Below are 72,089 nucleotides of genomic sequence, written 5' to 3'. Positions count from 1 at the left end.
TGCGCATTGATTGAAACAATATTTAACATGTGAGTTTTATCCTACTTTCCTCCTAATCTCACTTTTCCTTTCCCTCTTACTCAAGGTTACATTCTCTTCAGGATAGGCAACTTTCTTTACTATTTTGTATAATTGAATTTTATCTTTCATCGTCAACTTAAACCATTCATAAAGCCACACAGCATTTACATTAACACACGCATTTACAAAGAAACATCCCTTCAAGGAAATATGGATGGTCCTGCGATAAACCCTCTTTTGCATAACCTCCAATTAGATCCAATACAGGATCAATATAGTGATACTGAATTGCCCCTCTTAGAGAGCATTAGAGCCAGATATTTCAATTCGGCCCCGAGATATTACACTTTCCTAGATGTACAAAAAAAAAAAAAAAAACAATTATATATATTTCTTTATGCCTGTCTCTATCCTCTGTCTTCCCCCTCCCCCCCATTTTTCTTCTCCTCATGTCTCTATGTCATCATACCGTTCCTTCTAATACTTTAATCTAATACTTTAATCTCTAGTTACCATATATTATTATAAAATTCAAGTGTCCCTTAGTGCCTAAACCGCCCCTTTCGAAAATTTATATATCATATCCAACGTTGTCTTTCCATCCCTAAGTAGTGCTGATAATTTACATTCAATTTTCAATATATCTCCTGTGACCTTAAATTCTTCTAATTGTGCCTTGAAGTTCTCAAACTATATCTATAAATGTGAATAACAATACTCATATTTCTCCTTTTTAAATTTGGTTATTCATTCCCCATACTTTTGTGATTTATCAGATCAAGGGCAATTTTAACTCTCAAGCTTCATCCCACAGTCTGACTATTTTAAATTTGATATAAAAAAAAAAAAAAAAAAACACATTCTTAAATTTCAATTATTTATGTGACTTCAATTAACTTATGTCTATACTATAGTGAATCCCTCTAATTGCATTACTCTTAATACACAGTATCATTTTGCGGTCTAAATAAACAGGTTTTGGTAGAGTCCCTAGAAGTGGGGTCAGTCTCGTGGCCTCAGGCTTGGGCAGTAATTATTCAATGCTTTTAACCCTTTATCGTTAATAAGATATCCCTTCCTTTTCTTTGCTTTTTCTGCCTTTTAGGCCGGTTATATAATAAAGAGGAGGCTGGGGTGACAGAGAGAGAGAGAAAAAAAAAAAAAAAAGAAAAAGTCTTTCTATTTATTTTTCATCTTCTCTCCTGCGGCCTTTGTCCTCATCTACTGGTTTGTCCAATTCAAAATGCTGTTCTCTGAACCATTTCGAAATTGCTGTAACCTCCGAGAAGGAATATGTCCTTGCATCGTGTGAAACGATGATTTTACAGGGATGACCCCAAGCATATCTAATATTCTTCTGGCGTAGAGTCTTTGTATAGATTGCAAATGGTTTTCTTTTAATCCTAGTATGGTAGGAGATATCCAGAAAAATCATAATTTCACTATATGGATCCTTCAGCCTAATAAGTCTTGATGCTTTTAAGACTTGTTCTTTCGTTTTGTATGCCGAGCAGCAGATCATTACATCTCTGGGTTCGCTTTGGGACACAAAGTCTGGTTTCCTAACGCGGTGGCTTCTTTCCAAACAGTTTGGTGGATCTGATGTTTGTATGCCCAATTGGGAAAAAATCTCCATTATATAGTCTTGCAGTTTATCACTGTTAATGGATTCTGGGATTCCCCTAATTCTAAGATTGTTGCGCCGTGAGCGATCTTCCAGATCTGCAATTTTAAGTTCCAGCTCCTCTATTTTTTTTTTGTCTTTCCAAGAGTATCTTCTATTGAAGCTTGCTGAAATTCTAATGATTCTATTTTTTCTTCATTCTGCTTAAGTTTTTTTCCCATCTGTGATAGTTCCATTTTGAATTCCATAAAGCCTTCATGGATCTCTTTTTTGATTTTTTCTGACTGACGTTCAATGCAGACTCTAGATGCATAAGTATTTCGTCCGAATTATATTCTTTTAAGCCTGGATTTGTGACCATCTTTTTTGGAGATAGGTTATCTACTTCTTTAAATGATTGAGATGAGGAGTCTGATAGATTTTGTTGTTCAGAAACTGAGGAGGAAAGCCTTCTTTCTGTTTTACTTTCTAACTTCTTCTCTCTTTCTCTCTTCATCTGCTGTTTGTTCTCTTGCCCTTTCCTGGACACCATTCCAGACCAGAGAGGGGAGGGAGAGAAAAAAAAACAAAAAAAAACACAAAAACCAAAAAAAAAAAGCACACCAGGTTCAGACGGACCTTTTGATGTTAAATCACTTTTTGAAACCTTTGTGCTGGGTTCTAGTCATAAATCAGTATTTCATTATTTCAGATTGGCAGATTTTAGAATCTTATACTTGTTTCACTTTTCTTGTTAAAACCTTTTTTTTCGGTTTTTATTTTTTCTTGCCTCTCTGGATTATCTGTTTTTCTAGTTTTTCTCTCTTGCTTCTATCTCTTTATTTGTAGATCTTGATTTTTCAGAGTTGTATAGGTAAGTATTATAATATTAATGGGAGATTAAGAGATGTATAGGAGGTTTAAGAGAGGTTTTTATAGGAGGGGATTTATAGGAGGGTTAAGGGAGAATCTTCCTTGTGTATAGGGGATTCTCCCCTGAAGTTGCTCAAATTTACTTAGTGAAGCTATTTACTTCTCTGGATTCTCCCCCCGCCAAGCTGCACTTACGTTTCTTCTCGTGGTATAACGAGCGGAACCCAGCCAGTGACCGCTCCACTTATCCTCCCAACAGCCGGTAGTATGTTTTCCACTCAGTCTTCTGCCTCCAAACCTCAACCTCAGCCGGCGGAGTCCCGTGGTGTATCACGTTATCTCGCTTCAGGTGGATCTTTACCGAGTGAACACTCTTACGGGCTCCGTCTTGCGGACAGCTCAATCTTGCGGGCAGCTCTGCAATCCTCTGAAATCCTCCTCTAGCTTCCTCCCAGACCTCTCGGTCCCAGCTCTCGGTCAGAAATCTCGGCTTGTTACCGTCCGTCCGTCTGGGGCGTCCTGCGGCTCATCTCCCTAGGGCGCCAGCATCTCCGTGCGCGAGGACGTACGCTCCCGTGCGTTCACGTCCTACGTCATCACTCCACCCCCCTTCAGCGTCACCGTTGGATAGCACCCCATTACATGGGAGGCTTAAATTATAATAGAGGCGGTGTATACGGAGGGAGGGACCCATACACTTGGAGACGTTTGCTCGTAGTATTGACGACACAGGCAAATTGGCTCCACTTTACTCTTATTGGGTGAAATTGTTTAAGAGTCCCATATATTTGGTGTATAAAGGGCACTCAGAAGTATGTGGGTAAAAACTGGGCTCAGTGTGGCCATTTGGGTGTGAAACTTCATACCCCATATTTTAACGGCTGCGCTCTACCCCATTCATATAGAGCATTGTATTCAATGTGCGTCATGTGCATAAGAAATGTAATTCCACCGGTGATTTCCCATCCAGACACATTTTTGCCTGGTAAGATGCTATGTATTACCTCTAGAGGCTCACCCAATTAGCCGAATGCATTGTATAATACCCACACTAGGGATCGCCCAAGTTCCGATTACCACCGTTGCAGAATGTATGACGCATGAGTTTCCTTAGGTTTTCATCTTGGAATTTGCACTCCCTTCCGCAGGGAACGGGATACACAGTATACCCATGGGACATACAGAGTGTATAGCTGTCACTTGCAGCCGTATTCTGTCTTCTCACCCTTCGCCATCCGGCATTTAAGCTGCACGTACTAAAAATGGCTAGGCATAAAATGCGGTGTTTACGCTCCCAAACGAGTTAACCTTGTTTTAGCAGCGCTTTCTCGCTGACGTACTTCTTTTTGTGTTTTTTTTGTTTTTGTTTTTTTTAAGAGATCTCACATGGTCGTCCCGTTTAAAACAAGGAATGCGTGACCGACCCAGTGGGCTTCCATTATTGACTGTATGGGTCACATTATTCTAATACCCTTAGGAAAGCTCTAAAAATATATCTAGTCGTCCCCCTTAGGTTTACTATGATATTACGATATGTTGGGACAAAGGTCGGGTGGAGCCCCAAAACCCTCCCTAAGTCGTCTAGGGTTATGTGTTTCCCTACCCCTAGGATGGCTGTTTGTGTGAACCTTGGCCAAGGTTCCTTTTGTATATACCTATGTTACTGTTATTGTTTTTATTTACCCCTCATGTTCCCTTGTACCTCTCCCCCTGATGCTCCCGTTCCCCTCCTACATCTACTCATGGAACTCAAGGATTTCAATCCACCAAAATGCCCAGTAGGATCGATGCTTCCTGCCACACAGGTGCTAGTACGATACACTAGAGAGCCCTTTCAGACACGAGCCCAGGCTCGGAGACAATATACGCCCAGAAGTACAGAACCTAAAGCATTGTACTTAACACTGCAATGCTTACGCTGATATCCCACTAAATTGATTTAATGACGCCTCACACACTACAAATCCTTTCTCTAAACGTTAAGGGCCTCAATAGTCCCTACAAACGTAGGCAGCTACTGAAAGATATGCATAAAGCGGGAGCCGCTATTGTATGTGTGCAGGAGACCCATTTTGCGACACACAACCCTCCTCAGATTCGTTCTTTAAAGTACCCAGTCGCATACCACGCATATTCCCCAAATAAATCTAGAGGTGTTGCAATTTTCTTTCACAAAGATTGGGTCTTTACGCCCGTGACGCGATATGTCGATTCGACTTGTAGGTTACTCGTACTAGTAGGTGATCTAAATGGCATACAAATGACAATAGTGTCACTCTATGCACCTAATGAAGCTCAATTTTCATTTCTCAACAAATCGATCAAAAAAATAAATTCCATTAAAAAAGGTCATGTAATAATATGCGGAGATTGTAATTGCACTCTTACACCATCTTTGGACATCAAGCGAGCTAGTAATAAATATCCCAGCAAACTCTCCATTCACAATGGTAAAATGTTTTCCAAGCTCCTTCATGAACAAGACCTTTATGACACATGGAGGAACTTATTTCCTAAAGCACAAGACTATACTTGCTTCTCACATGTCCACATGACATATTCGCGCATTGACCTTTGCTTGGTTGACAAAAAAACTCTTCCTCACCTCAAAGACCAATCTATTGGTCTCCGGACTTGGTCCGATCATGCCCCTATTTTAATCACGCTTACCGCACCCTATCCCACAACTGGAAGGGGCAAATGGCGTTTGAATGAGTCTCTTCTTGAGAATCCTTCTAACATTCAACATATATCTACGGAGATCGACAATTATTTTAATACCAATATGACGGACGACACTACTGTAGAAACTCAATGGTTAGCACATAAAGCAGTGCTTAGGGGCCAATTTATTAAATTAGGTTCAATAGCAAAACAAACTTTTACCTCTAAAGAATCCTCACTTCAGGCTACACTCAAAACACTAGAAGACTCCAACAAACACTCCCCGTCCAAATCACTCTCCCGACAGATCACTAAAATACAAAACGACATCCATATGATCCATATGCAAAAATACACTCTCCAAGCACGCAACACCCGACAGACCTACTACATTTCGGGAAACAAGGCTGGCAAGTTATTGGCAGCTCAGCTTAAGACAAAATATTTACAAACCAAAATTCCATATATATACTCCAAGGACAATGTCAAAATTTTCAATCCGACTAACATAGTGGATGAATTAGCCCACTTTTATGAAGGACTATATAATCTCCGCGATAATGTAAACACGACCAATCCAAATCATTCTGACATAGACCGATATCTTTCTCAAATTTCGCTTCCCCAAATTTCGGCTCATAATAACAACCTTTTAGATGCTCCCTTCACAGAACAAGAAGTAGCCTCCACAATCAACTCCCTGCCCAAACATAAAGCGCCTGGGCCTGATGGCCTATCAAACTACTACTATATAAAAATGGCTCCACGTCTAATCCCTCATCTCACGAAACTGTTTAACAAGATTAGAATAACTGGTAAATTCCCTCAAGAAATGCTAGAAGCATATATTATCACACTGCCAAAACCAAATAAAGCACCAACACTTTGTGGAAACCTAAGGCCGATATCACTACTCAATGCCGATGTCAAATTATACGCCAAATTACTTGCTAATAGACTCCGTCCCCTGTTGGCTGAACTGGTCTCGGAAGAACAGGCGGGTTTTGTTCCCGGCAAACAAGTTGGGGACAACACCAGATACTGTATGGACATGATTGATTGGGCTAAAGCGAACGACAAATCGGGCGTCCTGGTGGCGTTAGACGCGGAAAAGGCCTTTGATCGCCTGAATTGGGAATATATGTCTGGCACTCTATCGGCCTTTGGTTTCACCAAAACCTTTATAACTAGCATCTTAGCCCTATACTCCGCCCCCTCCGCTAAAGTGTTCAACTCGGGTTTCACTTCTAGGAGCTTCAGCATAACTAATGGAACAAGGCAAGGGTGCCCCTTGTCACCCTTGATCTTTATTTTGTGTTTAGAGCCCCTAGTTAGGACAATAAAACTTGACACACAATTACCTGGTCTACTTACTCCGGGGGGAGAAAAAAAGATAGCACTCTTTGCCGATGACATTATCCTCTTTTTAGCCGATCCTTCCAGATCCATTCCTCACCTCATACGCACATTAACTACGTATGGAGAGGTCTCCTATTATAGGAATAATATCAGTAAAACCCAGATCCTCCCCATACGACTTAATAAGAAATTAATACAGGACTTGGAAAAGACATACCCATTTGCATGGCAAATGAAAGCAATCTCTTATCTAGGGATCAAACTGACGCTTTCAAAACCCCAAACCATAAAAGCCAATCATATAGCAGTCTTATCCAAACTTTCTCGGCAGATGGAGTCATGGGACAAACTCTTTACGTCTTGGTTTGGCCGTATTAGCACAATTAAGATGATGATTTTGCCGCACATACTCTATCTGTTCAGAACACTACCTATTGAATTGCCGATCTCCCTCCTCAACCGTTTTCAGAGAATCATCAACGCCCATATTTGGAAAAAAAAACCTCCAAGAGTTTCCTTTTGCACCTTATGGCAACCATTCAAAAGAGGTGGTCTCAGTGTTCCCAATATCCTCTTCTATTATAGAGCCACCCTACTGTCGCAGAGCTTGAATCTCTTGGCAGGACCACACAAACCGGTCTGGGTTGACCTAGAATCAGCCTGTGGAGGTACGCAATCTCTGTCAGGAACCCTTTGGGCGTCCCTCACCTTAACCTTGCCTTCCACTCTCCCAACTTCCCGGTTCCTAACAAAATCATGGGCGTCTTGGAGCAAGGTTTTGTGGTCTAGGCCGGAAGCGTTATATCTCGCTCCCGTATCAGCCCTCTCCACCATATCTCCTAATCTCCAAACATCCCATTGGGCGTCCATGGGAGTAACTCATGTCCACAAACTATTTAATAAGGATGGTATACTTCCGTTTCCTATATTGCAGGAAGAATACGATTTGCCCCCTAGGGATGTGTTCTTGTACCTACGCATCAAACATATTCTACTCACTCAAGAAGTTAAGCACCTCTTTTGCTATCTTTTAGTTATCTAGGCACGCAATGGTATTCTGCGAAGCTACTTAGTCCCTCATGTAAATCTCTATCCTTCTGTTATTCGAAACTGATGGACTATCATGAACCCTCCAAGTTACCGTATATGTTGAAATGGGAAAATTCGTTAGGGATAACCCCGTCTCTGGAGGACTGGGAAGTCTCCCTCAGGTATACTAAAAAGTCTTCAAAATGTGTCACGCTATGGGAAGCTTACTTTAAGATGATAGCAAGATGTTATTTAGTACCTAGCAGAATTCACAAAATATACCCAGCTTCCCCCCCTACGTGTTGGCGTTGTAAGGCAGAAGTGGGCTCCTTGGAGCATATATTCTGGTACTGTCCTAACCTAACAAATTTTTGCCAACATATCCAGAAATGTATCCAGGAGCTTTGTAAGACTACATTACCGATACGCCCGGAAATATATCTTCTCCACATCATCCCAAATTTACGTGATTTACCATCCAGAGATGCATTACTAAATATCCTAGTAGCAGCAAAATTAAGTATAGCTTCTCATTGGAAAAGCACTACAATCCCCTCATTAATAGAGGTTTTGCGCAGAGTAGACTTGACATACCACCATGAATTCGAATGGGCGAAAGGTGGCAACACAAAGGTTTTCCTGACCCGGTGGCAGAACTGGGCTTCGCTCATGGAATCCTACTCTGCAACGGGGTAGGAACTATTCACTGTTCACTATTCAATATCCAATATTCATAATTTAGTTCACATTCATCCTACAAATCCCGCAAGCCATAAAGTGGCATTGTATAACACCATCACACCCGGAGAGTATGTAGCTCAGCAAGCCCGAGCTAACCTGAGTTCCTATGTCGAATGTAGTCTTCCTACATGTTCAGATGATCATCAAGTCCCCATACCCACCTTTCCCCCCCTTCTCCTTTTATGTTATATTGTGTTATAATTTTAATTGCTTGGTACATATGTATACATGTTTACATTTTGTTACGTTTCTTTTTTTTACGGTGACTTTGTGGACGATGTAAAACTACAAGGCACTGGGATGGTGTGGAATGGCATGATTCAGCATCCTAACTGTGGGTACATAAAAGCTGCTCCTTAACATCTCTACACTCTCCATACAATCCTGACAGTGGGCGAACCCAAAGGCCATAGCTGACGTGGTTATACAAAACGGCACATAAAAATTCAGGGGAACTATATCCTGAATTCCCCACTATATCTACTGCTAAACCTTACCTCGAGTAGCATAACGCCCCAAACACATGGTTGAGCGTCAATGCTGTAGTAAAAAATGGATGCACCATCATGCACATATAAAGACAACATTGGCAGTAGCAGTAGTGACCGTTCGCTGGGCATGCCTTTTTACACCCTATCCACTACTAAACACGATAGTACATCATGCGATGTCACCGCCCGGTGCTTTGTACAAGTCAGCAACTGTCAGGTTTACTGTAGTATCTGTGGGCTATACACCTATGCAACAGAGTTAACGTCTTCACCGGTATATATTGTAAGAATGTGCTAATCATAATCTTCTCGAACATCTAACTACTTTATGTGCACGGTTGCACGGCATTGTACAAGAAGACTGTAACGTAACGATCAATACTTGACTTGAATGTAACAGGAACGTTTTCTATATGCTGTAATATGTATGTACGCTGTATGATTTATATGTTCGATACTCACCTAAATTTCAATAAAAATCTATATATTGAAAAAAAAAAAAAAAAGCATGATGTGTAAGCACTACTGAAAACTAGAATCCGGAAATGGAATATGGGGCAAGACGTCTGCTAGTGACAGGAATATACTGTAACCTTATGTAGTATATGTTGAGAAAGTAACCTCTAAACTATGTAATATATTGGTTATACATGTGTGTCACCACGGTGTAAATATCTGATATGTACAATCTAAAGGAGATACACGAAGCAGGGAATGTCCACCAAGTGTTAGAGCAATGCCGCTGTCTATGTACCATGCAAAATTATTGTTCCAAAGTCAAAAGAATGGTCCACAAAGTTAAGAGAAGAGATCATCGCCCTTCACAAACAAGGAACAGGATACAAAAGATAGTCAAGGCACTGAATGTTCCTAGAGACACTGTTGGAAACATAGTTTGCAAGTTTAGGAACAGTGAAGGAGCAGTGGTTACTACTAAAGCTAATGTTTTATTAAATGACTGTGACCTAGGCTGCAACCAGATTTCTGAGAAGGCAGTTTGTGAAAAACCCTCAAATGACTGATGTTTTCAATGAGAACAGTAAGGTGCTTACTAAATGCAGAACATTTCCATGCTAGAACTCTAAAACATACACCACTGCTGAACCAAAAGTAAAAGAAAAGTTGGCTCCAAAATGCTCAAAATCATGTAAATAATCCACAGAGGTTTTGGCATACTGTTCTGTGGATGAAACAAAACTGGAACTTTTTGGCCCAATGGATCAGCAGTATGTCTTGAGGAAGAAAAATGAAACATACACTTAATAGAACACTGATGCTCTAGGGATGCTTTGCATCCTCTGGCACTGGAAACTTGCAGCGTGTGGAAGGCAAAGCACAAGTGCTGTGAGGAAGCTGAACCTTGAGCATCATTGGACCTTCCAACAAGACAATGATCCCAAGTGTACCTAAAAATCCACCAAAGCTTGGTTGCAGAAAAAGTCCTGGAAAATTCTACTCTGGCCATTACAGTACTAATTTGAACCCCATAGAAAATTTCTGATGGGATTTTAAAAAGACAAACCTTTAAACCCCAAAAATATAACTGAACAGCCGTTTCTCATGAGGAATTGGCTAAGATTCCTCAGAAACTGCTGCATCTCATTTGCACCAGGTCATAACAGCAAAAGGGTGCTCTACTAAGTACTAAGAATGATTGACATGAAGGAGTTGAATAATTTTGAGACTGGAGAAGTCATTATAAATTGCATTTTCAGTTGAATTTGGCAAAACCAATTGAAGAATTCATTGTGTTAAGCTATTTCACTTGTTTATGTTTGATTTGTTCATTGCAAACAGCTGAAAGTATATAAATGTTGACAATAAACATGAATTTCAATGAAGGTTGAATAATTTTGATTACAACTGTATAGGATTATTTACAATATCCCTATTATTAGCTATCTAAAAACACTGAGCAATAATTTGACAATATGCCTTTAGAAACTTAATAGAGGTGATGCTCTTTCTCCTTTCACTTGTTTTGACAGGTGCAGCCCTTTTAATAATGTCTGACAAGGAACCCAAATAATGGGTCCTCAGTTCCAGGGAAGAAGTAAATATAGCAATGTAGATTTTTACTTTTAATTATTTCTTTAATATTTCAAATAGTTAAATATAGATTATAAATAAACATAATATTAAACATCATTGGTGTGATGGTCCCCCTTTAATGTCAGTTATATATGTAAGGCTTTTACAGTAACTTTTTGTGAAAGTTTATGATTAATAACCTCCATGGCTAGATATATTCAAGGAGAGAATGCTACTACATATTGTTTTAGAAAGAGTAGTTCTGGAAGTGTTAGACACAATTGGTATCAGGCATTTGGCTACCTCTTGACACTTTACTCTGACTCTGATATGGAACTGCACATTAAATGTGTCATTAGGTACGGTCACAAATGACGCGAGACACATTGAACAGTATTAGTACCAGGGAAATTGTGAACCCTAAGGCACCATACTTCATGGAATTTTGGAAAAAATGAATATACACAATTAAAGGCTTTGGAGTGTATACTTCTTTAGTAATTAAGCAACTGCATTCTTTATACATGCAACCAAACAAAGATAAATAAAAATGGTGTGAAGTATGCTTCGGTTCTATCTGATTTTTTTTTTGTTGTGCCCTATGTTCCCAATTTTCACATAGCAAGGGTTGTTCAAAATGACAGTGGTTATACAAGACTCCACTTGGATATATAATAGGTTGAATAAAAGTATCTTCAAATATAATGTCCCCTGGCTAAAACAGAAGCTGTTGCATCCACTCTAGTTCTGTTGTATTGTCTTCCTCATACACATACCTGTTGTATCCACTCTTGGCATGCTGTACTGTCTTCCTGATGCACATACATTGAGAGGAGAAGATGCAGATACAACTGCAGGTTCCTCTTGTGATCTAGTCTGCAGTGGAGGCTTTTAAGGCAAAACAGGTACTTTTCTGGGTACAAAGTGGTAAATGCTATTGTTTTCAGGGTATTTGCTCCATATTTAGCAAGTGGTCTAAGAATAGCATCTGTTATAATACTCCTCCCTAGTGTTCTATTTTTTGCTATCAAGTACAATAATAATTCGACAATGTAAAGTACCTGTTATGCATAATCTGTGAAGATGGAAGTATTGTTTTCAAGATATGTACACTGTATTTATAATAAGGACAGTTCAGGTCAATTCAGTTGGTAATTTAATTTTCATACTTAATTATCAAATACCTAATTTTAAAATAAAAATGAACAGCAAGTACATATGTATTGATTAGTGCTCATTACTTTTGTACAAGGTGAAAAAAGTAGGTTCTTCAGCAGAATTTCTTTTTTTTTTTTTTGAGTTAGCAGAAATTAGCCCATGCAGCTATTCAGCTCAGGGGAAATTTCATTACCTAAAAAATTAATTGAGGAAGGGCATTCTGACAAACAGAACAACAGGAAAAAGGTGACTATGTCTGTAGAGCTACAATATTGCCTGGCCTAATTACCACTCAACATCAGCCATTTTTGCAATGCAAATTTTGATTTGCCAAAATGAATTATTTGTCTGAATCTTAAAAAAAATGAGGCAGGAGAACTTTTTCCTGTTGCTATCTTGTAATAATGAAAAAGGGGGTCAGGAGTCATTTTAATATGAAAAAGGGGATGTTTCCAAAAATGAAAGGAAAAAGTCAGTAAGCAATTGATCTCCCACTTGGACAAGTACAAAACCTTCACACATATCCAGTCTGTAGCATCAATGACCATCATTTAGTCTTCCGTGCCCTAGAAGCAGCAGGAATAATAAAAAAAGGATTATTTTAAAAATTAATGATTGGAACTGTTGAGTGGCTTATTATTTGCCCACTCAATTTTTCCTTATTTTTTTTTTGAACAATCATAATTTCTCAAAATAGGTTACTCCCGCTGCCCTCTTTTTTCAACTGCCATTTCTTGTAATGATTTGAGTCTTGCAATGACTGTGATCTCTGCAGAGGCAGTTAGTAGAAGCTGATGATAGGGCACTGTTTTTACCACAGTGCACATGTCCATTCACTTTTTCCTTGGAAAAAGAAGTGACCATTCTTCAGTGTGGAAAAAATACAGAGCCCTATCAGCTTCTCACAATTTCATACGTGGAGGTAATGGACCCCTCAAAACTCAGTCAGGCAGGGCAAACCCACATTAAAAGGCATTTTAAACAAATAGGAGCAACAGAATTATTTAATTAAAATAGGGTTTTTTTTCCAGGTGGGTGAACAGGAGGAGTCTACCAAGAAGCACCATCAGTTCAACGTTTTAGAATACTTTTTTTCAACAATTAGTTACAAAAGTCCTGCCACACTCAGTGTAGGCAGGTTTCACTTGTGCAGCAAACTGCAGCTACACACTGTGTATGTTACTGAGGGGAAAAGCTTACAGTTCCTAAAGCTCAAACAGTGACATAGACGCATACTACAAATCAATTCTGTGTCTTACTAGAAAAGAAAAAAAAAAAACATAAATCACAAATCAGGAAAACAATTCTACACCAGTGAATCAATGTGGGTGTAAGTGGCACTGGAAGTATCAGCTAGGCAAGAGTAACTCTTATTTTATTATTTTGATGATGAAGGGTGCAACTGGTCCTATTCAACCTGCTTCAGCTATCTCTTGGCACTATGCTTACTATTCTCCCTGCTCTGCCTGAGGGTGGTGGCTCTGCTCTGCCTAAGAGTGATGGTAGTGGAGGAGGTAACACTGGTGGTAGGTTGTTACAAATTCACAGAATCAGATAAAGCACTAGTTGACCTCCTGCCCACCCAAGTTATTTCCTGTTATACTTCTTCCTTTAGTAATACAAACTTGTGGTATCTATAAAAGATGTTGCTTCATGGTTGCACTAGTAGCCCTCCAGATGTTGATGAACTACAACTACCATGATTCTTTGAATTACATAGATAGCCAGAGAATCATGCGAGTTGTAGTTCAGCAACATCTGGGGGGGCAGAGTTTGAGGATCCCTGCACTAGTGCAATAACCCTTCAATTGCCCCCCTCTTCTCACTTGTTTGCTGGTACAATGCAATGTCATTTAACCTTTTGCTTTTTGTCTATATATATTCAAGTGGATTTGAATTGGTGTCAGTGAAAGCTATTACAACAGTAGCCTGTTCACTAGCACTTGGTTAATGAATGCTAATGGAAATGTTCTGGCACAGAAGTGTTACAGGGAGAATACCTAACCTGACAGGATATGGTAAAGCCAAAAAGGAGAGAAGATATACAACTTATTACCAGGCCTTAGAGCAGCTGGACTTAAAGGGACACTATAGTCACCCAGATCATTCATCATGAGAACATCCAGCATCAGTAAAATCAGTAAAAGGAAAGAATTGAGGCAATGCTTTCCAATGGAGAGGACTTATTGCTCTTGCAACCCTAGCATCGTATGACGTCGGAGGAGGTGGAGCGCCAACCCAATGCTGAGAGACATCAGGACTGGAATCAGTTAAGTTACTAAAGTTTTTTTTAACACTTTATGAGCCAGGGGGGTGCAAGGAAGGGGGGAAACAGATGGCTCTATAGTGTTAGGAAGGAATACAGGTTTGTATTCCTAACACCATAGAATCCTTTTACACATTAAACGAAGACAAAGTCAGAAACAAGCCAATGTCAGGATTATAGATAAATGGAAATACAGATAACAAGTGAGGTCAGGATTCCAGAGGTACACAAATATCAAATAATTAACCAAGGTCAATACCAGAAATACAAATAGACTTACAAAACACACTAATCGGGCACCAGGGTAGAAACAATTAAAAGGCACTGAATAATGGCTTAAACAATATATATATGGTTGCTTAAGTTCTTAATGGTCCACATAACCTCTGTGACTCCAAAAAGTATGAGAACAAGGTGGGCTATGGTGCATGGACACTTGTGAGTCGGATATAATGTTCCACAGATGTTCTGCACATAAGGACAAGCCATTCAAGCGTAAAGTGTCTGAATCGTTATGGGAATACAGGCCGCATGGCCGAATGGTGAACTCAACATAAGCGACCTGCAGAGTGAACAGAATCAACAGTGTTGATCGGGAAAGTATTGTGACAAGGTTGATGGTGATGGTATTTATGGTGGTGGTGGTAATTGTGGTGTTGGTAACATAGACAGTGGTTAAGCTGCTTATTCTAGTGATAGCAGCTGCAGCAAACTTCTCAACTGTCTTTGTTGGATGAGACAATTCTACAGCAAATACAGATGGACTTTGAAGAAGTATTACAAGATGCAGGAGGTGAGTGCTAACTATGTACTGGAAAAAAATACTGTTGCTTGTCATCTCCATACTCTCTTCTTCTAATACCTGTGGCTCATCATACTGGGTCAGAGGTAAAAGTGCTATTTTGGCATTGGTATATATATGTAGTTACTTTTGCCACTGATAACAGGTGCAGCTGATGTTTCAACTCTCTCCTTTGGATGAGATGATTTTACAGCAGATATAAATGGACTTGAAGATAGTGGAGAAAATGTAGGGTGTGAATACATACTAGCAGCTGGAGAAAATACTGAGCTGCTGCAAGTCCTCCCTAGAATCTACTCTTTTAACTCCTTTGGCTCACCATAATCAAAGTTGAATTACTGCTAGGTCAGAAGTAAAATTGAATTGTCATCATTACCATGGCATGCTATGTGTGTGCTAATCAGTGGCTATGAAGATTCCACAAAGTAGACTCTGCTGTCCTTTGCTGTTTCTTGGGGTCACTAAGGAGGTATTTTGATTGAACTTCCTGAGGCAGAAGGAGTTGCAGTACCAATGAAAGTGATGGTGGTGGTGAAGTAGGATGTCCTCATGGCTGAGGAAGAGGTGTTCAAGCTCTCAGAAGCCACAGCACTGCTGCTGATGGTGAATTGAAGAAAATGAACCCTTTCCCCACCCTCCCTCAATTTTGAACTGGGATTAGTATGTGATATTGATAATGGTGGTTTGGTGTATTGTGTAAACTAACACAACTTTATTCATCAAAAATTGGTGATTGTGTTGCAAAACGGGTTAGTGCTTGGTAGAATAACTGCTGCATTGTTGTGTTTGATGTTAAGAAACACTGCATAGTGTTCACACTCTTGCATGGCACACAATAAAGACAATAAAAAAAAAATTCTTCTCCAAGCATTGAACAACAAAAAACATATGTTTAACAACTGTAAATAATAAGCAAGTATTGACTTAGGATCAATGACAAACTGTTTGCCAATCTCCTATCTCCTACTCAAAGTAGTTTCACATTCCTCTGGTAGTAGCTTCCAAATTGATACAGCAAAATGTTTCACACACTAGATTCAAGGACCAAGGCTAGGAAAGAGAAACTTTTTTTACTTGATTATCAAAGACCACAGTCCCCAAAATAAGGAATACTGTATATTGGTATCTTGACACCATAATGTGCCTGCCAACTTTTTAAGTGCCTCTGGCAGTAGCTATATTTATACAGCAGAAATCTAAACTTCATCTCACACTAGAATCAATGACCCAGGCTATCTCAAACTCCACAACAGGCATCGCAAAGGTAAACAAACACACATGATTACTGCTTGTCTGTATCACTCAGTAGCTGAAATCATAATGACTAGAATAATCCTGCTTGGAAGTATAGCTGTTTTATTGCTCCTCTGTTTTTACCCTCTATTGGTAACTCCACTTGATCTAATAATAAAATCAACATTCAATGGTTGTCCCCTAATCATCTCTTTTATATTTCTTGATTGGATAGGAGATCCAAGTCACGTGACTGGGTAGACTAAACTGCTTATTTTACCCAACCAAAAAGGAGGAGTTGGCTCCCCCAAGCTTATACTTGTACTTATTCTATATACCTCTGAGTAACAGAAGTTTATGGGATTTGTATTTCAGCTTTTAGCATTCTTCTGAAAGATTCTAGTCTGAAGCATATCTAGCCACAATTAGTTTAAAGGGACATGACTATTAGACTATCTAGCAACATAACTATTAAAGTATAGTGGTAACGATGCCAGCAATCTATCAGGGTTATTTGTAAATTTCCCATTTTAGGATGAAAAAAATAAACGGAAATTGAAACTAATGTCCCCCTGAGCCTCCACTCATAGACAGCCATCAAGTTCAGAAAATCAATAAATATGAATTTGATATAAATGCCTACGTAAACATAACTAAAAAATTGAGACAAAGGCAAACATGATGAGTAAAAGGATGTATACAGGACTGGCCAGATCATATACATTTTCATTCATGGGTGGCAGATTGGACCCCTAATTATAATATTCAGGGGGGAGGAACTAATGCCCCCCCCAGTCTCTACTCATGGGCAGCCGTGAGGCTCTAAATAATTAAACAGTGGTAGGGTGGACATGCGATGGTCCCCAATACCCTAGGCAAACCCCATTAAAAATAGATAACCCTTCCAATAATAGGTCTAGTGCTGCCAGTGGGTAAATAGTAGTGCTTAGTGGTCTGGCTGGGTAGATAGCTATATCTCCCTGAACCGGATGGCAGAGAATAATCTTTATTATAATGAGCATGCACAGCTCCCTTGCAGGCGACATCACTGGATGAAGTGATATAATTTACTCTCAGTGTTACCATAATGCTTTTCTAGCTGGCAGCTGAGTATCAGGTGTAGGGAGTGTGTGGAGTGGGAGGGATAAGTCTTGTTATATAGCTGTCCTCTGTCTCTCATACTCTGCTGCCACTCAAGCTGGAACACATGGTAGGACTGCCTGGGGAAGTAATCAAAAAGGGAAAGGCACTGTGATGGGAGGAGGTTGCATTTGTAAGTGTATGACTGTGTGTGTCTCTGACTGTTTGTCCGTTTGACAGTGTGTGTGTGTTTGTGTGTGTATTGATTGTGTGTGAGTGTGTATATATGTGTGTCTGTTTGACAAAGTGTGCCTGAGTCTCTGGCTATGTGTGTGTTTCTAACAGTGTATCAATGCAAATAAACTCAGCTATCTCAAAATGTATGCTTAATTGTCCGAACATGCTCAATTGTGTGTCTGTTTAACGCTATTCTAACGTTGTGTACCTGTGTATGTGACAGTATGTGTGCATGACATTGTGTGTTTGTGTCTGGCAATGTGCATCTGTGAATTCTGAAAGAGTATGTGTGCATGTCTGCATGGGTGTGTGTGTAAAGAAATGTGTTTCTAGGTTAGGGAGCCAGGCAATATATTTTTTAAGGGGCCCTGAGATTTTTTTACGTCAGCCCTGTTGGCAGTTGATAGAGGCAGGAGTCAGTATCAAAACAGTTTTTTAACAATATCTGACTCTGATGTATCACTCGTAAAAATGCTAAGGTTATTTAAATATAATTCATTACTTTGATGCCATTACTTTGAGTCAATCATCAATTGGGGTTAAGAGCAGGTGTCTAGAAATAAGAAGTTACACTAGCTTTGCATTGAAAATACACATTTTTCTCAAAATTGCAGAAATTCTTTAAATGAGAGATAGATTCTCACCTCTGAGCCTTAGGCTTAGATTCCTAGATCCTGAGAGGGTCTTAATGTACAGTGTTCTAAAATGGGCACTTCTCACTAGAATGAGATCACTAAGATACTCTCATAAAACCACATGATGCCATAAAAGTCAGGCTTAAAGTCAGACTTGGTTTTGTGTCATAGACCCATGTCCTCTAATTGACGCAACATAAAGAGTGTGCACATTTCCAAAAACATCAGCAGGTTATCCTTGGCTTGATAAAATAAAAAATAAATAAAATAAAAATGTTATTATGAAAAGGAGAGGACTTGAATTAAAGTTTACACTGGTTAATCATAACATCAAATAATACTCGAAAAACATTTTCTACAGGAATGTATCAACTCCACTCTCTGGACAGAATGCATAGACCCATTTGCAGCAATAAAAGAAGCCGTCTCCCAGCCAAAGTGAAAACATTTTGCTACCTTCATTGTAGACAAAGTTATCTTCATTAATGTAGAGACAAAAATGTGATTTTAAAGCTGGGGAAGAAAACCACAGAGAGTTTCACTCCATATCTTGCAATCTGAATGTCTGTCATGCCATCTAAACACAGATTAGGGATTGCAATGCACAAGTTTTCTGAAAAATAGCATTGCTCATTACAGATGGGACCTCTAAATTATTTCTAAATTGAACAGAATTCAAAGAAGTATAGACCCAGATGTCTTATGTGATTAAAACAAAGTTTGCAAGTTTGACTAGGAGAAAATGCTGCATATTATAAGAATTAGCAAAGTAATTTTCAATATTCTACCATAGACTATGCTTTTTGGCTCAACCATCCTCAAATTGAAAACAACATTAGAATTAATGCAAATAAACTCAGGTATTCACTAACTTTGCCAAGTAACTCCAAGTCTGTACACTGAGCAACGTTCAAAAGATCAAGTAATATGAATAACTAAAAAAATTAAGACAACAGCAAACATGATGAATAAATGGATGTATACATAACTAGCCAGATCATATACATTTTCAGCTCTTTATCAGAGTTATAACTTGTTATGCGAGTCTGGGATTCCCCAGGTTATTTCTGATTAGTTTAGATCAGTTCTCAGCTGTTAGTAAATATAATGCATTCAGGCTAGTTGATACAGCCAACTTGAACCATTGTGAACAAAACCTTGTTGCCATCTCAACATTTAGTAAATTAACACCGACAAATTTCCAATAAGATTCCATCAGCACTCTATTAATTTGAGCGTTAATCCATGTATACATAAAGTGTATTTTTTCAGGTCCTCTTTATACATGTAGATAACATAACATATGATTTCTGAGAGCTTCTCATTTACCACAAGAAAATACAATTTTGTAAAATGTTTCCTTTAATATGTTCATGGTGTAATGACCTTTTTGTAGTTACATTATAGTATTAAGACTGCCTCTATTGGCAGTCTACCAGACAGCCAAAAGAGGCGCTTCCTGCAATTTCACATAGTTTGACTCTGTGAAACAACACTGGACATCCTCACGCTTTGCACGAGGACCTGCAGCATGGTGAAAAACCCATTGGCAAAAATACTTTTCTAAAGTGAAGGTCTAATGTGCGTGAGGCACTCGCTGCACATGAGCATTAGGTTCCCCTCATTGGCTGACATTAGAGGAGGAGGAGCCCAACTCAATGCCACAGCGCACCTTGACCTGGAATTAGGTAAGTTTTTAAAGGGGCAGAGGGTCACTATAGTGTTAGGAACACAGCTTTGTATCCCTGACACATTAGAATTCCTTTATCTAAAAAATAATGCATGTGACACTTCTGAATCTTAAAGTATTACTCCAATCCTTTTTTATTCCATATTTATTTGATTCTAGAATCACCTACTGTGAACTTGTAGCTTGTCTACCCCCTTTTTATTTAAAAGAAAAAGACAAGGAATAACTTACCTAGAATTCTGTGCTGGCCAAGGGTCTTCCACGTCCTATACAAGAACACTCCTTACCTCTCCATGGTCCAATCAAATGCTTCTCATAGATAAGCATATGATTGGACCAATCTGTTACCATTGGGCAAGCTGACACCCTTGCCAGTCCGCCACTGTTCCCAGTTGTAGTAGCAATCCCGTTTTGACCTCCACAGTCTTCCTGAGTCAATCAATATTTTTTTTTGTAAAAGCTGTTAAGGTCTGTCACCAGTGCGCACTACGTGCTGGTGACAGATGCAATTCTTGCACTGATTTTACATTAGGTAGCCCAGAATAAAGATTATGGGTGTAACAAGCCCCCGACACTAACTCTGTATATGCTGTTTTCAAGCAGAAATGCTACATATACAGAGTTCTACCTCCATGACCATTTCTAAAAGCAGTAGTGATCATGGTGACTGGAGTAACCCTTTAATTTTTCTAGTAGAAATTATCATCAAATTCATTGAAAAAAAGGTTTATTTCTGTTTAGACAACTACAGCCATGATTAAAAGAATATGCTGCCTTAATTTCCTAGCACTACTAATAATAATTGTAAATACTTTCTTTTCAGAAATATAAAGTAGTAGATTTGTATATTGATAAGCAAAGCTAAGCAAATTTACTTTTTCCAATTTACTGTTTAAATAATGCAATATGGTGTATTTACTAGAGTGTAAAATGTAAGACATTCAAAGTAAATGTCATGTTTTAGGCCAATACTGCTTAAATTTATAAATTCTCCAGTTTAGCTATAATTTTGGTGCTTTTGGTCAGCATGTACATGCACAGTAGTATTGCTGTTTACTCAGCAGTGCAGCATCAGTACAGCATCATTAAAGGGACACTCTAGACACCCAGGCCACTTCAGCTCATTAAACTGGTCTGGGTGCAGTATTCCAGCCCCCCTTAGTCATGCAATGTTAATTATTGCAGTTTCAGTTACATTGCAAGAGTAAGAATCTCACTAGTGGCTGTCAGTCAGACAGCCACTACAGGCACTTCTTGCTTGCTAAGCAACTTTTGGTCTCCTAACTGGTGCTGGATGTCCAACATCAGAGAAAAACCCAGAGAAAAGCATTGCAGCAATGCCTTCCAAGGAAAGGACCTACTGCGATTGCGGCGCATGCGCATTAGCCCACCCTGTTGCGTGATGTCAGAGTAGGTGGAGCGCTGACCCAGGGCCAAAGGAAATTACCACTAAAAATGGATAAGTATACTAAGGGGTTTTAGTTTGGATGTTCTGTAAAGAGTACTTTGCATTAGACGATACTTAGATATTTATTCACTAAAGTGGAAATTCTAAATAAAATAAGGGTCTGTACACATTATATTATTGAGTCTATACATTCAGCATACTAACAATTTATATGTGCTTTATTTCCTACCAGGCAGGCCTCATAGCAGCTAATCTAGTGCATCCACCATCTGTTACAAGAATGCATAGTTACTCTAATAAATGGATAATTTAGGCATCAAAACAATGTTAGCTTAATAAATCAGTTTGGGGGTATAGATAATCTTCCTGCAGTCTCACTTCTCAATTCTCTACCATTTAGGAGTGAAATTACTTTTGTTTCTGTTATGCAGCCCTAGCAACAGCTCCTCTGTGACTGACATAGCCTGCATGAAAAATAAAAGGATAAAAGAGATAATTCTGGTGTACCTAATGTACCACACAGGGGAGAGAGAGATAGACTAGCACTAGGCTGCTCAGTAACTGGAACAAATAGGGATTCACTAAAAACCTATGAAAGAAATGTATAGAAAACCACTCTGAAAGAGTGTAAACTCCAGGAGCTAGCTAAGTGACTAATGGCTAAAGCAAAATAAATAGGAGATGCTGTACCTTTAAATGTACAATAGGTATGATATCTCTTTATATGTGAAATAATTGGAATGTGGTATAAAAAAATCACAGAGTAAACTTGACTGCAAATAGACTTAGATGAAAATCTGGAACAAAAGTAGAAAAAAAAAAGTAAAAAATAAATAAAAATTCAATGTGGATATAAAATATATGTAAAAACCGAGTCTGCAGCAAGAAATGTGAGGAATAAGTATCTAAATCTCCAATCAGTGGGGGTAAATGATACTTGTTCTAAATGATATACTTTGTATCAACAAAGCTAGAGAGTAACTCTATTATAAGCACTACAGTATGTGGAACTTCAGGCTTTGGGCAATATTACAGTATATCGCTAATAAACTGAAGCAAAAAACTGGATAGGATAGTAAAAAAAGTACCAGTTTATTCCATATATTAAAATATTGAAAATATAAAAAATACAGATAAAAAATAATTCAGAGATGCATTACCAGACTATTGTGCCAAAAATTAATAGCAAGGACCTTCGGATGAGTTCAGATGGATATGGATTGGAATGATCCGTATTCTGACTGCCGGTGAGGACGGCGTTCGTCTGCAAGCACGTACCAAGCTAGAGACTCACTTCAGGGGACATGCAAAGCAGACCGCTCCGGTTGCGATAGTTACCAAACGGGTCCTGCGTTCAAGAATTAGGCTGCTGTTGTGGCTGCTGGTCTGATCCAATATTGTAATATATGGAATAAACTGGTACTTTTTTACCATCCGATCCAGTTTTTTGCTTCAGTTTATCAGCGATATACTGTAATATTGCCCAAAGCCTGCAGTTCCATATACTGTAGTGCTTATAATAGAGTTACTCTCTAGCTTTGTTGATACAAAGTATATAATTTAGAACAAGTATCATTTACCCCCACTGATTGGGAATTTAGATACTTATTCCTCACATTTCTTGCTGCAGACTCGGTTTTTACATATATTTTATATCCACATTTAATTTTTATTTATTTTTTACTTTTATTTTTCTACTTTTGGTCCAGATTTTCATCTAAGTCTATTTGCAGTCAAGTTTACTCTGTGGTTTTTTTTTTCATACCACGTTCCAATTATTTCACATTTAAAGAGATATCATACCTATTGTACATTTAAAGGTACAGCATCTACTATTTATTTTGCTTTAGCCATTAGTCACTTAGCTAGCTCCTGGAGTTTACACTCTTTCAGAGTAGTTTTCTATACATGAAAAATAAAAGGTTTAATTTTCAATCAGGTGTTAATTTGCTTTAGAGGTTTTTATATCCTGCCTTGTAAATTGAACTATCATCACTCACTGGAGTTATCAGGGTTCAAATTTTCCATTCGCCCACTAGCCATTTCAGAGTAAATAGTCATCCCTGGTGAATAGAAGTTCATCCTGATGAGTGTACTATGGACCTTCAATGCGTGCAGTGGGCAATAACTTGTAGGCCTGTCTATTAGCATAATGTTTGAAATTATGAGCCTATTATTATATTTATGGGCATTTATGGGGCAGTTGCAGCTTAAGTATACATGACACAAGTCAGGCTATATATCTGCAGTATGATGTGAGAGAGTGAATCCTACAAAAAAGCATGATTCACAACATGAATGTTCTCTATACACAAAAAGAATAACTTGACAACCAATATTTTCTACGATTTAAATGACATTGCCGTATATTACAATAGAATTCATAATAAACATGCTTTCTTTCCATAACCATTGCTGCAGAGTTGTGGCAGCTGCAGAATTTTAAGATGGTGGAGCACTGCCCATTAAACCACATGTGATACCATGTTCTGTTCAAAACCAGCTCATTTTCCAGTCATCAATATAGGGGAGAATGGAAACAGACATAAACAAACACTTATCAGTAGTCCTCCGTTGATGCCTAGTGTAACTTACTAGCTCAATAGTTAAGTAAGGCAACTGCAGCATCTTATAGTCACAAGTTTGATTGCTTGCAATGCCAACCCTGATCACTAATAGGAGTAGTAGTAAGTTGGGTAATAATACATATAAAGACCCACACCTTGAAAACTGGTATCAACCGAAATGTACCTTTCCTGTTGCTTTTTTTTTTTTTTTTTTTCTTTCAATATTAGACATTCCTACAGGAAATAGGTATTACCATTGAGACACAGGATCTTCATATCAGTGCAACATGAAAACAAATAAAAATCACTGGATATTAGTAAAGCATATTTACCAAGAAGGTGTCATAATGCTGGCACCATAACATGATCTGTTTGTGAGCAATGTACATTTGGAAGGTATAATATAAGCAATGCATTTATGTTGGTAATTTGAGTCATATTAATACCAGTAATAAACAATCAACATCATAAACTCAATACAAACAGCAAGGCTAGTCCATTGAGAAACATTATTTAAAGCTTACAGAATACACTCAAATAAAAGAATTTAATCTAAATTCTCTCCTACCCAGCCCATCATAGAGTCATCACTTCACAGTTATGTGCTGTAAACTGCTTCCCTCTGTTGCTCTAACATTGGCCCTGTTGAACACATTTTCACATTTATTAAGGTTGTTCCCTAAACCGGGAATTGCATAGACTAGACAAGGGAATTGCAAATCTTAAACCAAATTAGAAAAGCTGGAAGTATAATAATACATTTTCCATTTAGGCTATTTTATGTAACAGATTTTTCAACCTTCATATGATAAAACACTGCTAGTAAATGACCTTTCTAATCAACAACCTATAATATCAGCATTTCATACAGCAAGTATCTCCAATGGCAACAATGGCTATCAAATATTAAATTAAATTGTTTATTCGACAAAACAGGTCCCCCTGAAATAAGTGCTAGAGAGGAATCTCAGCCACAGGCTGATGATTGGTACAGTAGGCCTTTGTTGAAAATGTAATTTATATATCTGTAGAATAATACATATGGCACGGAAATGAAAAAAGAATGATACATGGAAGTTGTAAACATTGCAGTTAGAAATGTTCTATAACAAATGCATAAATGCTGTAATACAGATTGGTATCATCCAATTTAATTTTAATATAATTATTTAATTTCTTAAAATATATTTTTACATTGAAATCCCAAAAGTTTGTAGATTAAATAAAGTACATATCACCAAACAAAATGTTTGAATGTAAATAAAATAACATCCTTCATACATTACAAAGCTGCCTTATAGTATCCTGCCTTTTCATTTCTCATGTATAAAGAAAATAACATCAGCAAAGGTGTTTGGTATATAGACAAATGATTGATGTGAACCTTTGCTGTTCCCGTAAAATATACACATTTATCTTGGTTAAAGAGATTGACATCATTTTTACTTAATGCAAAACTACTGTGTTTTGTGTTTTTAAAGTGACTATGCCCTTATAATAGTAAGCAGAACAATTATATAATGCAAAAATCTTTATTGGTATTTGCCAAAATATGCAATAATTATATTAAACTTTTCGATTAAAGCATACACAAAATCAGTAAATTGGGAAATAATATTACTGAAGGTGACTTAAAAATACACTTATTGAAAAAAAAATTGAAACTTAAAAACATATTTGAACCTTGCCTTAAAAAAAAAAATATATATATATATATATATATATATGTTCAAAAAAATAACTTAAACATCTAGACAAAACTAGCTGAGTTGTAGAAAGCTCTAACTTTTTTAAGTTGGCCATTGGCTATTTTGTTAAGATTTTGCAAGTCACTTGCCCACCTACCACAGCTCACTGTCTTGTGATTAGACCTCATGTGGTAGCTCTTTAGGTGAATGAGGGATTTGCACCTCTCTCTCTCTACCAACACATTAAGTAACATAACTTAATGATGACTATTTTTTGAAAGTCAATGACTTTGTTATATTTTTTTCCCTAAAATTATTCATTTTCTATTAATTCTTGCAAATTAAGGCAAAGCAACATCCACAAATAAATAATATACACAATATCATATGAATGTGATCATTTTGGGAGAAAGGCTAAAGTAGTGGCTTAATTTTTCTTTAAAATCTAAAAAAGAAAAAATAATGATGATGTAACCCTTTAGAACACTGAATAAAACAGTAAGATAAATATGTTTTTTTTTCTATTATAGTAATAGATAAAGCAGAAAGCTAAAATTGATATTTATCATTTTATAGTTCATAAAAATAATTTTAAGGGCAGTTATTTGAAAAGTTGCATATCTCTGTTTAGATTGTAATTTGAAAGTTAGGAATACAAAGCACAACATGTCAACAAATAGATCTTCATGGAAGAATTCATAAATAAGTATATTCAATAAGTAGGTAATTGCATATGAGATATAACATCTCAGGATGCAAAATATAAAATTTTGAGGAATTATCTACAAACTAGTTATTTTTGATGTCATCAATGTATCAATACATACACTTGATTTGGATTACCATAATAGACTTCCCACTCTAAGTGGATAAATCCTGATTAGATTCTATGGTGTCAGTGCTATAATATATTTTCTTTATATTTGTGATCTATACAGTAATAGTATGTGTGCATATCTTTGTACTGTGTATGTGTTTGTGTATGCATGTGTATGTGTGTGTCACTGCTTACCCTGTTGCAAATTTAAACGACAAATCATTGCCAAACATAAAAAAAATAAGCAGACATTTTAATGTCTAAAAACAATATAATAAAAATGAAATTTCCTTTAACAATGTAACTATTTGTAGAGTTTTCATGTCTTCACATTTAATTTGTTATTGAGAATTAAATAAAAACAAGATGGTATAAATACCAAATTGACACTGCAGTCATATATGTTTTTAAGGATGTTTTTTAAGGTTGTTTTTTTTATCATATGAAAGATCAAATGAATACTGATATGGATATTTATTTCTAATATGACCTTGCATGTTCAGTTCCATTGCACTACTTTTTTTTATATAAAAATGAAAAAAATACGTTTTTTTTTTGTTTTTTTTAAGCTTCCACATTCCAGATTTCAAACCTACCAGTTGACAGGACACACACCAATCAATCTGTACAGTGCAGCTGAATTTGGCTACAACAGTAGTCGAGTAATTACATTTGGTTCACTAATGAAATGAAATAATTTTCCTCCTAATACCAAGAAAGTCTGTGTATCTCTCACTATTCTGGCCTATGAATTGCCCATTAAGGATTCAGCAGTCTTCTGAATATATATATATATATATATATATATATATATATATATATATATATATATATATATATATATATATATATATACCTTTCATTATTAATCAATCCATTTATTCTGACCAATGACCAATTGATTGACTCTATATATTTTGGTCATCTTTTTAATTTTTATCTTACATGATCAGCCTATATATGCTCTAGAAATGTCCTTTTTTTATGTAGTGCAACACATTTGAGCAAATCAAAGACTGGAATAGTGAAGAAGAAAAAAATAAATGCTAATGTGCATATAAAAATAGGTGCTACATTAAAATATTTCATATTTCAACAATAAGTTATTTTGACTAACCAAGTTATGGATTCTATGTCTTTGAACTTAAGTATTTTGTTTATACCATCTATGGTGATGCATAAAGATGGTAGTAGAGTACATCATTTAGATTTTTACTTCAAAAGTCCAGAAAGCATACAAATACATCCTGTAAAAATTTACTTTTATATTAAACTTAGGGGAGGGGGTTCTAAAACACCATAAAAGTCATTTAGACCCACCCTTATCTGAAGGGTTATATAGCATATGTGGTTTATTTTTCATATATACCTCCTAGCACCCGGAGTGATTCCAACTCAATAATTCTCAGGCTGCAGAAATAGACCACTGGAGAACGCTTGCAAACAGTAAATGTTGTGCCCAGTTTATACAATAGATATTGTTCTAGAAAAAAAAATTGCACACCCTTTCAGTATAATTTTCTGCAGCTGAAAATCTTGTGCCAAGGCACTTCATCCGAAGGTTGAAGCAACAAAAACGTCGTATAGTCCTTTATTTCACAGATAACACTGTAGATAGGAGTCTAAAACTGGCTAAAAGTTGTCTGTTTTTCCAGCACTTCGAGGTAATCCGGCTCAACGTTTAGTTTTGCTTTTAATTCCAGATACTCGTTTCTGTTAGGTTCCACATAGACAGTACTAGGGGTGCTGTAAAGCACCGCTTCCCTTAACCTGTCCGGATGCAAGAACTGACGCTTTGCTTCATACTTGGGGGCAAATGTGTACGCAGCAGGGTTGCTGTACTTATAATCGATATTATTCCCCGTCGATGGTCCTTTATCCGGCTCCAAAATCCCTCGGTAAACTCGATCAGTATCTTGTACAGGAGAAAGCTCCACTCTAGGTTCGATGGTGCTGACACTGTAGCTAGGACTCCTGAGATTATTGTCCCTCTCTTCTTCTAGGTGGTTTCTGTAGGTGACCTTAAGTTCATGGAGATCTTTATAATCATCCACTGAGTTCCCCTCCCTCGATCTATAGATGGGGTTCTTGCACATGTGACCTAGAGGGTGGGGGATATACTCATAAACGTGCCCTGCCGGGGTCTTCACTTTGGGTAGGGGTCTGTTGCTGTAGACACTATATTGCATGTTAAATGAACTCACGTCTGAGTTGTTGGTGCTGGCTGGGTCGTTTTGATTCTTCTTTCTTCTTTTCATCACAAGGACAAATAGGCCTGCAGCCACAAACACCGACATGATGAAAACCAAGAGCAGGCTCAGAATCAGCACAGACAAGGGCACAGTGCTGGATACATTGTTGAACTTAATGGGGTGGACCAAAGTTGTGGTGCTCTCCAGGGGTTGCACGTCGGATGGGGTGGGAGTAGGGACATTGATATCAGAATAATCAGGGCAGAGAAGATCAGATTTGACGGATCTCATTTCTTTTAGTGCAAATTTCTTTGGGGATTTGCAGATGACATCATCAACCAGCACCCCAACACTTAGCTGCTCCAACCACAATTTCATGCCTACAACATCACAGGAGCAATCCCAAGGGTTTTCATGCAAATCGATCTGTACCAGAGATTTGAGTTGGTCTAATACACCGCTCACTGTCAAATGTGAGAAATGGTTGCTTCGGAGATTCAGCCGTGAAAGACTCAATCCGGAGAAAATGTTTCCTGGCAGAGATTTTAAGAGGTTGTTATTCAGAAACAAAAGATGGAGGTTGGGGACAGCATCAAATGTCCCTGGTTCGATTTCCTTAATAATGTTATATTGTAAGAACAGATACTGAAGGCTCTGAAGCCCATAAAACAACTCTGGTGTCAGCTTTTCAATAGAATTGCCATTTAAGTACAGTCTACGTAAATTAGTTAAATCCCCAAAGGCTCTATTTTGAATAACTGATATCCTATTGTTCCCAAGATGAAGAAGATCCAATCCTGTCGACTCAATGAAATCAGCCCTGCGAACCAAACTGATGTAGTTTCCTGTCAAGTACATCTTTTTGGGGTTGTAAGGTTTGGGGTGCAAATCAGAGATGCTGTTTATCTTTCTCTCTTGGCAGTTCACATTAAGTCCCAGATTGGAGATTTGTAAATTGCATGTGCAGTTAGTAGGACACTCCAAAGGCACTGGGGATTTGGTCTGATAAGCTATGCTTATGCTATATCCAGTATCTTTGGGAGGGTGGTGTGATGTGGTCCTTACTCTATATCTATTAGGCTGCCGTGTGCTTTTGGGTTTCGTGGGGGGTTTGTAAACATGAGATGAGGGAGTGGCACCGGAATTCACTGAGGCTGGAGTAGTATGGAAGTACTCATTGGTACTCCGAGGAATTTGAGGTCTCATCTCATATACCGATATCAATTTCCTTGGACATAATTCCTGTTTGGAGATCTCGTCCAGGTCTCTCCCATAAAGTCGAAAAGGAGTTTCACAGACCACGTCACCCACTAAAGCAGAATAGGAGATGCTGTAGAGCCAATCTTTAAGGGCAATCAATTCACAGGAGCAGTTCCAGGGGTTCTCCTCTAGTTGCAGTTCCACCACTTTATCCATGTGCTCCAACAGACCCAGGAAGGGAAGGACTTTAAGTCTGTTCCCTCTCAAGTCTAGGTGAGTTAAGGGGACAAAACGAAAAAGATTATTAGGCAAAGAGGACAGAAGGTTGTCGTTCAGTATCAACACTTGCAGTGAATGCAGCCTAATAAAAGCATAGGGTTCTATAGCGATAATATAATTATAATCTACTTGCAAATACTCCAAGCTTTCTAGGCCATGGAACGTGTCGTTTTTTATAAGTTCCAGCTTGTTGTTGTTCAAGTGCAGCCTCTTTAGACCCTGGAGTCCATTAAAAGCCCCAATTTCAATATCTTGTATGTCGTTACTACCAAGATGCAATATAGAAGCTCCTGTGTAATTGACAAACTCGTTTAGAGAAAGACGATTTAAGAGATTCCCATAGAGCAAAAGATGATATATTGAAAAGCGTGGAGGGGTAATTTCTGAAAGGCTGATGATTCCTCTGTTCTCACAATTTACAGTTAATATGCCATCACGCTCCTCACAAGGACACGAATTTTCACAAACCTCTCCATAATATTCTACTGTTTCTGCCCAAGAAAGAACGAGGGATGTTAAAGCAAATGCAATCGTCTGTAACATCCACATCTGCATTTTCTTGTTTAAGTCCTGGTCAGACGTGACTGAGGAGCAGCAATAGTACATATTACCTCCTAGGGGGAAAATACAAAAACATTTTAAACGTAATGTTTGCAGATACACATAACCAAGTTGCATACACAGATAGATGCTGCATGCCTTGCAAGCTAGGTGTCTGACAAACACAGACATCTAAACTGATATATAAATAATGCAGTCTAATTTAGATAAATGTGGCTCTCAATGTTTTCATTACATTCATCGGCAACATAAAAGAAGGCAAATGCTCGCCAAAATAGCTTATTTTCACCGTTTTTTTATTCAGTTTTTCAATGGCAAAGGTACACGATTATGATTTTTCATGATCATCCATAAGTATACATAAAATGGCTGTCACTTGTGTTTCTTGAGATGTTTCCCCACTTTACCTATCCCGTATAGCCATCTCCCTTTCAGCACCGCTCCACTGAACAGCGCACTGAAACATCTCAACGTTCTATTTATAAACACAGGGATACATGCTTGTTACAATGAATCCACTTGAAGTTCACAGCCTATCAACTCTTTTCTACCGCAATGCGTTGCAATCTCTCGCACCTAAGAAGGAAGGGGTTAATCAGAACTGGAAATTGATTTCATCAATACATCATAGCAAAGCTTTTTTTTTTTTCGAACGGTAATCCGAGTGGCAATGTAATGATTACATAAAGATGAAACAATCAGCCAGGGAGACGGAAATAATCGTCATCCAAACTATGTTGGTTTTACAATGCTAATCGGATTCATAAGCAAAATGGCACTTTGTGGGGGAGCTTACACTGCGCTGCTCATATACAAGGCTCGTCCATGTATGCTTTCACTGCTTAATTGGAAGAGAATGGATTATTTTACACGATTTTATCCATATAGAATAGAATGAAATCTCATGGTATTGTTTTATAGGGTCTAATGGTAATCTGTCTCAGTTGAAGGCTAGCCATAACGATGTTAAAAGCCAATGGAGACGCACGCTTAATAGTTAATGATTGCATGCTGTATGCTGCCTCTTAACGGAGATACAATAACACATACACACGCATTCACAGAGCATCATGTTTAGCCATGTATAATTTGCTTTATAGGTGATGTAGAAGTGGTTTAGTGCAGGAAATCCAATACATAATTTCTATTTCCTCCATTGTTCGTACCCCTCACATCACTGTCTATTACAGAGAAGGATGGATGGTACCCAAGGTAAGAAAAACACAATTGCACTGAGATGCTGACAAAGCCCACCCACAACCATGTCGAATAATAATAAAAAAGCTCAACTATCCGCATAATCGATGTATGGCCCACTCTGTAAATACGTCTTAAAAATAAACCTCTATAGAGAACATCATCCATGGAGACAGCATGACTGGGCTGATGGTAGGCTCCTGCCAGCATCCATGTAGTCCTCATGCACGAAACATCGACTTTTTTTTTGCTACCCTACAAAAAATGTATTCCTATATTCTACACGGCAACAAGCTGTAAATGTAATTTCAATAAAAAAAAACCCTTTGATAATCCAAATCAAAGCATCATCGGCAGCAAAAAATGTCATGGCATCTTCACAAGGTGAAACAGCCCACAGCCCACTGAAATATGTGACTGATAGGAAGTTAATAACAGTATTCATACCTTTCCAAATGCTTCTTAAATCTATTCATTCTCCAAAGCATTCATGCCAAGAGTATGTGGCAAAGAAAAAAAAAAAATCTATGGCTGTGCTTGTCCGGTTAATCATCCGTTTCCGATTCCAAATGTGTTTCAACTTTAATTTAATTACGATTGCTTACCAAAAACGCGAGGTACAGGGTTCATAGCCCTTTTGCGTAAAGGCAGGTTAACCCCTCACTTGCCAGATTTCCAGATAAGCCATTGACTTGACTATTACATCTTAGAAGTAACCCCTTCCAAACCCTAGGTGTCTGCACTGCAACCGACATGAAACAGTGGATCCAGACCTTAGCCTTTCTGAGCAGGCTCCGACAAAATTACAGTATGTTGCCTGGATCATACCAATGGAACGGGGACCAACTAGGGAGCAGACAGGGAGAAAATATATAAAAAAAACTACATTGGAACTGCAATGGAACCCTAGCCCTGATCCACATTAGAAGGCTAAATCCCAATACTCACTCAGACAGCAGTCTCCAGGGCCCAAACATCGCGGAAAGCCATAAAAAATGCATCTGGTGGTGTGATTGGGGTGGCAGGAGAAGAGGCGGCTCTTCCAGCGCTTGGCTGCGAAATGCAGGCTGACCAGCACTTACAGACAGACAGACACACACTCGCAGCCCGACAGGGGGTCCTCCGGCTTCAAGCGAGCCATTGTGAAATGATTTAACCCGAAGGGATTGCAGTGAGAGAGGGGGAATGTGTGTGAGAGAGAGAGAGCAGATAGAGGGAGATAGGAAGAAGATAGGAGATAGAGCGGGAGAGAGAAAGGGGGATGGGGGACAGTGCGATCCAGCCACGGAGGGGAGGAGTTTGGGGAGTAGGTAGGGTGGATGAGGACCAACACTGAGCAGACTCAGCCTTTCTAGTTATCAACTTGACAACCCGCTAGTTTCTCCGATGCATTGCAAATCAATCTAGTCCACAACAACACTCACAGATTCCCTAGAACACACTTTATTTTATTCTGCATAAGCGTTTTATTTCTCCTCCTCTACAGTCAGCTTACTCATTTATTCTAGAACTGATCTGATTTTTTTCTTTTTCTTTTTTTTTTTTGGGGGGGGGGGGGGGGGGTGGGGGATCTAAGTGCATTTCATGTGTACTAATTGGATTGTATGCGAATAAATGTCTGACGCCCCTTTGGTGCCTTGTTTGCTCAGGGCCATTTACCGATGGATCATGTGGATGATGGCGGAAGAGAAATAGAAAGAGTGGGTGATGTTAGCTTGTGGATCTCTAATAGTGTTTTATTTCAGAATAATGTGAGTTATGCTTGCACCTGTCACCCCCCTTAGCCCCCACCCCTTCACCCTGAAATATTAAATGCCTTCTGCCATGCAAAATAGATCAGCAGTGGATGCTAAAACATTCCATCTGTCTTCATGTGGCATTTGTGTTTCCAGTTTGGCATATGACAAAGTTCTTATAATATGCCTGTTATGGTGAGACATATAGGAACATCTTGTACAGATCCAAGCATCCCTGCCTGCTCATCAGCCATTCTTTGTTTTGCTACAGTATTTTCCCAGGCATCCAAGCACCTATCACTTGCATACAATTGCATCTCTTTATCCTGTAAGATTATTAGTGATTAATCATTCTCCTATTACACTTCTCCTTCAGTCTACCATGGCAGTAAGTGACCGTGTTGTTGCTCTGGCAATGTCCTTGATGCCATTAACCTCTGCAATGCCTGATCTTCCTGATGTCTTGGATTTCCAGTCCCCAGAAGTGGCAAGGATTCTGTTTAAGTTTTAGAACGGAGATGCTTAGCTAATATACTTGTTTATTAGCAAGCAGTGTCATTTTTAACCAACTGAAAAAAAGACACATTCGTGGGTGAGAATGGAGACTGAGTACCGACAGATGGCGGTACAAGGCGACAAATCGCATTGAATGTGTGTGTGTTTATTTTTTCTCAAGGAATGTAGAAATGAAAAATGAAGCCATAGCTAGCATAGGGATATCTGTTTCAACCTGGATCTTTGTACAGCAACCATTCAGTTGCAGTCTAGTCATATTTTGGGAGGGGTTTTATATCATCCAATATCCTCCATTTTCCAGAATAACAATAAGGTCTCTCTAAACCACTTATCATTCCCGATTTGATAGCTTCCAATCTGTGTATGCAATATGCATGCATTGCAGTTATTTTGTTTTATTAACAATACAAACACAGATATATATATATATATGCATTTATATATGCTTTGCATGGACTCACAGATATTATTTGAAGCAGGAAGAGTTCATCAAAAGACAATCGGCATCTCAAACAAAATACATTCAGTAAAAGGCATTAAGCCTCATGAATTTTAAGTTAGACAGTCAATGTTGACCCTTGCATTGATTGCCAATGCATCTCTAACGTTGCATTGGTCAGTAGTACATAGTAATAAACGGGTTAATGATGGAAAAGGGGAGAGCGATTGTGTGTGTGTGTGTGTGTGAAAAAAAAAGAGAGAGAGAGAGAGAGAGAGAGAGAGAGAGAGAGAGAGAGAGAGAGAAACGTGAACAAATTCCAAAGCAAAGAATTGCATTTGTCATCCCTCGGCATTCAACGGGTTAACTGGAAACAGCAAGTCCGACCGCTCTGTGCAGGCAAGGATGGTGTTTGCTGACAGTAGCAAATTAATTTGACTCCAAACAAAACAAAGATAAAACATTTTTTTCATTAGATTAATGAATTTTGAGTGGGACTTAGTTTCAAGGCTGTTTACTGAATATGAAGATTCATTTATTGTTTCAGTGATATCCGAATGTGTATCTATTAAATACTTCGATATTTATCTTTGTTAATGAGTAGTAGTCATAATCTGGTTCCCTCGTCTATTGTCTACATTTAAAATAGCCACTTTCATATAATTCACAAAAAAAAGCTGACAACCATATCTAGTAATTGCTTGTTATAGGCATTCACATATGTTAATTCGTGTTGTCGATGTTCAATTAAAACCCCAGAAGCATTCAATTCTCCTCATGCAGGTTTTGGCACCACTAGGTGTCTCCATGATTACCCATATAATTAATGTCCAAAACCAGAATGCAAAACATGCTTATTTCACACTACTGTCACATATGAGCTCATTTCATAAAGAGACACTAATAATGATAATGTTATTTTCTAATAAGTCTATGCTTGACAGTTTTCTATAATAAGCATGCATTGCACACTAGCATACACCGAGGAGGGTGTTCCACTATACTTTGCATCTGTTCACTAAAATGGAAGATGTGATAGGTTCACAACCAACTGGAAACATGTATTTTAAGCATATTTATATGCTTAAATCTCATCTAACTATAATGTGTTTTTAGTGAAATAACCTAAATTTAAAGATACAAATAAAAAGAAAGTGCAAAGGCACTTAAGTAAAATGAAAGTGTGCTCTGCGTGGTGCTGGTCAAAAGTGCTCCCCTATTATAATTATTATAATTATTGGTATTTATTTAGTGCCAACTAATTCCGCAGCACTTTACAATATAATGAAAAGGGGGGACATTTACAATACAAGAGACAATTACACAGTGACACAGGAACAATAGGTAGATGAGGATCCTGCTCAAACGAGCTAACAGTCTAGGTGAGGTGGGGTACAAATACACAACAGGGCAGCAAGGGTGAAAGCCACCAAACAAGGTGGAAAAGTAGCAGAGCTGAAAGTGAGAGTGGAGTATGGTTCTTTAGGAGAGCAAGAGACAGACTTGGGTAAGTATAGATAAGTAACTCTGAGAGTCCATAAGCATTTCTTAGCAGATGTGTTTTGAGGGAATTCTTAAACAATTGAAGACTAGGGGAGAGTCTGATGGGGGTAGGCAGGCTGTTTCATAAGAAGGGAGCCGCTCGTGAGAAGTCTTTCAAGCGCGGGTTAGCATGGGTGCAAGCAGCGGACAGGAGAAGGTCACCGGCAGAGCGGAGAGACCGAGAAGGGGCATATCTATGAATCAGGAAGAAATGTAAGAGGGGCTAGAGTTGGTTAGAGCTTTCTAGGTAAGGGTTAGTATTTTTAATTGACACCTATATGATACAGGAAGCCAGTGTAAGGATCGACAGAGGGGCGAGGTATGGGAGGAACGACAGGTAAGAAAAATCAGCCTGGCGGCAGTATTCGTTACCAATTGTAGCGCAGCAGTTAGGCTTTTGGGGAGACCAACTAGGACAGAATTACAGTAATCCATGCGAGCTATTACCAGAGCATGAACAAGCTCATTGGCAGCATCTTGCGTGAGAAAGGGGAGGATGCAGGTGATATTTTTAAGGTGGAATCGACAGGTTTTAGCAACATACTGGATATGTGGGGCAAAGTTGAGGCCAGGATCAAAGATAACACCAAGACAACGAGCTTGCAAGGATGGACTGATGCAAGCACCATCAATTTGCAGGGAGTGCAAAAGAGGAGGATCAGCATTATGAAGAGGAAAATAAGAAGCTCAGTTTTAGAGAGATTGAGTTTCAGAAAGCGGGAGGACATCCAATAGATAGAAGAAAGGCAAGCTTATCACTGGGTCCACGGGGGAGAGATCAGGTGTGGAGAGATTTATCTGGGTGTCATCAGCATACCGATAGTAGCGGAATCCAAAGGAGTTAATGAGTTTGCCACGAGAGGCAGTATAAAGAGAGAACAGAAGGGGACCAAGAACAGTTCCTTGGGGAACTCCAACCGAGACAGGACAAGAGGAGGAGGTGTCATTGCAAAAGGAGACACTGAACGAACGTTGGGAGAGCTAGGAAGAGAACCAAGAGAGGACAGTGTCACAGAGGTAGAGGGATTGAAGAGTTTGAAGGAGGAGGACATGATCAACAGTGTCAAAGGCAGCAGAGAGGTCGAGAAGAATTAGTATGGAGTAGTGACCTTTGGATTTAGTGGTGATTAGGTAATTTGTAACTTTATTAAGAACAGTCTCAATAGAGTGGAGAGGGAGAAAGCCAGATTGAAGAGGATCAAGGAGGTAGTTGGAATATAGGGAGTGAGTCATACAAGTAAAGACAAGTCTTTCTAGAAGTTTTGACGAAAATGGAAGCAGGAATATGGGACGATAGTTGGAAGGGGAAGACAGGTCTAGGGATGGCTTTTCTAGGATGGGAACGACAGTAGCATGCTTAAGGGGAGCAGTGACGACACCAAATGAAAGAGAGCAGTTTAGGATTTGTGTTTATATAAGACAAGGGGAGAGAGATCTGATAAGCTGGGAAGGTACTGGTTCAAGCAGACAGGTGGTGGGACGAGAGGAGAAGCAAAGCCACATACTGTTCTGTAGCTGGGGAGAAGGCCTGTAGGGTAGAGAAGGTATGGTCCATGTGTGGTTGCAAGAGGAAGGAGCAATCTTTCAATTTTGTCGGTAAAGTAGCAGGCAAGGCTCTCTGCTGAGATGTTAGTTTGAAGGGTGGCTTGAGGTGGGCGAAGGAAACGTGGCTGCATTAAAGAGATGCCTGGGATTGCATGAGCATGATCTAACAAGAGAGGAAAAGTAGGATTTTATTAAGACACGGAGGCTACTATTATGCTGCACTCTTTCTTTATTTACCTCAGCAGCAAAGAAAAATAACATTAAATCAGTATAAAAGAAACCAGTAAATAACATGAGGTATATCTTCCTAGCAACAGGAACAGCCAATCAGCATCCTCTTTGTAGCATAATAGGCAGTGTCCAGTATACAACTTCCTCTTTCTTTGCTGCTACCTCAGTTAAGTGACACTGGGTCCCATGGTTCTTAACTGTGGGATCTTTTACTTTACTTTATTCATATCATTACTGTGGTTAATATAGTTATTATAGTTATTACATTTTAATTATAATATTTTCATGTTTATAAATATATTTAGTTACTTCATTTTAACTTAATTTGATGTATTTACTTCATTTGCTTCAGTTATATGCTTTATTGTATATCCTTTGATAATTTCTTTCCCCTTTGACCGCCCTGGCCCCAAAATTACCATCAATTGGGGCTCAGGGGCATCTTTGAGGATCTTTATCCCCTGCACAGTGCTATGGTGCTGTTTTTTTCCCTTCATTTATCTGTCTGGCTGCTGCTCTGCCACCAACTGCCAGAAATCCAAGTTGGGGTTTAGGTATAGTGGCAGCTCCTGTGTTTTTATATTACAATTGCTATTTTTTTCACTATTGTGAGTACTTTAATTTCTTTATCCTGTTTAGTTATTTATTTTTTACTTGAGGGTTACTCAACCCTTTCCTTTTGGTATTATTTTACTTTATTCATCCCCTTAGGTTTGTTTGTATATTTATGATGCAGTCTGACAGGATCTTTCTGGGTCTACAGCAAACATGCAGATTAATGTAGAAGCCTCTCCAGGTATCTCTGGAGATGAGGCTGAATTTCTGCTTTACTGATCCTGCTGACATGCAGGCTTTAATTGACACTTCCATGGCAAAAGCCATGACTAGGCCCTGGTGTCAGGCTGCAATGCCTCATATAAGGCTAAACACTCCTCCAAAACAATAGAGATGGACCATACCTGTCACGGATGGCGCAATTAATTTACCACCGCGCAAAAGAGCTACTAGTCAGGCAAAATCGACTAGACTTTGGAAAAGGGCAAAAGCCCAATTGAACTCTGAATCCAAGCTCAGTGATATTGAGGAGGAGTTCCCCATGTTCTGTATTGAGGTGTACCTGTACTCACACCTGCTCTGCTTCAGCCTGGCCGCAAGGCCTCATATAAGGCTAAACACTCCTCCAAAATAATAGAGATGGACAGTACCATACCTGTCACGGATGGCGCGATTAATTTACCACCGCGCAAAAGAGCTACTAGTCGGGCAAAATCGACTAGAATTTGAAAAAGGGCAAAAGCCCAATTGAACTCTAAATCTGAGCTATGGGATATTGAGGAGGAGTTTCCTGAGTACTATATGGAGGTGTATCTGTACTCACACTGGCTCTGCTTCAGCCTGCCCACAAGGCCTCATATAAGGCTAAACACTCCTCTAAAACAATACAGATGGACAGTACCATACCTGTCACGGATGGCGCGATTAATTTACCACCGCGCAAAAGAGCTACTAGTCGGGCAAAATCGACTAGACTTTGGAAAAGGGAAAAAGCCCAACTAAACTCTGAATCTGAGCTCAGTGATATTTAGGATGAGTTCCCTGAGTCCTATATGGAGGATTCAGAGGATATTTCTGATCCTGATTATGAAATTACTGATGAAGAGGATGCTAATCCCGTTTGGGATACATGTCCTGTTAAACCTACCAAGATTTAGGTAGATTATGTGGACTCAGGGACACCAATAGGATCTTGGACACTCAATGTGAACCCCTATTCGAACCTGACGACCTATGTCACCCACTGGTCTCCTCAGACCATGTAGCCAAGTATATTGCATCCAGAGTACGCAAGCCTTTGGAGAAGGCAAAGTGAAATAAATGGCGGGCTGAATGGCCATGCCGAACAGTCCCTGATGACTCATGTAAAACGCTATCAGTCGATCCTAAGATCATTCAAATCCTGAGTAAGACAGGATGGAAGCCATATAAAGGCTTAGATTCTCATTGCAAAACGGTCGGGATAAAATCCTGAGCATCTTGGGCTCAGCAGCCAAGATCTTTGAAGCAGTAGAGGATGATCTATTATTAGATTGCGCCATCTTAAGTGGTTAGATCCAGAGAGTGATTTAAGTTGGCAACGCCAACAATGCGGTTGTCACAGAACGCCACAAATCGATCTTGCTCAAGATTGAGCCCAAACGTTTAGCTATGACTCTGAACAAGCCAGATAACACAGGCAAAAGGTTTTCTCTTTGGGGACAACTTTGTAAAAGAATTGGTCTCCTTTGTCCGGCTAAACAAACAGAAGTTCTTTTAGACAGAACCAAGGCTCTTATACTTGCCGAGCCGATTTCTTTGAACAATGCACTATACCAACCTCCTTCCCACAAAGGTAGACCCTGGGTTGTTAGTGGCCTAAGAGGTGCTCCTAAGAAGTCTTCACAATTTCCATTCTTCCTTACTGATAGATGGGGGCAGGCTAACACATTTTTCCCATGTATGATCCCTCATTTCATCAGATGCTTAGGTTCTTCACACTGTGAAAGGGTATTGCATAGACTTCCTTTCTCTACCTGTTCAATGTTCCCCATCAAGGGAAATTGTTTTTTCCCAATGAGACGCAGACCTTGTCTCAGTGGACAATCAATCGTAGAGATTCCGGCACATACCCTGGGTTACGTAAGCAACCTTTTCTTGTTTCCCAAAAAAGGCAAAGGTATCCGTCCAGTGATAAATTTGAGACAGCTCAATAGTTATGAGCATATCCGCACTTACAAGATGGAAGAAGGGCATTGTTTACGGGATCTTCTCCAACCAGCAGATTCGATGGCCACATTGGATCTGCAGGATGCATATCTCACAGTGCCTATCCCAGTACAACATCAATATCGGGAACTTCCTGCAATTTACATGGTAGGGCAGTAAATAGAGGTTCAGGTGCCTCCCATGTGGACTGTCTTCGGCTCCATGGTGCTTCACCAAGCTCACGTCTTATAATATATTTAGACGGCATTTTCATTCTGGCTCAGTCTATTCAATTAATCCGGACATACCTTGCATGGACTTTGACTCTGTTAGAGAACCTAGGCTTCCTGATCAATTGAGAGAAATCCATTATCGTTCCCACGCAACAAATCAAATTTCTGGGTTATATTGGATTATTGTAGATTCTACCCTTATACCCTTATAAATCTGCTTGGAGCAGATGGCATAGTTGGTGCATGAAATTAAATTTAAATCCCATATTGGCTCCTTTTATGTCTGTCCTCCATTTTTCTGACTTCTATGATGAAGGTAAAGCCTATCGCACTGTGGACCTTACCGATCGTCCACTTCTGCTGGCCATCAAAGTTTCAATTGGACGCCTGTCGGTTGACATCCTGTCATATATTGACTTCTCTGAGGAATATGGTTTGCTCATCCACCCTTACCATGATACTCTGTCTTGTGGGACGTCTCTATTGTCTTGAATTTTTTTCTTGCAGGAGGTTTTTCTGACGTACGAACTCTTGAGGTGGTTGCTCGTTCCTTTACTCCAGAAGGTGTCCTCTTTGACATTTCACGGAGGACAAAAACCTCCTCTAAAATCAATTTTACCCAGTTTTTCCCTAATAGATCTCTCCTTTGCCCTGTTGCATACTAATGGGTGTGTGAACATCGTTCCACTACATTACGGAATCCTTTGAAACAGGAACTCTTCATCTCGTTCCAAAAGTCGCATCTTCCGGTGTCTACTGTAGCCTGGTGGGTCAAATACGTTATGTCTCTAGCAGGTATTGATACCTATGTGTCTGTGCCTCATTCGGTTCGATGGGCAATGGCTTCTAAGGCTTCCTCAAATGGTTGTCGCTTGGAGGATATTATGAGAGCGGCTGGTCTTCGGAGACTACATTCCATGATTTCTACTTTAGACCTCTTCAGCACTTCACTGGAGACATACTTTCACAGCTTTGAACTAGCATAATAGGAGCCTCCGTGTCTTAATAAAATTTACAGATTTTACTATTAACATGACGTAAAGTCATGATTTTATTAATGACACGGAGGCGAGTATTATCCCTCCCTCCCATCCCTGGAGGTTTGGTCTTCTCTGGGTAAGTTGACTTCACGGTAAGTCTTTTTTGATTACTGGGTTTTATCCTTGTTAATGACAGTCAAGAGCTTAAGGTTTGACTAAACTGAATTTCATGTTATGTATATATATATATATATATATATATATATGATATTCCATGTAATGCGAATTTATGCATAAATCCAGTTTTATACTTGGATATTACCATATTCTCCTTTCTCTTCCAGCTTGACTTCGAGATCCAGTTTAAGGCTCGTATACCCTCTAATTGGAGCCCACTTTTTATTTGGATTTGTTGTCCTTGTTCGGGATCGCAAGAAAGAGGAAGTTGTATACTGGACACTGCCTATTATGCTACAAAGAGGATGCTGATTGGCTGTTCCTGTTGCTAGGAAGATATACCTCATGTTATTTACTGGTTTCTTTTATACTGATTTAATGTTATTTTTCTTTGCTGCTGAGGTAAATAAAGAAAGAGTGCAGCATAATACTCGCCTCCGTGTCATTAATAAAATCATGACTTTACGTCATGTTAATAGTAAAATCTGTAAATTGTTTATCAAGAGTGAGGGCTGTGCTATATGAGCACAAAATTAATTTATAATGGAGGAAGTCTGACAAGGTGAGGGCCTTCCTCCAGCAGCGTTCAGGGGAGCATCTCTGCAAGTAGCAGATCAATTTAGTGTGCCAAGGTTTCCTTGAGGTGCATCCTTGAAGCGGGGCTGCAGAGAGGGACAGGAGAAAGTGGGGATGAGTGGGGAGTTTTGAATGGAGATCAGCTGAGAGTTGCTGGAGGTCAAGAATTCAGGTCCCTTCTGAGTTGAGGGTGGTTAGGGTGAGGCTGTTTGGTCTTTCAAGATCACATGATAAGAGGTTGTGATCTGAGAGAGGAAATTGAGTGTTGTGGAGCTTAGAGCTACATGTGTGTGAGTATTAGCCCACTATGATAGGCCAAGGGAGGAGGCAATATAAAGGAGTCTGGAAGCTAATGGGAATGTGGAATGAGAATGTTGAAATCTCTGAAAATTAGGGAAGGGATATTACTTGAAAGGTAGTAGGGCAGGTCTTTTGTGCAGCTATCAAGTCTTGATAAAGTGCCGTGGGCTGGACGAACCGCGTAGACGTGGCTACACTTCATTGCTGGACCCACTGTGTTTTTTTCGGCTGCCTATTATGATTTTATTTTTATTTTTATTTATGTTATTGATTTCTCTTTTGTGAGTGAGGTTCTTAGTGTCTACACACTCCTGACTCCTGGCACTGAGGACTTTCTGTTATACTAACGGCTGCTTCATCCAACTATACCGCCGTCTTTTGTGAAGATACCGACCGCGGTATATGTTTCTAGCTCGTTTGTTATCCATCAGCTGTATCTGTGGGAGGTCTGCTACAACTACACCGCGGTATTTTTTGAAGATCCCGACCGCGGTACACATCATCGGCATCTGACGGATTCCCTTTGGAGTGGGTCGGAAGCTTGCTGCTCAGAACTCCCACTCTCCTTTTTTTATTTTTTTATTTCCTATTTGATTTTTTTCTTCTTCAAGTACTGACTTCCATTCATATATACCTCGGTGGGGGCCCACACCGAGGCAGGTACTATTATTATTATTTCTCTTTTATTTGTATATATTTCATGTTGTTTCTTTTTCATATATATTGTGTCACTTTTTAGGCAGCTGTTTTGATATTCTATTTTACACTATAAGTTCATTTGTGCATTATTGACAACAGTGGGTTCATGTTTTTATTTTTATTTATCTAGTGTTTGTTTTGATTTATTTTATTTATATTTATTGTATATGAGTATTATTTAAATAAATATATCATATATTTTCTAAAGTATCTACTCTTAAGCGCACATACTTTTCTACTTTTGAGCTATCACTCATTTCTAGACGCTTGTGAACGTATGTAGCTGCCAGTTTTAGTATTCACTATTTATTACACCTTGTATTTATCTTTTTAAGCCAAGCAGAAAAATGGTCAAGCACAGACTATGGGAACCAGGCGGGTGATAGATGACAGTAAATTTGAGAGAATTTCAAAGTTAGAGAAAGATATGGAAGGGGGGGTGGGCAGAGTTTTAAAGGAGCAAGCGGATGAAAGCAGAATTCCTACACCGTTACCTTTACTCTCAGACATGCTACCTCTGCTTAAGGCTGTTCCTGCAGTACTGTGAGTTCTGGGAGTGGCTGTTGAAATGTTGTATGGGGCCCAGACTCTTGTACTCAATACATATAGTGACAACAAAATAAAACCCAACACATAACACTTCACAGTGTACAATACAATGATAAACAATGCTTAAAATTCCAAATATACATTCAAATGAGGATCCACAGAAAGAAATAGAATTTCTAGTAGAGATATAAAAAAATTACACAGTGTAAAACTGTACCATAATAATGTAAGTGAGGGATGAAATTGTACTCACATAATACAGAGCCATACCCGGCTCTGCACAAATAGCCCCAGTGTGTCTGTACAGGCTTGGAGAAATCCTCCTCTTTGCAGCACACAGGAATCCACAAGTAAAAGTCAGGGCCAAATTTTAAAGCTTCAAAGGTAGATCAGGTGTAAAAAAACAGGAAAACAAAAACAATTAAAATAGAAATAGAAATATCAAGGACGCAGTTTTGTGTGCCAAATATAAGCAGTGTAGATTGTAAAATATATATATATATATATATATATATATATATATATATATATATATATATATATATATATATATATATATATATATATATATATATATATGTATAAAAAGCACTTGCTAGCAAAGTTTAGCTCACCACAGGCAACACAAATCCCCAAAATCTAAAAAATAATATCTGAGCAGACACGTTTCAACCTTTTGCCAGTTTTCTTCTAATGCTGTAAGAGGAATATGGGCAAAAGGTTGAAACATGTCTGCTCAGAGACTTTTGAAGCGTTCATAAATATTACTTGTGGATTCATTTGTACTGCAAAGAGGAGAATTTCTCCAAGTCTATATAAGGACTCTGGGGATGTTTATACCGAGCTGACATGGCTCTACATTATGTGAGTGCAATTTCATCCCTCACGTACACTATTATGTCATATCGTTTTACACTATGTGATTTTTTTTTTTTTATATCTTCCAGATATTCTATTTCTGTCAGTGGATCTTCATTTGAATAAAAATTTGGAATATTAAGCATTTTTTATCACCGTGTTTTACACTGTGGTGTGTTATATGCTGCTATATAAAGATGCAACGGTATACGATACTAGAAATTCATCTTGCTTCTTCAGCACTCATAAAATATGAATGCTTTATTACTGGCCAAGTATCAAAGCATTGAAATGGTGTTTTTATGTTTACATTTTCATGCGAATGATTGTACCACTGTGCTTAATAAATTATTTTATTAATCTTATTTGATTCATTTTACTTATTTTGGTCTACAATATTACATTTTCTTATTAAAAAGTAGAATCAAATTGCTGACTTTTCATACATTTTTAAAAAATTTTACTAATTTGAGTAGAAAACTGTTTAATGTATTCCATATAGTCGAACTGCACAGTACTTTTATACATGAAGTAGACACAACACATGACCTGCAAGAATGGGGGTCAAGGGCTGCGCTTGAACAAAAGAAGTAAAAAATATATAAAAATATATATAGATAAAATAAGCAATAATAGTAAAATCAAGTAAAGTTCATCCGGATGTATAAAAAAAATATATATATATATAATAAATATAAATTTAAACAGTCTCACTGGTGTGTAATGATACGGTAATAATCCTCAAGTGTTGCTCCGTCCGTATGGTAGGTAGTCCATATATGTAAAGAAAAAAGAGAAAAGGAAAAGCTGCCAATGGTGAAATATTGTATGTCCAGATGTGGTAAATATTCAAAGGAAATGTATTTCACTCACATTTGTTGGAGCTTTAGCCAGCTCTAGGAGAAAAGACACTTAGTGGTTTGATCCCCACTATCGGATGTACTTAGATGGTTGGTCCATCTATCCGGCTTGGAATTCCTGTAGTGTAGGCTAGGACCTACTCAAATATGCGTTGTTCTTTAGTGTTGGGGAGATAGGTCCGTCTTTCCGGTATTGGATGGTAGATGTCCACGGAATATATATAAAACAGCAAATAGTGCTCTCAGTGTGAACAACAATATAATATATTTAAAAGAATTATACTTACAAGAATAGAGCAGACAGGTACTGCTCTAGTGCTGTGGCAAAAGTAAGAAACACAATACAGGGAGTGCAGAATTATTAGGCAAGTTGTATTTTTGAGGATTAATTGTATTATTGAACAACAACCATGTTCTCAATGAACCCAAAAAACTCATTAATATCAAAGCTGAATATTTTTGGAAGTAGTTTTTAGTTTGTTTTTAGTTTTAGCTATTTTAGGGGGATATCTGTGTGTGCAGGTGACTATTACTGTGCATAATTATTAGGCAACTTAACAAAAAACAAATATATACTCATTTCAATTATTTATCTTTACCAGTGAAACCAATATAACATCTCAACATTCACAAATATACATTTCTGACATTCAAAAAAAAACCAAAAACAAATCAGTGACCAATATAGCCACCTTTCTTTGCAAGGACACTCAAAAGCCTGCCATCCATGGATTCTGTCAGTGTTTTGATCTGTTCACCATCAACATTGCGTGCAGAAGCAACCACAGCCTCCCAGACACTGTTCAGAGAGGTGTACTGTTTTCCCTCCTTATAAATCTCACATTTGATGATGGACCACAGGTTCTCAATGGGGTTCAGATCAGGTGAACAAGGAGGCCATGTCATTAGATTTTCTTCTTTTATACCCTTTCTTGCCAGCCACGCTGTGGAGTACTTGGACGCGTGTGATGGAGCATTGTCCTGCATGAAAATCATGTTTTTCTTGAAGGATGCAGACTTCTTCCTGTACCACTGCTTGAAGAAGGTGTCTTCCAGAAACTGGCAGTAGGACTGGGAGTTGAGCTTGACTCCATCCTCAACCCGAAAAGGCCCCACAAGCTCATCTTTGATGATACCAGCCCAAACCAGTACTCCACCTCCACCTTGCTGGCGTCTGAGTCGGACTGGAGCTCTCTGCCCTTTACCAATCCAGCCACGGGCCCATCCATCTGGCCCATCAAGACTCACTCTCATTTCATCAGTCCATAAAACCTTAGAAAAATCTTGAGATATTGAGATATTTCTTGGCCCAGTCTTGACGTTTCAGCTTGTGTGTCTTGTTCAGTGGTGGTCGTCTTTCAGCCTTTCTTACCTTGGCCATGTCTCTGAGTATTGCACACCTTGTTCTTTTGGGCACTCCAGTGATGTTGCAGCTCTGAAATATGGCCAAACTGGTGGCAAGTGGCATCTTGGCAGCTGCACGCTTGACTTTTCTCAGTTCATGGGCAGTTATTTTGCGCCTTGGTTTCTCCACACGCTTCTTGCGACCCTGTTGACTATTTTGAATGAAACGCTTGATTGTTCGATGATCACGCTTCAGAAGCTTTGCAATTTTAAGAGTGCTGCATCCTTCTGCAAGATATCTCACTATTTTTGACTTTTCTGAGCCTGTCAAGTCCTTCTTTTGACCCATTTTGCCAAAGGAAAGGAAGTTGCCTAATAATTATGCACACCTGATATAGGGTGTTGATGTCATTAGACCACACCCCTTCTCATTACAGAGATGCACATCACCTAATATGCTTAATTGGTAGTAGGCTTTCTAGCCTATACAGCTTGGAGTAAGACAACATGCATAAAGAGGATGATGTGGTCAAAATACTCATTTGCCTAATAATTCTGCACTCCCTGTATACTTTGTAGGATATTACACTAATTAGGGATACAAATCCATGAAGGACTATGAGCAGAAAAAATGACAATTGTAAACACAATGTGAGGAGAGTCATTGCATACATTTAAGGCAAAAAAATATTCTTGATGTACAGCGGCACACAATCAAACAGAATTAAGAAGGTGTCAAGATGTAGGGGAGAATATGAGAGTGAATTTATTTTAAGTATGCATAGGCATTTCATATGACAGCTATGGGTTACACTTTTGCTTTTCTGAGAAAGATTTAACAGTGAATGATGTCACAGTTCTTTACATGGATGCTTTGGGGGCGTAATTCTATCTCTCCCTCACGGCTCAAGGGAATCTTTCCCAATCCCCAATGCATTCTCATTGTGTAACTGCATTGCTCTATCAATACTAATTTTAGTGTGGTTTTTCACTCCTAGCGGGGCCTGGTGGGTGGCCGCATGGCCGCCTTTTGGGACACAGTGGTACCCATTGCCAAAGAAATAGTAGGACTGGACACTCAAGATACCTTTTCCTTCTTTCATTTTATAAATAATTTTTCTTATGAAAAGTGAATCTTCAATGTCTTGCACTTTATCAGCATTGATGTTTTAATTGACCTGACTTTTTTGATTGATGTTATCATGTATGTCATATAAAAAAAAATGCAATAAAAAAATAGTCAAACTGTAAATATTCTTAAGCCTTGCCCTATTTCCACCTCATTTATACTGACCCAACAATAGGAATTTACTGGTCAACTCTTGACAATTTACATTTTAGTGACTTGTGCAATCAGATTTCGATGAATTTGGATGTGTGGTGTACAGTCATCTAAATTTTATAGCTCTGAAACTCCATATGGGCAAATCATGTAACAAACTGGTATATCAAAATTTAACCTTTTAGTTGACCATGCCAAATTTGATCTATAACTTTCCAGCTCCAAGCAATATGTTCTCCTTGATCCCTTCACCCATCCTATCTTTTCATTGTCTGCTGTGTGATTTCACTTTGAGTTGTTTTTAACTAGTTCTTTAACACGTAATAAAAATTACTTTTGTGCATATTTGTAATTTATTATGAAAGCCTTTTGGTGACTTATTTATTTTTGTAAATCTTACTTGTGTTCAGCCCATTATTAAATGTTAAGCCACCCAAGATTTGCCATCATTTTTCCCCAAACAATCACATGGAAAATTTTCAGATGAACCAAAACACCACATAGGTAAAACTCAAACTGATCAATTTTTTTGGAGGAATCAATTTTGGCAAATCAAATTCTTCTGTTATGCACAAGTCTAGTGAGTAAAAGCAAGGGTTGATTTACCAAAGACTGTGGTGAATTAAAACCCAGATTGCAAACTTCTTCAACTCAGCTATATCACAGCTTTGCTGTCATAGCCTGGAATTTGCAATTGTTTTTTAATCAGCACAATTTACTGTTTAGTACTGTTTGGTAAGTAAACCCATGTGTGTCTTTAAAAAAAACAACAACAACTATTAACATTGTTCCCTGTTACTTAGGTTTGTTAATTGCAAACATCTGACTAGCACCTGGATTTGCTTTTTTTCACTTATAATATAGACAGCCAATATTACTGAAGATGATGGAAAGAATGCTCATGAGGCAGGATTATAATTTGTGCTATTAAACATCAATTATTAGACAATAGCATAATATGTTCAGGCATGATAAATCAATTTAAAATGACAGTATTTAGAAAACATAGGTTCTGGTATCAGGAATTGCAAGACATATAATTCCATGTAAAATAGCAAATGGATAAAGCATAACATAGGTAATACACAAATTTTATAATAGCATGATTTAAGAAAGAGACTTTTATTGTAGGGAGATTATTAGCACAGCTAAGATTTGAATTTGAGCCTTAACTAACTAGAACTGTGATATAATCACCAAAATATAATATGTGAACAATTTGTGAAAATCACGCAGCAAAATTCACGAAGGAAGTACCGAACAAACAAATTGCATAGTTAATGTAGGATAATACTTCAATCGACAATACCATCTCTTCTTCTTGCCTTTCTAGGAAATTTGGAATTAGATAGTTTTGGAGGTCATTCTTTAAGTTAGCCAAAAATTCTTCTCCTTTCTCTGGTGTGTTAATTATGTGTTTTTACTTTAATGGCGAAATAAAACCTTCACCCAAAACCCCCATCTGTACTTTATGCTTTACTTTCAGATGTCTAGTAAAGTCTTGAAATACCTACTTTTAGACATAGTCGCAACTGGAAAATCTTGAACAATTCTGATGTGTCTGCATTTCGCAAAGGGGAATTGTGGAGAATTTAACCTAACCCAAAATCCTCCACAATTTCCCTTTGCGAAATGCAAAACCTTTCTAGAAGGCTAGCATTTGTCCATAATCTAGCTGCATACCAGTGGTAAGGAAGCAGGAAAAAATGTTGCATCGGTGAAACTGAAAAAAATACCACTATATAATATAAACAAGTGGTATACTCTTGTAATTAAAAAGGCTTCTTCCCTACCATCCCACCAAAAAAAAGGAATCATTTATCATTACCTAATCTTTACTCCTTCCCTTCTTACTTTCTTAAACTTTTTCACTCTTGTTCAACTTATATATGGGTCACAACCATCCAAACCATTTCTTAGTTATGGTTACTATTAGAGACAATTTTATTCATCATTAAACTTCATTAAATATTACTTAACTTACAAAATAAGACTAAATGTTGCTTCACAATATTTATTTACTATGCAATAGTGAATTTATTAAATACAAAAGTAATAGCAGTTTCGTTATTGCTATTAACCAACAAAGAATGTTTTTCCTTTCTTTCCTATCACCCATTCTTTACTCATTACTTCTTATTTTCTTAAAACATATTCACTCTGCTATTCTCCCATATTTATTCATTAAAACCCTTGTTAATGTATATTGTGCATTTATCATAGTAAAAATCAGTGCCTGATATCCCCTGTATTATAAATAACTGTAAATCGTGTCAAAACCCCAAAAAACTTTCTGTATAAAAAAAAAATGTTTTTCCTTATCACCTATTCTTTACACCTTACTTCTTATTTTCTTAAATGAGCTCTGCCAAGTGGTGAATTGTGCACCACTTTCTGCAGCCCACATGGGGCTCTTCCTTAACTCAATGCAGCAAGGTTCCGTTGGCTAGAGGAAGGGGTAGGAACCAGAGCTTACATCAGTGTATAAGTGTGTCTGTATCTGTGTATCTGTGTGTTAGTGTATCTGACTGTATTTGTGTATCTGTGTGTCAGAGTATGTATCTGGGTGTCTGCATGTGTGTCAGTGTGTGTATCTGTGTTTGTCAGTGTATTTGTGTGTGTGTAACTGCATGTGTGTTAGTGCATGTATCTGTAAGTGTCAGATACACACACTGTGTATCTGAACAACAGAAAACATGTTTCCTTACAGTATTTAGTGGATTGGAGTGGGTATGGGCCTGCCGATCGTTCTTGGGTACCGACTTTCGACCTACATGCTGGCCGCAAGATTCATTCTTTTCACGCCAAGTTCCCTCTCAAACCTGGTCCTGCCCACCCAGTGGGTGGTGTTAAAGTGGGGGGTACTGTCAAGGTGCCACGCGTTTCTGTCAGTGTGACCGCACTGAAAACCATCAGTCACGCCGATAGATATAACAAACACTCATCTTACCTGCGGCAGATCAAGACCCGACCTCCTTCCATCTCAGTCCCCAGCGTGTGCAGCATTAACAAAGACGCCGGCCACTGCGGTTCCATTTCTAATAAAGAAATACCCCTTGCCCATATCAAAGATGGCACTTACGTGCTGTGACGAAAGCAACTTCGCCACTGGTTTTTGGAGGGGCCTGTTTGCCAGCGTACTACCCTGTGATAATCCATGTTCAAAAGTACTGTTTCTGCCCCTTGGACTTTTAACTGGAACAGATTCATGTGGCGGCGGCCATCTTAAATTGTCCAGCAGTGTTTTGTCGTCTAGTGTATGGAACTGTTTTGGGCATGGGACCACCTGCACGGTGGGGCAAAAATAAGACTTCCAGGAAATTTCTGAACCACTGAACCGATCTGGGTGATTTTTGGATATGTTTTTTACCCAGATCGGGGCTATCAGGGAATGTGGGGATATGTTGTATTTTGGGTTACTTTTTGGGGTTTGTAAAAAATGTATGTGTTTTCTGCTTAGAGTTAGTCCATTGTCTTTGTTAATTACACCCTGTTCCAAATTATTATGCAAATTCTATTTTGTTTTTCAGTGTAACTCATGGATGGCATTGTGTCTCAGGGCTCTTTTGATCACTGTGTCAGGATCGGGACAGGGATCCAACACGCAGAGTACAAACAGTAGCCAGATACGTATACCGGACCTTAGAATGGCCGGACTAACGTAAGTAGTACAGTATAGAATGGTCAAAGACAAGCCGAGGAAGAGGGTAACAGAAGACAGGTAAGCGAGAGACAAGCCGAATCAAGGGTAACAGAGATAAGCAGAGTAAGGTAAACAAGCCGGGTCAAAACCAAAAGGGATAATAGAATACACAAGCACTGAGTGACTAGAACAAGCTAGAACCATGACAGGGCAATGAGCTAATGAAAGAAGCTCTGTTAAATACCCTGTTCAGAGCAGTAACCACGCCTCCGAGGCGTCCTGATTGGTCCTGCAGCAATTGACTGACAGGTCGTTCCGGGGGAGTGTCCAGATGACTACTTCCTGCCTAGATGCTGTAAAAGGCAGTCACTCCCTCGCGGCCGGCCTAGCATGACCGGATAGACCGCGGGGAAGGGAGCCATCAGACCTTCTGCATGGAGGAACAGCTAAGTCTCTACCTCTTTCGGAGGTAGAGACCACAGGTACCCTGACAGTACCCCCCCTCTCAGATACGCCCACCGGGCGGAATGAACCGGGACGAGATGGGAAGCGAGAGTGATACGCCCTGCGGAGACGGGGAGCATGAACATCCTCCTGAGGTACCCAACTCCTCTCCTCAGGACCATATCCCTTCCAATCAACCAGATATTGTACTCTCCCCCGGGAGATTCGAGAATCAATAATAGAGTTAACCTCATACTCCTCCTGACCCTCCACCTGAACGGAGCGAGGAGGGGCTATTGTGGAGGAAAATCTGTTACATATGAGTGGTTTCAGCAATGAAACGTGAAACGAGTTCGGGATGCGTAAGGTATTAGGAAGAGCTAAACGATACGCAACTGGATTGATACGGGTCAGCACCCTGTAGGGTCCAATATAACGAGGAGCGAACTTCATGGAGGGCACTTTTAAACGGATGTTCCTCGTGCTCAGCCATACCCTATCACCAGGAACAAAGACCGGAGCCGCCCTTCTACGTTTATCAGCGTGTTTCTTGACCAACATAGAGTTGTGCACAAGGATTTGTCGAGTTTGATCCCACAACTTCCTCAAATTGGCAACATGAACATCAACCGACGGTGCCCCCTGGGAAGGAGAATCCGAAGGAAGAATAGACGGATGAAAACCATAATTCATGAAGAAGGGGCTTGAATGAGTAGAATCGCAAACGAGATTGTTGTGTGCAAACTCCGCCCAAGGAATCAAACCGACCCAATCATCCTGGTGTTCAGAAACAAAGCATCGTAAATATTGTTCAATTTTCTGGTTGGTACGTTCAGCAGCTCCGTTAGACTGAGGATGATAGGCAGAAGAAAAGTTTAATTTAATACCAAGTTGAGAGCAGAAGGACCTCCAAAAGCGGGAAACAAATTGGGAGCCTCTGTCCGATACAATTTGAGAGGGTATCCCATGTAGGCGAAAAATCTCCTTAGCGAATATCTCTGCCAATTCGGGAGAAGACGGGAGTTTAGGCAGGGGAATGAAGTGTGCCATCTTAGTAAACCTGTCAACCACGGTGAGGATAACAGTCTGTCTTTTAGAGATAGGTAGATCGACAATAAAGTCCATGGCCAAACAGGACCATGGTCTTTCTGGAACCTCCAAGGGTTGCACGAATCCACATGGAAGCGTATGGGGTTGTTTGGTTTTAGTACAAACTTCACATGCAGCGATGAACTCCTCAATATCCCTCCGTAAAGCAGGCCACCAGAAGTCCTTAGAGATCAACGCGTAAGTCTTGCGAATACCAGGATGTCCCGCCATCTTGCTATTATGTAAACACTGTAAAAGTTCCAGTTGAAGAGCAGGAGGAACAAAATGACGGCCCGCAGGAGTCTGTTTAGGTGCTAGATGTTGCAACTTAATGATCTCGGCCAATAATGGAGAATTAATCCTGAGATTCGTATTAGCAATGATATTGCATTTCGGAACTATAGAAGAAAGAACTGGTTCAGGTACAGTAGAAGGTTCATATTGGCGAGATAATGCATCGGCTTTAGAGTTTTTAGAACCAGGTCTGTAAGTCAGTACATAATTGAAGTGAGTCAGGAATAAGGACCAACGAGCTTGTCTAGAGGATAAGCGCTTAGCCTCCCCAATATAGGACAAGTTTTTGTGGTCCGTCAAAATCATAATAGGGTGTAGGGTCCCCTCCAACAAATGTCTCCACTCCTTTAAGGCTTTAATGACTGCTAACAGTTCCCTTTCCCCGATGTCATATCTGCTCTCAGGCCCAGAAAATTTCTTAGAGAAGAAACCACAAGGGTGTAACGGTTTATCCACCCCTAACCTTTGAGACAGAACAGCCCCAACTGCTGTCTCAGAGGCATCGACCTCGAGCAAGAAAGGCAGAGTCGTATCAGGATGGACTAGAATGGGAGCCGAGGCAAAAAGTTCCTTGAGAGTCTTGAAAGCACCCAGAGCCTCTTTAGACCAGAACTGTGTATCAGCCCCTTGTTTGGTCATATTGGTAATAGGCGCAATGATAGAGGAGTATCCTTTAATGAAGCGCCTATAGTAGTTGGAAAAACCAATAAACCTTTGGATAGCCTTGAGTCCTTTGGGCAAGGGCCAGTCTAAAATAGATTGAAGTTTTACAGGATCCATTTTAAAACCTTCCCCAGAAATCACGTATCCAAGAAAGTCTACCTGAGACTGATCAAAACTGCACTTCTCCAATTTGCAGTATAGACCATGTTGCAGAAGTTTGTGTAACACCTTTCTGACCTGTCTATGGTGAGTCTCAATCTCCTTAGAGTGTATTAGTATGTCGTCCAGGTAAACAATAACACAATCATGCTGAAACTCCCTAAGTACCTCATTAATCAAATCTTGAAATACTGCAGGAGCATTGCATAGTCCAAATGGCATAACAGTGTATTCGTAATGGCCATACCGGGTATTGAATGCCGTCATCCACTCGTGACCTTGCTGGATTCTCACCAAATTGTAAGCCCCTCTGAGATCTAACTTGGTGAAGATTGTGGAGCCCTTAAGACGATCAAATAACTCGGTAATCAGTGGGATAGGATAGGCATTTCTGACAGTTATTTTATTCAAGCCTCGGTAATCGATACAAGGTCTCATCGTGCCATCCTTCTTCTTAATGAAAAAGAACCCAGCCCCGGCCGGAGAAGAAGACCTCCTGATGAATCCCTTTTCTAAATTCTCCCGAATATACTCCTCTAGAACCGAGTTTTCCTGAACAGACAAAGGATATACATGGCCCCTCGGAGGCATAGTGCCGGGTAGAAGCTTAATCTTACAGTCAAATGACCTGTGTGGAGGCAAAGAATCGGCATTCTTCTTGTCAAACACTGCCCTTAAGTCTAGGTAAAGGTCTGGTATTTGTCTTTCTGTGGACTGAGTAGGATTCTCCGGTATGTTAATATTAGCTAATGGAGAAACCTTGCACAAACACCGATCCTGGCAGCCCTGGCCCCACGAGAGTATCTCTCCTAACTCCCAATCGATAATAGGGTTATGTTTTTTCAACCATGGGTACCCCAGAACTATGGGAACGGAAGGAGACGAAATGAGCAGAAGAGATAAATTCTCCACGTGTAGGATACCAACATTTAAATTAATGGGTATGGTCTCACGAAAGATAACAGGGTCTAGTAGTGGTCTACCATCTATGGCCTCAACGGCCAAAGGTGTCTCCCTTAGCTGGGATGGGAAATTGTTCTTACTAGCAAAGGCTTGGTCGATAAAATTCTCAGCAGCACCGGAATCTATCAATGCCATAGCCCTTACTACTTCCTTCCCCCAAGTTAAGGAAACTGGTAGCAGAAGCCTGTGATCTTTATAATCAGGAGTAGAGGACAAAATAGAAACACCCAAGGCCTGTCCTCTAGAGAGACTTAGGTGCGAGCGTTTCCCGGGCGGTTAGAACAGTTCGAGAGTAAATGACCCTTGGCTCCACAATACATACACAAACCCTCTCTTCTCCTGTGCTGTCTTTCCTCCTCAGAGAGGCGGGTATACCCTTTCTGCATAGGTTCAGTAAGCAAAGATATCGTGGAGTCAGGACTTGGAACAGCGGGAGCTAACCTAAAAGAAGGTCTCTGGTTCCTCTCTCGAGTGTTCTGTCTCTCTCTTAGACGTTCATCTATACGAGAGATGAACGAAATTAAATCCTCTAAATTCTCAGGGAGTTCTCTGGTAATAACCTCATCAAGGATTACATCAGATAGGCCATTCAAAAATACATCCATATACGCCTGCTCATTCCACTTGATTTCTGCCGCCAGAGACCTGAACTCTAGTGCATAATCCACCAGTGTTTGGTTCTCCTGTCTCAGGCGCAACAGTAATCTGGCTGCATTAACCTTTCTACCTGGAGGGTCAAATGTTCTTCTAAAAGCAGCTACAAATGCGTTATAGTTATAAACTAATGGATTATCGTTCTCCCATAGTGGGTTGGCCCATCTCAGAGCTTTCTCAATGAGTAGGGTGATAATAAATCCTACTTTTGCCCTATCTGTAGGATAAGAGCGAGGTTGCAATTCAAAGTGGATACTAATTTGGTTTAAAAAACCACGACACTTCTCAGGAGCCCCACCATAGCGTACTGGGGGGGTAATGTGAGAAGAAGCACCCACTGTGGCTACCTCTAGACCTGAACCGACAGGAGAAACAGGGGTATTACGTATCTCCTCTGGTGGGTTATTGGCACAAGCTAATAGAGCCTGTAGCGCAAGCGCCATCTGATCCATTCTGTGATCCATGGCTTCAAACCTAGGATCAGGAGCAGCCAGCTGACTGTTTGTACTTGCAGGATCCATTGGCCCTGTCGTAATGTCAGGATCGGGACAGGGATCCAACACGCAGAGTACAAACAGTAGCCAGATACGTATACCGGACCTTAGAATGGCCGGACTAACGTAAGTAGTACAGTATAGAATGGTCAAAGACAAGCCGAGGTCGAGGGTAACAGAAGACAGGTAAGCGAGAGACAAGCCGAATCAAGGGTAACAGAGATAAGCAGAGTAAGGTAAACAAGCCGGGTCAAAACCAAAAGGGATAATAGAATACACAAGCACTGAGTGACTAGAACAAGCTAGAACCACGACAGGGCAATGAGCTAATGAAAGAAGCTCTGTTAAATACCCTGTTCAGAGCAGTAACCACGCCTCCGAGGCGTCCTGATTGGTCCTGCAGCAATTGACTGACAGGTCGTTCCGGGGGAGTGTCCTGATGACTACTTCCTGCCTAGATGCTGTAAAAGGCAGTCACTCCCTCGCGGCCGGCCTAGCATGACCGGATAGACCGCGGGGAAGGGAGCCATCAGACCTTCTGCATGGAGGAACAGCTAAGTCTCTACCTCTTTCGGAGGTAGAGACCACAGGTACCCTGACACACTGAAAACAATCTCAGACACCTGTGATAATTAGATTGCCAGGTGAGCCCAATTTAAGGAAAAACTACTAAAGGAGGGTGTTCCACATTATTACGCAGAGCACCATTTTCATTCAATATGGGGAAGAAAAAGGATCTCTCTGCTGTCGAAAAGAGTGAAATAGTTCAATGCCTTGGACGAGATATGAAGACATTAGATATTTCACAAAAACTTTAGCGTGATCATCGCACTATAAAGAGATTTGTGGCTGATTCAGAGCCCAGACGGGTTTGTGCAGATAAAGGCACATTGAGGAAGATTTCTGCCAGATCCATGCATCGGATCAAGAGAGCAGCTGCTAAAATACCATTACATAGCAGCAAACAGATATTTGAAGCTGCTGGTGCCTCTGGAGTCCCACGGACATCAAGGTGTAGAGTCCTCCAGAGTCTTGCAACTGTGCATAAACCTTATATTCGGCCACCACTAACCAATGCTCACAAGCAGAAACGGCTGCATTTGGCAGAAAAATACATGAAGACTAATTTTAAAACAGTCCCGTTCACTGATGAGTGTCGTGCAACCCTGGATGGTCCAGATGGATAGAGTAATGGATGGTTGATGGGCGGCCACCCTGTTCCAACAAGGCTGCGACGTCAGCAAGGCGGTGGTGGAGTCATGTTTTGGGCTGGAATCATGGGAAGAGAGCTGGTCGGCCCCTTTAGGGTCCCCGAAGGTGTAAAGATGTCCTCTGCAAAGTATGTGGAGTTTCTGACTGACCACTTTCTTCCCTGGTACAGAAGGAAGAACTATGCTTTCCGTAATAAAATCATCTTCATGCATGACAATGCACCATCTCATGCTGTAAAGAATACCTCTGCATCAATGGCTGCTATGGGGATAAAAGGAGAGAAAGTCATGGTGTGGCCTCCTTCCTCCCCTGACCTCAATCCTATTGAGAACCTTTGGAGCATCCTCAAGCAAAAGATCTATGAGGGTGGGAGGCAGTTTACATCCAAACAGCAGCTCTGGGAGGCTATTTTGACATTTTGCAAACAAATTCAAGCAGAAACTGTCCAAAAACTCACAAGTTCAATGGATGCAAGACTTATGAAGCTGCTATCAAATAAGTGGTCCCATGTTAAAATGTAACGTGACCTGTTAAAATGTTTAAAAAGTTAAAATGTTGTTATAAGTTTGATTGAAATAACTTTTGATTTCAGTAAATATGATGAAAACACAACAAATTACAATTTCAGTTCTTTACAACATATAAAGTGTTTTGAAACTTACTGTGTGTAATAATTTGGAACAGTGCATTGTAAGTTTTTTACGTTTAAAAAAATACTGTTATCCTTAGGAGGTTTGTTCAATAAAATTTGAATTGTACTCTTAATAGTTGATTAAACATGAGAATTATGCTGACTGTTATTTACATCAATTATTTAGGTAAATGAGAAAAATATAATTTGCATAATAATTTGGAACAGGGTGTATATCACAAGCTTGCTGTATGTGGAACTGTTCCAGTAATAATTATTGTTCTTATTGGTTTATGTTCTTTGTGTCCCTGTGTTCCATCAGGTCCAGGGGGTGTGCCCCTGGTCTGAAACTCTGTATAAAAGAAATGCAAGTTGCTCAATAAACCAGACCTTCTAACCCTCAACTTGCAGCCTTGTCTCGTGTTGTAGGGAACAGCTATAACTGCTATATCACTGCTAGCTCTTGTAAGAGTTCTCTTCAGCTATACAACTATACTCTCCTGGAGGAGAGGTCCTTCCCACACGGTCCTGGATCCAGAGGTTGGACCAAGGTGGGAAGGAGACGGCGAGACCCCAACCAAGCTATGGCAGTCCGTGGAGTCTGCAGTGCTTATGATGTCTGGTGCATCCGTCGGTGGATGTACCCAGCCAGGGTATAGAAAGCTCCGTCACACGTGCGTGCGATGTCACGTCATAGATATGCATGCATGTTTTGGGGTCAGAGGTCACTTATAGCCAATTACAGCTCTAGGAGGGTTATTTAAACCCAAATATTTTGATCAGTGCCCTGTCATGGTTTCCCTTAGCTGGTTATCCGAGAGAGTGTTCCTAATCTTTGTATTACTGGTATTTGACTTTGGCTTCGTTTGACTTTACTGATTTCTGGTATCCTTGACTTTTGGCTTTCCCTCATCATTGTGTATCATTCTGTATCCCTGACCTCGTCAAGTATTTTGACTATTCTTGGTTACGTTCAGTCCGGCCATTCTAAAGTCTGGTTATACGTTATGCTTAGTTGTAGGTTTTATACTATTTCTGTATGCTGGAACAGTAATCCTGACAGTGTCTCAGTGTGTATCTGCCTGTCCCATCCTCTACAGTCCCTGACCCCACCATCCTGCCCCCATCTACAGCCTCTGTTCCCCCTCTACAGCCCTGCCCCCACCCTACTACCCTCCTTTTGTACAGCCCTTGACCCCTCCTGCTGCCCCTGTGCCGCAGTCTACTGCCCCATCCCCCACTGTACTGCCTCACCCCAACCATACTGCCCCCATCCCTCCCCCTTCAGCTCATGCCCCACCATACTGCTCCTGTCTCTCCCTCTACAGCCTCTCCCCCCTCTGCAGCCCATGTCCCCCTCCTCCATGTCCGGCTCCCTGACTTCCCACAACGGAGGTGGAGTCCGCACTTCCCTATCCTGATGATGTCAGGAGGACGGCGCAACTTCCACCTCCCCCAGATTCCCCTGCGTCCTCAACACTGTCCAGGCCCGACTCCCTCTGCAGGCTGCAACCTGGTGGCACCCATGTGGTAGAGTCCACAGGCGAGTCACTGAGCTGCTCTGCAAGAGGAAAGAGGGGCCGGCCCAGCTTCTCCACAAGGGCGCAATGCCAGGTGGACTCTAGCATGTCGGTGGAGTTAGCTGCTCCCCTCTGTAGTCGCCGTCTACACCCTGCCTCCATATTACCCAAGTCCAGGGATGGACATGCAGACCTGGCCTGGACTAAGAAGTGTCCATGCTGTCCTCTTCTGCTCTCCATGGCATTGGAGAGCCTTCAAGACAGCCTGCCCCAACTTGAGCCACCAGGCCTTGCAGTAAGGGGGTAAGTTTTATAATATTTAAATATACTTTGTAACCACATTTTCCCTTTGACCATGTACCTGTCAGGGAACTAGGGGGTCAGAGTGACAGAGGGTTACAGGCTTCTACTCTCTGTCACTCCCCCTAGACATGAATGTATGTCTCTGTATAACTGTGAACGTATGTCTCTGTATGTTTTGTTCTATATGTATGTGTGAGATTATATGCCTGTGAACGTATGTCTCTGTGTGCAACTGTGAACAAATGTCTTTCTGTGCCTGTGAACATATGTCTCTGTATGCTTTGTTCTGTATCTATATGTGTGACTATTTGCCTGTCTCCGTATGTCTCTGTGTGCAACTGTGAATGTAAGTATATGTGTGACTAGATGTCTGTCTCCTTATGTCTCCATATGTCTGTCTCTGTATGTCTCTATGTGCCTGTGAACGTATGTCTCTGTGTGCTTTGTTTTGTATGTATATGTGTGACTATATGCCTGTTTGTCTTACAATCCTCCTTTTGAATTTTCTACCACAATTAATGTGTTTATCCCCCTTTAGTGTGTCTTGTACCCACTCATGTGTCTCTTACAACCCTCTGTGTGTATCTCTTACTTCCCCACCAGCCCCTTTGTGTGTGTCTTCCCTCCCACCCCCCTTTTTGTGGCTCTCTCACCTCAGCCTATTCTGTGTTTCTTTCCTCCAAAGCCATATAGACAGACATACAGGGAAAAATATATACATGCACAAAGACACAAACATACAGGCATACAGTCAGTTATTCAGGCACATAGTTACAAATATATACAGGCATAATTGTAATGACATTCATGCTCTGCCCCTTTTGACAGTATCATGAAGGGGAGGGGCATAGTCATTATCACATAAAGTGCAGGCATGCAAAATATTTGAGAAACCTGATGCAAAAGATTAATGTGACAGATCCCTCTGTCTTGGAACTATAGTGCTATCCTGGTTGATTTGTGTGGATTTGTGTAATTGCCTATTGGCCTTAATTAGAACGTTGTGGTTAACCGCAGACACCTCTTAATTGAAACTGTATGCTGGGTTGTCGTCGTTCGTATGCCGACCACGAGGCGGCAGCCATCTTAGATGCACGAATACACAGCGGTGTTCGCCAACAAACTTATGGAACCCAAAACGGACACTTTTTCTCCCGAACACCGCTGAAACTGCCGACCTCCATTCTTTGTCATGCGGCATACAAACACTGGTCCTTTCGGGACTTTTATTTACACGAATGGACTTTACCCAGATAGCCATCCCATGAACTGTGAACTGTCCCGACTGAACTGTGTGTATTGGATCTGAGCGTTATTCGGTAATGATGTGTGCTCAGATCTAGGCTATCTGGGGATATGTTATATGTACTGAATACATTGTATTTTTACTGTATCATTTAAAATGGCATTTTGCCTCTATCCATGGAGTTAATTGGATTTCTTCCCAATTATCTCCAGGATACAGAGGAGGGGTTTGCTTGTACCAAGGAGAGGGTTTATGCCTGAGCCACTGTGATTGGCTAATGTACCATACTTGTCCCAGTCTTCCATCTGGTCCCCTAGGGGAGTGTCCACCAGGTGGGAGACCTGCATAAATACCGGGCATGTAGCCCTCAATAAATCAGATTCCGTTTTTACCCTCAAGACGGAACTTGGTCTCGTGTTTGGGGGGATTGCTACTTTGGAGTATTCTTTTGCCTGTTGCAGGAGAGAAGGAGTTCGCATAATTCTCCTTTCAGGAGTTTGGAGCATTCCCTTGTATTCAGTTCGGGAGTTTGGCGGTCTACAGTAACTGTGCCTGTGTCTCAAAAAGGGGGAAGATCTACTAAACAGCTGTTTCACTCCTTTATGCCGGGAGTGTCTTAACAATTAATATAATAATCAAATTGCCATTGTCTGATTTAAGTATTGCAATTTCTAATCTGTTTTAATCTTAACACTATTCAATGCACAACATTAGTCATACATACATGATCAAGGCACTATAACTGAATTATAAAAATAAAAATGACTGCACACAAAGCTACCACCATAGCACTAGGTAGTGTGCACAGCAGTTTCCACAGTACTTGGAGACATTCACAGCACTAGCTATAGCACTAGAATGTGCCCACAGTACCAGACTGCACCCACAACACTTCCCGCACCTGATAAATGCCAGTAATAATAATAATAATTATTATTATTATTATTATTATTATTATAAAAAGGACCCTGGTGGCGGGCGCTCTAACATAGGCTATCTCAGCATCCATTAGTGAGTCTGTTAGAACAAAAAAAAAATTTCACCTGTGTGTCCCGTTTTGTGTTTCTTATCCCACCTTTTGACTGTTTGACCCCTCTTTGTGTATCTACCCCCTTAGTTTACTTTATCCTCTGTTTTCCCCTTAGTGTCTTACACCCCCTTGTGTGTCTCTTACTTTCCCCTTTGTGTGTCATTGTCCCCTTCCCCAGTTCCTCTGTGTGTCTCTTGATCTTCTTCCAAGCCCCTCTCTGTCACTGTCCCCTTTTCCAGCTCCTCTGTGTGTGTCATTATCCCCTTCCTCAGTCCCTCTGTGTGTCCCTGTCCCCAGCCCCTCTGTGTGTCCCTGTCCCCTTCCCAGCCCCTTAGAGTGTGTCATTGTCCCTTTTCCAACCCCTCAGTGTTTGTCATTGACCTCTTCCCCAGCCCCTCTGTGTGTCCCTGGCCCCATCCACGAGTCTTCTATGTGTAATTGCCCTCTACTCCAGCCACTTTGTGTGTTTCTATCCCCTTCACAGACCCTCAGTGTGTGTCATTGTTCCTTTCACAAGCCCCTCTCTTTGTCATTATCTACTTCTCCATGCCCTGTGTTTCTGCTCTCCACCCCTAGACTGCTAAATACATGCACACACAGACTGCTGAGTACACAGACTGCTGAAAACACATACACAGACTGCTGAATACACAAACACACACCCACACACACACACAGACTTCTGAATATACACTTGCAGATTGCTGAATACACACACTCAAAACTGAATACACACACACAGACTGCTGAATATACACACACAGACTGCTGAATACATACTGTGACCAACCCTCCGTCAATTGATGCTCCTAGTGCTTACCACGGACCATCAGCACCACACCCGAAACCATAAGCACCGCAGATCCCTTGAACCACCACAGCTTGGTTGGGTTCTCGCCGTCCTCTACCCACCCTGGACCTACGACAATGCTCCAGGTTCCAGTGGGTGAACCTCTCCTCCAAGAGATAGTAGCAGGAACAAGCTCTTAAAAGAGCTCAGTGATGGGGGCGGGGCCTAACCATCATGGCGACCAGACGTGTCTCTCAAGAGCTCCCGCTCAAGTATAACAAAACAAGCGACATAAAGCTGAACCTGGCAAAACAAACAGCGGTACCACACACTCATAAGCACCCCACGACAGAGGGAGTGCAGTGGAGGGATAAGAGACACGCTCGAGACCCGCTGACAACGCAACCAACAGTGCGGCCTAGTGCACGACGGGCGGGAAAGGCGGCCGCTCCCCCGACCCGGAGGCACTCGCACGATGCCTATAACGCATGCAAGTCCCGTTAACCCTCCCTTTGGACCAGTGGGGGATATCTCGGTCCACTCAGCGGAGGCTACCCCAGGCAAGCTGAGAAATTAAGGGCCACCTCATGGGCAGAGACCCGGTGGTGTTTAAGGTCTCAGCGTGGGCTGCGATCCATGTCGGCGTCGGGTCCTTAGATTCCCCAGAGGCCCTTCACCCCTCCTCCGTGCCGGTCGTTTGTCAGGGCGTTGCACTGCTAGCCGACTGTTTAGTCGTGGTTTCTGCTCAGTAAGGTTAGTGCTGTGTGGTGGGGTAGGTTGAGACCTTAAACACCACCGGGTCACCCACATGCATGGCCCAGACAAGTCACTCGCAAGCTACAGCACCCTACAGCACCCTAATCCTAGTCCTCCTACCATCTTAAACCAGAGTACCTGCTAAACCAACTGTTTATCTTTTTATTGTTTTTCTCCCTTTCTACTCTTTTATTTACGATATTGGAAGTTACTGTCAATAATCAGTCAGCATACTCATATCCAGCACCCTTGTGGTTCATGATAACCTCATTAATACAGAATGTTAGCCCCTCATGCATCACTACCTCTCCTATTGAGCGTAGTCTTAGACACACAGCCTGCATATTCAATACCAAGACACGCTATCACCCTACTCTTTGCCTCTGGGAAATGCTAGAAAAATTAAGCCTGTTTACAATACGAAAGTTAAGTCAACACACTCAAGCCTGAACACACGCATGTCCTACTCAGTCTGTCACGCAACTCTTTAATCTCGCAACATGTTAGAAAGTTTCACGATGCATTTGTTATACTTCTAAAGCTCACAGTATCTAGCATGAGTGTAGTTCAGCATGTTCATTCATATATTACCTAGTTTAGCATGTTTCCTCTGTTACCTAATGACCGGTGTACAGTTTAGTAGCTAGATAGACATGCATAATCAACACACCGTGTATTAAACCTTTAGCTCAGCCTGTTTATAACATTTTTTTTTTTTAAATGCAAGTCTCTCATAACCCTGTAACTAAAATGTGAGATAATGTGCTTGTCAATGTTGTCGTGGCATAACAAGCCTGTATGTTATTCCTTGCAGAATAAAAATAAAGAATTAAAAAAAAAAGAGCTCAGTGATTATAGCCCAGGGGAGTATACAGAGTATAGCAACCAACCAGTATAGATGCAGCCATTTTCCCCACACATGAGATGAGGCTCTATGTTGAGGGTAAAACAGGAACTCAGCAGATCTGAAGGTTTATTGTCTTTTATACAGTTTTCCCCACAAGGTTACCACCCAGGTGGACCTTGTGGAGCACAGGACACAAAGCCACAAAACCAATCAAAACAGTATTGTTTAGTTAGACACTCCCAGATAATGTACACAAACCCTCTGCCTGTGATACAATTAACAAAGACAATGGACTAACTCAATTAACTCTAAGCAGATAAAAACATACATTTGTAAAAAAAAAAACCAAAAAGTACCCCAAAATATAACATATCCCCACATTCCCTGATAGCCCCGATCTGGGTAAACCCCGATCTGGGATCACTCAGATCGGTTCAGGGGTTATTTTTGCCCCACTGTGCACATGGTCCCATGCCCAAAACAGTGTCATACACTCGACAACAAAACACTGCTGGACAATTTAAGATGGCCGCCGCCACATGTTTGAAAGGAGGCATGGTGCTAAGTCCCAATATGCACAAATAGTGTTTTTAAAAGGCAATACATCCCATAGGCCATAGTCACAGGGCAAGAGGCTGGCAAGAGGCTGGCAAGCAGGCCTCTCCAAAACCCAGTGGTGAGGTTACTTTCGCCACACATACATTCACTGCTGAATATACACATACACACAGACTGCTGAATACACACACACAGACTGCTGAATACACGCAGAGACTGATGAATACATACACTCACTTCTGAATACACACACACAGACTGCTCACACTGCTAAATACACACACACACACACACAAACACACACACACTGCTGAATACATACACTCAATGCTGAATACACAAACACACACAGCAAGCAGCCCTCCCTCATTCATTGGCAACACCACGGATCCAGTCCCTGCAATAGGCTCAATATGACATTTTTCAAAGGCTAGGATATGGTTATAAGTTGATTAAAGGCTAGGAAAATAGATAAGTTTGATAGGACCTGCTAGAAAGACAACAGGCTTCTCATGACTCACAGCTGCAGTCTAGGAGCAAGACAAAAGGTTTCTGACATATTGTACATTAGGATAGGGTATACTTCCATTCCCCAGTGCATTTTGTATGCTTTGTGTAGCCCCAAACACTGTGGGGAGAAGCAATGCACCTAGTTAACCCTTCCATGACTATAGCCATTTCCCTTTGATCTAATGTATCATAGTCCACATATGTGGTAATACTGACTACATGGGACATGCTGCAGAGATGGAACTTAAAAAAAAAAAAGCATAGGTACTACATCCTCCTACTCTGACTTCATACATGTACTGAATTATTTTTTTTTATAAGCCTGAAGGTGATGATTATCAGCTAGCTAAGTCTATGTGTTATTAGATTGAGATTTATTTTTTAGCAGAGCCTGTCAATCTACTGGTGTCCCCCTAATGTCAATCCACACTCCTCTAATGCCTCACTTACCTGATCTGTAGGCTTCCCCCTCCCCACCCCTCACTTACCTGATCTGTAGGCTGCTACCCATGCCTCACTTACCCGAGCTGTAAGCTTCCCCCCTCCCCACGCCTCACTTACCTGATCTGTAGGCTACCCCCCATGCTTAAATGACCTAATCTGTAGGCTGCCCCCATATGCCTCACTTACCTAATCTGTAGGCTGCCCCCCATGCCTCACTTACCTGATCTGTAGGCTGCCTCTGCAGTCTGGAAGTTGCTGACTGCACTCTGTGCTGCTCCCCTGTGGCATCAGTCAGGAGAGAGAAGCAGGGGCTTCCTGTAGCTTCCTATTCCTGCCTTTCTACATACACAGCACCACCTACTGTCCGGCACTGGTATTACAGTATATTCCCAATCTAAAAAGAAAAATACCAACACAAGCTGAAAAAAACAGAGGAGGGCAAGTGCCCCCCCTTGCTTTCTCATGTGGACTCCCATGGCTGTGCATGCTATTGCATTTCTGCATAGAGGAATTTGCATTCACTGCTGGTGTACAGGAAATTGTTTACTGTTTCATAGTCAGAAAATTTCAATGCAACTACTTAAGGTTTCTATGGTTCTGGGACAATAATGTCTGAAAATTAATTATGGAGTTTATAATGAAAGTATATATCCTTGGAAACAGCCCCTATACAGCCACAGCCAATAATGGTCTTAAGGAAATAGCTGAACAGGAGCAAGAGAGTATGGAGCAGGTGTAAAACAGTTTTTCTAAAGGTTAATAATGGACTTACTTCAATCAGAGTTTGCAGGAATCTATGATCTGCAAACTTTCTTTGTCTTACGGATGAGCATAACCACCTAGCAAAGCTAGTGGGTATGCGACAGCCTCCCGGAGTCAAATGGTATGCGGCAGCCTCCCGGAGTCAAATGGTATGCGGCAGCCTCCCGGAGTCAAATGCCAGAGCTGAAAAGGCTTGCGCTGTGCATCTGCACAGCAACAGCCTTTCAGCCAATCAGGTAATCAGGAGAGCCGTGCTGAGCGCGCTAATCCTGATTACCTCAGATTTTTAAAATTGGGAAACTGCGGATGGTTAGCACATCCCACAAAATACTAAGGATAAATATTTCCGACAGTGTACAGGAATATAATTAAACGTCTAAACACAAAATAAAACAATTCAAGATGCCAATAGTACAGGGGAACAAGAAAATATTTAATAAATCATGAAGACATACAAGATAGACTTGAAACTTTGTATCAAACAGCTGAACTGAAAAACAAGGCAACAATGTATGCCAAAGGAAAGTAACAAATGAACACTGGAAACATTCAACATAAATTGCAACAAAATAAGTTCAATAAAAGAGAAGAGAAATGTTGAAACAAGTCCCAGCAAACATATTCTTTATGCAAGGAGTCCATGAGAATATTAAACCGACGAGACTACTTGCATCCAATCCTCCTACTTAGATGGATCCATGGTTTGTTGGTCTTGTCTTGGAGTACGGCTATAGTCTGTAAAAAACAAAACAGAGAACAGTTATCAAAAGGTCAAATTAGCACCAGATAACCTTATGTTTTAGAAAAACAAACTACCACCAGCAGGCAAAACCCTTAACTTGGAGGAGGGTGGGACGGGCGCTATTGCTAGGTGGTTATGCTCATCCCTAAGACAAAAAAAGACAAAGAAAGTTTGCAGATCATAGATTCCTGCAAACTCTGATTTGTCCTCTGGGAGGCATAACCACCTAGCAAAGCTAGTGGGTAGAATAGCACACACCTGGTGGTGGTCCTAAGAAACTGAAGGCGTTCAACTTCTGATGGCCTCCAGTAAAATCTAACAAAGGTTTTACTGGACAACCATCTTGCAGCTTTTAAGATAGTAGGGAGAGGAAGACCCGTTCCTGCTGCTTTAGTAGCCGAGGCTCCCCTAATTGAATGGCTTTTGAACACTGAAACATCAATTCCAGCCGTAGACATTTAACTATTCCTGACTAATCACTGCCACCTTGCATGCGTTGATATCCTTAAGGGTCAGCCTGCGCTTGTGTGGGCTATTAAGTCCCTTTACATTATGGGAGAAAATCTTTAGGGACATCACGGATGTAAAATATCACTTTGTTTACTTATTTTAAATTCAATTTTCGCACATCTGACTCCGACCCAATGAATTACTGTGGCATCACACTGGGCATGCGCATTCTCGACCTCCGGGTTATTGATCACGTGCAAATAAGAAGTAGTGCTGGATATGTCAGCCATCAGGAGTCACCTACTGGCAACTCAGACGACTATTAACACGAACCATGCAGAGAAAAAAAAAATACAAAATATGAATAACATTAACCAAAGTATATGCAAGGAAACAATTTTGGGCCACTGGGAGTGCCGGCGTTGCCAATATCCGCATTCACCCATCTGGCTGAGGTGCATGAGAGGAGGAGCGTCTGGCTGACTCATGCAATGCTGGGATTGTAAAGTATGTTAGCCTTACGTATTTCTAACAAGATAGGGGGACCTATCACCACAATCCAATCACTTCTATGCATTATGCTAGAAACTCGAGACTGATAGAGCCATTAACTTGTACATCAATATTTAAAATAATTTTTTTTTTTTTTTAAATCAATTTTCATTTGTCTGATTTGTTACCAAGTGCTAGTGTCTAGACTTTAGCAACTGTATTTGGGTCCACAACTCCAGTTGATTCAGTGTCCAGGGTGACCTGGGCCTACTAAATGCAAAAGCAAATGTTAGCACAGCTGTGCGTTATTAACTTCCTGCTTAACTCAGATGTGGGCTGTTGACCAAGTAATTGCGCTTCCACTCAATGGGTGTACACTGATGGGGGCTATTCAAATATCCTTGATGGAGGCTATTTGAATACACATATTATTGATCTGACCACATATAGATTCCTGCATTCCCATATAGGGTCCTTAGCTACATCCAGGTAAACCTTGCTATGACCTTAGAAACTCAGCCTGAGATCTTTCACCCAGAGCAGTTGGTCGTGGTAACATGCAGAATGAGCATCTATCATCATTGAATCAGTTAATTAAAAACATAAGACAGAAAAACAGTTATGTGAGGAACATAAAGGAAAAGGATATTAAAAGTTGTGGTAGGCATAGTCCCCCTGTCTTTTCCATTTAGCTGCTTGGGGATGGTGAGGATGACTTTTTCTTAGTAGGAGATCTAGTCATCTGTCATTCTCCGGACACATTAGTGAGGGATATGCAGGAATGATTCAAAGCAGAAAGCCCCAATCTGCCAGCAATTTTGTGCCATTTTCCGGTTCTGGCAGGAATTACATATGTCTTGCCGATTCTCCAGGTAATGATCTTCGTTGGATACCCCCAGCGAAAAGGTATGTCGTGGTTCTGGAGCGTTTTGGTGATATTCACAAACATCTCCCTCCTCGCCATTGTCGCTGCCGAGAGATCAGCATACAAGTTGACATGTTGATAGGGCTCCGGCAGGTTAGTAATTTTTCTTGCTGCTGTATGCAGGTCGTTGGTCTTGTAATAGTGAAAGCGTACCACCGTGTCTTGCGGTGTATCCACAGTGAAGCGTGGCGGTTGGGGTAAACAATGGACCCAGTCCATCAACCATTGATCACCCTCCAGGCCTGGCAGGATCACCTTGCAGAGAGTTGTGACATTATCTGGCAAGGACTGGTTTGTAATGTTGTCCGCACATTGTTCACATTGTTCCGTCGGGCCCTGTCTTCTATATCAGCCATCTCCCTCTTAAGCAGTGTGTGTTTCTCGGTTAATTCTTGGTTAATTCCCTAACTGTGTCCACTACTTCATTGTGGGACGTGCACAGGTCTTCTGTGCAATTTTGTAGGCGGTCCATCCGGCCCCCAATGGCCGCAATTTCTTTATTTAGGTCTGTAGTAATAGTTTTAAAATCTCCCTGAATCATGTGTCTAAGTTCTTGGAGCATTATGTGCATTCTCCGTTTCGTTACCAGTATGTCAGGATAGTTCTGCACAGAGCCGTCTGTTTCCGGCAGCCCCTCCGATGCCGGAGAGGAGGCCGAATGCTCATCGCCATCTTGGATCGGCTTGTGGCGGTCTTTCTTAGTTTGCCTCATCAGATCTGTGAGTTTCAGCTGCTTTGAGGAAGCCATAACGGAACCTCGGCTTTAATAGCTTGAGAGCAACAAGACAGCAGGAATTTCAGCCACTGTTGGCTAGTGATGTCGCGAACATGAAATTTTCCGTTTGCGAACGGCGAACGCGAACTTCCGCAAATGTTCGCGAACGGGCAAACCCGGCGAACCGCCATAGACTTCAATAGCAAGCGAATTTTAAAACCCACAGGGACTCTTTCTGGCCACAATAGTAATGGGCCCTAAGCAAGAATAAGGGGGTGGACCTAATGTCCTCCCCCTGGCCCCCACCCCTCAGCGGTGGGTGGGGGCCCTAAACACAAATTGGGGGGGGACCTGATGTCCTCCCCCCTGGCCCCCACCCCTGAGTGCCAGGTGGGGGCCCTAAATACCAATAGGGGGGGAACCTAATGTCCTCCCCCCCAGCCCCCACCCCTGAGCGGCGGGTGGGGGCTCTAAATACAAATGGGGAGGGGGACCTATTGTAACTTACCATTCAATGTTTTCTTTCTTCTAAAATCTTCTTTTTTAACCCCCAAAAAAGGGCAAATAAATATCCATAATAACCGACGCAATAAAAAAAAAAAAAAAAAAAATCCATCTTCACCCTGCGAGGGCTCCACGTAGACTGAGCTCTGCAGGGCAGGGGAAGGCTTATAAAGCCTTGCCCCACCCTGCAATTAGGCTCAGAGCACTCTGATTGGGGGGTTTAAGCCATCCAATCAGAATGCTCTGACAGGTAAATGAAGAGACTGACAGGTCACAGCTCTCTGATTGGTTGGTTTGAAATCCACCAATCAGAGTGCTCTGTGTCATTTTACACAGCGTGGGAAAGTTCTTTGGAATTTTCCCACGCTGTGTAATTTGACTCATAACTCTCTGATTGGTTACTTAATCCACCAATCAGAGTGTTATGAGTCAAATTACACAGCGTGGGAAAATTCCACAGAACTTTCCCATGCTGTGTAAAATGACACAGAGCACTCTGATTGGTGGATTTCAAACCAACCAATCAGAGTGCTGTGACAGGTAAATGTAGCGACTTACCTGTCAGTCTCTTCATTTACCTGTCAGAGCATTCTGATTGGATGGCTTAAACCCACCAATCAGAGTGATCTGAGCCTAATTGCAGGGCGGGGCAAGGCTTTATAAGCCTTGCCCCGCCCTGCAGAGCTCAGTCTGTGCGGAGCCCTCGCCGGGTGAAGATGGATAATTTTTTTGCGCTCTTTTTTTTTATTGCGTCGGTTATTATGGATATTTATTTGACCTTTTTTGGGGCTGAAAAAATAAGATTTTAGAAGAAAGAA

General features: G+C 40.4%; 1 protein-coding gene across 1 annotated transcript; it reads right to left on the bottom strand.

Moving 5' to 3' along the window:
* Positions 1 to 27,275: 27,275 nt before the first annotated feature.
* SLITRK5 (SLIT and NTRK like family member 5) lies at positions 27,276 to 33,081 on the bottom strand. Its single transcript, XM_063425802.1, has 2 exons — positions 32,771 to 33,081; positions 27,276 to 30,678 (listed from the first exon to the last, which is right to left on the bottom strand). The coding sequence occupies exon 2, from the start codon at positions 30,668 to 30,670 to the stop codon at positions 28,016 to 28,018; it is 2,655 nt and encodes an 884-aa protein (XP_063281872.1). The 5' UTR covers positions 30,671 to 30,678; positions 32,771 to 33,081; the 3' UTR covers positions 27,276 to 28,015.
* Positions 33,082 to 72,089: the final 39,008 nt, after the last annotated feature.

The sequence above is a fragment of the Pelobates fuscus genome, chromosome 1 (assembly GCF_036172605.1).
Source record: "Pelobates fuscus isolate aPelFus1 chromosome 1, aPelFus1.pri, whole genome shotgun sequence".
Classification (NCBI taxonomy): domain Eukaryota; kingdom Metazoa; phylum Chordata; class Amphibia; order Anura; family Pelobatidae; genus Pelobates; species Pelobates fuscus.
The sequence above is the reverse complement of the archived record's forward strand: the minus strand, read 5'-3'. Positions and strand labels throughout refer to the sequence as shown.

Excerpts from the sequence above, each read along its gene's own strand:
- SLITRK5 (XM_063425802.1), bottom strand. The coding sequence starts at position 30,670 with ATGTACTATTGCTGCTCCTCAGTCACGTCTGACCAGGACTTAAACAAG.